The sequence below is a fragment of the Cheilinus undulatus genome, linkage group 13 (assembly GCF_018320785.1).
Source record: "Cheilinus undulatus linkage group 13, ASM1832078v1, whole genome shotgun sequence".
Taxonomy (NCBI): Eukaryota; Metazoa; Chordata; class Actinopteri; order Labriformes; family Labridae; genus Cheilinus; species Cheilinus undulatus.
The window spans coordinates 3,002,533-3,063,480 of record NC_054877.1 but is presented as its reverse complement, the minus strand read 5'-3'; the positions used below and the strand labels follow the sequence as shown (position 1 = coordinate 3,063,480).

The 60,948-nt window shown below is 39.7% G+C and overlaps 2 protein-coding genes across 2 annotated transcripts; one reads left to right on the top strand and one right to left on the bottom strand.

The window, feature by feature from the left end:
* Window positions 1-3,113: 3,113 nt before the first annotated feature.
* LOC121520102 (NACHT, LRR and PYD domains-containing protein 12-like) lies at window positions 3,114-39,098 on the bottom strand. The gene is given in 9 exon segments (XM_041803378.1): window positions 3,114-3,697; window positions 7,585-7,631; window positions 8,507-8,674; window positions 21,872-22,039; window positions 22,122-23,901; window positions 24,129-24,345; window positions 24,467-24,542; window positions 32,772-32,882; window positions 39,021-39,098. Coding segments are annotated over 8 exon segments (3,090 nt in total). The 5' UTR covers window positions 32,876-32,882; window positions 39,021-39,098; the 3' UTR covers window positions 3,114-3,167.
* A 10,562-nt stretch (window positions 39,099-49,660) lies between these two features.
* Window positions 49,661-55,313, top strand: LOC121520109 (G-protein coupled receptor 4-like). Its single transcript, XM_041803387.1, has 4 exons — window positions 49,661-49,744; window positions 52,753-52,935; window positions 53,814-54,001; window positions 54,090-55,313. The coding sequence occupies exons 2-4, from the start codon at window positions 52,768-52,770 to the stop codon at window positions 54,655-54,657; spliced, it is 924 nt and encodes a 307-aa protein (XP_041659321.1). The 5' UTR covers window positions 49,661-49,744; window positions 52,753-52,767; the 3' UTR covers window positions 54,658-55,313.
* Window positions 55,314-60,948: the final 5,635 nt, after the last annotated feature.

The window sequence follows — 60,948 nt, the reverse complement described above, 5'->3', positions numbered from 1 at the left end:
GTTCATAGCAGAGATATTAGTCTGTAAATGAAGAAAAAGGTGATTGAAAACAGTCTACAGAACAGTCAGACAACAGCTGGAGAAGAGAGAAAGCCACGGAGTCTTTCACCAGGAACAGTAAAGCTTTTAGCAGCGTCTTTGTGAGTTCACTGATAAAAGCTAGCGTGGCTAGCTATATTAGCTTGTGCTATTAGCACCACGGGGATTCACAGGAAGCTCCTGGTTTCTGAGCAAATACATGAAGTTCATTTTTAATTCAGGCTGGGATTATTTAGTGTTTAAGAACCTTTAAAGAAGAATATTTCATGCAGTATTAAGTGTATAAACTTGCTAAGCCAAAAGCTTCATCCTTTTATTTGTGTCCTGATTTCATACTGATGTGAGTGAAAGCTATTTTCATGCTGTGCTGTTTTGTTTTACATATTAAGTGATGATTTAAAGTGAAATTACAATGGAAAAATGCCTTTTCATTTGAAACCTATGATTGTGAAGTGTGAAATGCATGATGATATTCCATATTTTAGTTTCTGATTTAAAGTGACACACGTCATGTTTTCAGTAATGATTTAAAATAAGGAAATGCTGTTTTCTTTATTACCATGTTAAATATTAATTCATTCATGGGTTAAAAACACTAAATTCATGGTTGACTGATGAGAGTCAGTAAAGACAATTTCTTTACAGTTAAAATTATTTTTTTGTTTATCGAATTTCTATGTTGCAGTAGAAATTGTGAGAACCTGGAATGAAACCCATTATGGCCATATAGAGTTAGAAATTGATGACCTGAAAGTAATAGTCCTGTTTCTATACAGGCTAGGTTTTTGAGCTACCCTGGACCCCCTTAGATTGGATTTGGCTTCACCTTGACGAAGGAGATCTGGGCTGTCTTGACCACAATTCAAAGTTTCAGCAACACTTCTTCAGCTTTGGGATCGACCTCAGAGCCACAACAGCACTCGGTAAATTTCTTATCACATGTTGTATTTTAATGTCTGTAGACTCTAGTGTTAGCATACATGCTAACTGATAATAACTAATGTCAGCCTAGAGGGGGTAAACTAAGTCTGTGTAGTTAATGAAAAAGTCAGTGCTTCATGAACTAAAGCCGTTTCTGTCATTTATGTTGCAGACAGAAGATAATATAATTTCCTACATGTGTTCTAAACGTAGTTAACTCAGCAACAAAAAGGTTGAATGCCACTGATTTAAACTGCATTAGTTCTTATATTATGGTGGATATTTTTCTCTGTCAAACTTGTTGATTGTTTGAATCTTTCCTGTTTTGTAGGATAATTACCAAGGACAGCATCACATTTCCAAAGAGGAGCTGGAAAATGTTCTTGCTCTGAAAACCACCTTCACTGAAGCTGCATCTGTTCTTGCAGTATCAAGGCCAACACTCTAGAAGTTGTTGAAGAATTTAATATCCCCACATCAAAATTTAACAGTATCAGTGACCAACAGTTGGATCTTGAACTTTTACAGATTAAAACTGAACATCCAAATGTCAGAGAAGTGATGCTCATGGGGCATCTGCACTCAAAAATATTGTGGTTCAAAGGCGACGTGTTAGAGAGTCACTGTGAAGGATTGACTCAGCTGGTGTCCTACACAGGAGAACTACAACAATAGCTCGGTGGGTTTATTCTGTTCCACATCCAAATTTCAGATGGCATGTTGATGGAAATCACAAACTGATTAGGTGGAAGCTGGTTGTTCATGGGGCGATGGACGGCTACAGCAGTATCTCTTTACTTCAGATCCAGTATTGTTGAAGGTTACAGTGTCTCGTTGTTGACTCAATACTGGGAACTGAGTATCTTGAAGAGGAAAAAAGGACATTGTCAAAGGGTAAGTAATAAACAACTGTCTAACTGGACTTAGAAACAGGTCTGACTCTGCAGTTTTATGAACAAATGTGCTTTCCATGCGTGTTCTCATGGTGCTTGCATCATGCCTGTGACGTTTGCACATGAGCAGTTAAACCTAAATACCCCTAAATGTCTGAGCCTTTTCTACATTTATGAAATCCTCAGAGAACAAAAGCAGAAAGAAAAGAGGGAAGATGACAGAGGAGGCTGAAGGAGAGGACAAGAGGTGGAGGGCAACAGGTCTGCACTCTCCACTGAGAGGTACATAGAAATATATCTGATGTCATGACATTTATGTCACCCATAGTGTGCAGATATTTTGTTCTCCATTTCTAAGTTGATGAAGATTTTATATCACTCAATTTGTCTGATACTTTTTTCAGAGGGAACAAGAAAGGAGGCAAGAGGAGGACAGAATAGGAGCAGAGGAGGTGGGAGGACATTAGGACTGCACTCCCTTACACCAAAGGTAAATCTACATTTATCTAATGCTAGAACATGTTTGCCATTTACTGAGTACTAGGGGTGTAACGGTTCACAGAGGTCAGAGTTTGGTTCATAGATTAAAAGAAGAAAGTCCCAGAATTATAATTCTAGATGTCCCTAACATTATTATTATTTCTTTTACTAATGTCAGTGCAGCTAATACTCTATTTAGATGCTCAAAATAAACAGGATGATTTTCTGGACAATAAACAAATATAAATAAGTGAAGTGTTTCTTTGTTCCCTGTGCCGTGCCTCAGGCTGGCGTCTCCATTGTCTTTTCTCCACTCTCAAAGTCCTCCAGCGCCCTTCCACAGCTCCTCATTGATGAATTGTGCTGTAAAACTTTAAAATCAGGTTTGTTCTTGAACCTTTTCCTGTAATCATGTTTTTACCACAGGTAGAATGAGAACATCATCACAGCTTCATCATCACACACGCAGACTTCCAAAAATCAATCCTGAGAGAGCTGCTTCAGAGTTGCTTTTGTTTATTACAATTATTTTACAATGTGAGGCTACAGGCTACAGGCTACATGCTCTTCCAGCTCAGAGTATCTGATCAGCTGTTTGTGTCTGTGGGCTTGGTCAGCCCAAACAAGAAGTATGGAAGCTAAAACAAGACTAAAATGGACTTCATCATATCAAAATGACTGCTGAGCAGTTAAACAGTGACATACACCAATGCAAGTTCAACTAGTGGTAAGACTTGCTGACAAGCTTTGAATCAAATCAATCAGGTTAATCAGCTGAGAAATCATCCAGTGTGTAGTCTGACTAAGCTTTGGATTCAGACAGCAGAGTTTGAGCTACAGAGAACACAGAGACACTGAGTAACCTGAACCTGACCATAACCCAAACCCAGGATAGAGTGGTTCAGTGAATGTGGTGTTGAAGGTGTGGAGGTGGATCAGTCTGTCAGAAAAGACTCTGTAGAAGGACAGAGAGCCAGCAGGATGGTCCAGATACACCCCTACTCTATGAGAGGATGAAGAGAGGGAGATGCTACTTCCTATGTTATTGTGAAGGACAGAGAAACGACCATCAGAGCAGATCAGACTCCAGGACTGATGATTACGTCCAAACCCACATTCCTCCATGTTTCCTGTCCGTCTGATTCCTCTGTAACTCACTGATACATGAACCACTCCTCTCCAATCGACCTCCCAGTAACAGCGACCAGTCAGACCAGTCTGACACAGCAGCTGAAGACAGTTAAATCTGTCTGGATGATCAGGATATGGCTGATCCTCTTTCACCCATGTCACCGTCCTGTTGTTGTCAGACAGTTTGAGTCTTCTGTTCACTGTGTTTGTGTCCACTTCCAGCTTACAGGCATCTGATGGAGAGAAGGAGACACAACACAGCTGACGGTTATCATCTGATCATTCCTAAACAAGGTTACTGACAGAGTCAAACTAACATTTCATGTTCAGCCCTGAATTCTGTTTATCAGCCCTGAAATTCTACTTCCTGTTTCTATTTGAATGTGAACAGACCACAGTGAGCTGCAGCTCCACAATCACAGACAGACACCAAACAGTTCAAAGTTCAAACATTTCTATGGCTTTGACTTTAGATTCATGTGTTTCATTTCACCTCCTGTGTCCACTGCGTGGCGCTATATTCCATCCATCAATAGTCAGTACCACACATGATGGTGCTGTATGTGGATAATGATCAACAGGATGAGATAGAAGTGTCTGAAATGAGATTCCTCAGGAGGGAGTCTGGGCTCAGCCTTAGAGAGGGGGAGGAGGTCAGAGTAGAACTGCTAATCTTCACATCTAAAGGAGTCAGCTGATCAGGATCCTCCTGGTCTCCTCCCTGTGGAGGTCATTTTATTTTCAACAAGACCCTGCAGGCACAACAAGTCCCTTACCCCCCAGAAAGATGCTGTTGTTGTCCCAGTCCCCAAATCCAGCTGTCTGAAAACTGTCAATGATTTTAGAGCTGTTGCTCTTACCTCAGTTTGAATGAAGATTTTCGAGAAACTGGTCAGGTCTGAGACCCTGAGGATAACAGAACTTGTACTGGAGCCAGTGCAGTTTGCTTAAAGGGCCTAAAAGAGGAGTCGATGATGCTACTGTAGCACTGCTAAACATGCTTTTAAAACATCTGGACATGATGGGACTCACACCAGGCTTTTATTTGTGGATGGTTCTTCTGCTTTTAACACATCTTGACCAGAAGGCTTTTAGAGGAATTTCACTGGAGTTGTAGTCTGGTGGGCTGCACTCTTCACTTTTTAACCAACAGGCTACAGAGGGTCAGGGTAAATGACATTCTGTCAGATCAAAAAAGTACATCTATGGGTTCACCACAAGGGTGTGTGCTGTCACCTCTGTTGTTTATTTTGTAAACTTGTACTGTGCACCTAATGTGACTCCTGTCCTATATTAGGATTCATGGTCAGCTAAACTGTTTGCATCTCATCCTCCAAGGAACAGGCAGGTGTTGTAGTTGAACAGGATTTAATGCATAAAAGGTGTGAAACTGAAACGATATATAAGAGTGCAAAATAAACGGCATATCACATCAGGTAAGTACTGTATGCAAAATTAAGTAAACAATTGAAGGTGAGTATAATGAGGTAAACAATAATAATTCAAATTAAATATCACTGTATGTGCGACAAACACAAGTCTCCACGCGCTATCTAACATGTGAACCACACTAAATTCTTAAAGTGCTGCAATGATACATAACATACATAATAATATACTTTCTAATAACAATATTCAACACAATACTCACTCATATTGCCACTCAAAAGGCTGGAAACAAACAAATGGCTGCCGATGAAGATTAAAACACGCCATCTCTTGTAGGAACATGGAGAAGACTAGATCCTGTGACATCACTTCCCTAACTCTCAGTTGAATGAGACTGCTCTAACATGTTACACAAACTTTGTTTGAAAAATCGTCACCATCGCATTAGAAAAGGATTATTAACTAAACCCAAGGACACTGGAGGGCTTGAACTGTTGAACTCTGAAGATTTAAATAACACCTTCAAGATAAAATGGATTCAAGAATGCTCAAGGAGACCAGACTCACTGTGGTACTTTATTCCTACCAATATTTTTAATGAGATAGGAGGGTTACAATTTGTTTCAACATGTCATTATAATGCCTCCAAACTTCCTCTCAAACTGTCCACCTTCTACCAACAGGCCTTGCTAGCATGGGAACTCTGCCATACTCAAGACTTCTCATCCCACAAATCAGTTATTTGGAATAATGAATCTATCACCAAACACAACAATTCACTATACCTGAAAAAATGGATAGACAAAAATGTTATGTTTATACAAGATTTGTTTGAGGAAGGAGGGGAAGTTATGAAATATGAGCTTTTTATTAACAAATTTAATTTTCCTATAGCTTCTCAAGAATTTAACTATGTAATCAAGAGTATTTCAAAAGGTATTAGGGAACTAATGAAAGGTCTTAAAAAATACCAAGTTACACAAATGAATATCTCTTAATTAATGGAATTGACATAAAAGATAAAAAGCGCACCAATAAACATATTAGGATGACCCTTCAAGTTCCAGAACATTCTTACCCTGCTGGCAAGGCCTACTGGTCCGTTCAATTTGCTGACATAGAATGGGATGCAGCCTGGCCTCTAACTTTCAAATACTGTATAGACAACAAAGTTCGACAAATGCAATGGAACATTTTACATAATATTTATCCTACCAACTCATAAATGTCCAAAACCATAGACAAAGCTCCAAACTGTACATTCTGCCAAAACAACGTAGAAAACTTAAAACATCTGTTGAATGCATACGAATTGTGTATGTATAAATGCAGCCCATGTTACAACTTCTGGAAACAATTGGATCAATTTATTGCTCAATAAACTTATAAAACAATCAACCTCAATTATCAAAGTATTGGAATTCATTTTAATCACCAAAACAAACAATTGGAATTTATCATAAATCTATTTATCATACTGGGAAAATACCACAACCACAAAATGAAATTTGCTGAAAATAGCCGGCCCCTCTTCAAAGTATTTTTAACTGAAATGAATAATTACATCGGATCTTTAACCAGCTGGAACAGAAAATGCACAAAAACCTTAGAAATATATAATAAATTCTTTAGTCCTTCATAAATGAGTTTTTGTTTGTTTGTTTGTTTGGTAAGCCTCAATGTATTATTATGTTTATATATTATATGTCTCTGCTGTACCTCTGTTTTTGAGGTTGTTGTTTTTTTTGTAAGTTATTATTATAGTCTGTCAACATCATGTTTGTATGTATGCCTTCATGCAATGTCATTTCATTTTAATTGACAATAAAAAAATGAAAATGAAAAGAAAAAAAAAAAAAGAAGAAGAAGAGACTGCTCTAACTGAGAGACTGTACCCCTAGAGGCCTGGAGAACATTAATAAAGAAATGGTTCCAACACAAAACTAATGCATGTCAAAGCAAATATGTCCACAGAAGTATCATAAAGTATGCTGATGACTGTGTTATAGCAAGTCTGCTGAATGAGAATGAGACCAGCCATGGCCCGGTTAATGAGGATTTTGTTCTTTGGTGTGAGGAGTCTCAACTCCAGCTAAATACATGGAAAACCAAAGACATGTTGATTGATTTTAGGAAGAAACCTCAATCTCACACTGGTAGGATTTTGCAAAAGGGAGCAGTGTATCCAGGACTCTCCTGCCTAGCACCGGATTCTCCGTTTTTACTCCATACCCAAAATGTAGCCCATGCCTTGGACTTTAACCACATCCTTAAATTTGGGGTGACATCAATAAACTGCTCCTCTTCTGCAGTGCTAAAGTGACGCGCTGGTGTTGTTTAGCCTTTCTGTGACCCCCTTGGGGGACCCAGGACCCACTTTGGGAACCACTGCATTTTTTTAATATTAACAATATTAAGAGAGAAAATGAAAATGACAGATTGTAAAACAGTATGATGGAATTGCTAAGACCCTGTTCGTCAAAATGACAGACAGCAAAAGTCTAATCCAGCCTCTGAGGGACTGAGCCGTAGTGTTTCCTCTCCTCAGAACTCTAAAACTGTTTCTGTTTGATCAATGTCAGTGATTGTGAACGTGGACGTTCATACTCTCAGACCCAAAGACTGAGATGGATTCAGACACAGCCTCAATCATTGTTGCTTCAGATTCTTACCCGATTCAGGAGTCAAATTCATTATTGTGTTCTCACAAATCAAAAACTCAGACACTCACACTTCTTTAGACCTGGTTTCAGTCTGTGCTGTCCACCATGGTCCAGCCTGGAGGAAGAAACAGAGCCAGTTTAGACATCAGGGATGGCTCAGGATAGATTCAACCACTTTCATTCTTCATCTGACTTCATTTTCCTTTAGTTTTTCTGCTTGTTATGCAGGACTATCACCAGATGGTGGCAGTAGCACATCTGAGAGCTGTTTGATAACCATCATAAAAATCACCAAAGAAGAAGAAGGTTATTTGAGTTTTAGTCAAAATACTACCATTGACCTCCTAACAGGGATTTTCCTCTAAATTGCTATCCCTCTCCAATACATATACTAGGCCTGTACTGAAAAATATATATGACAGTATATCAACACGTGCTCCTTGGCTATATGTTTATCAATACATATGTTACAGAATCAATCTGGCAGTATATAGTTAGAAAGTCAGTCAGCTGTCAGTGAGACTAAGAGCAAGATACTGGATCTAGAAAGTCTGGAGTTAGACCTGAACCATTGAATAAGCAGGCTAAATTAAAAAAAGGTAAATCTTCATCACACTAATCTTCATCTACAAACAACAAATGTCCCCATGAGAATCCGTGACCCATAGGACTCCTGAAATAATGGCACCTCTAGTCTAGAGCAGCTCCTAATTCCTGAAAAGGCAGCAGATACTGGGGCACCGCTGGTAGCCAAGTGGTTCTGTCCATGTACCCCATGTGTAGAGGCTGTTGGCCTCACGGTGGACAGGGGGGTGGCTCCTTTCCATCATCTCATTCCCCACTTTATCTCTCTCTCTCTCTCCAGTTTCCTACTGTATCCATCCACTATCCTATCAAAATAAAGGCATATAGCTGTCGTATAGCTGAAGTGCGGAGAGCCAACTTTAGTAGCTAGTAACAGTCCATCTCTCTGTGTCTTTCTGTCTGTACCTCAGTGTCTCCAGTCTGCAGTGTGGATCCTTCTGTAGAGCAGACAGTAGTTTCTCTCCTCCTTCTCCTGGATGATTGTAGCTCAGGTCTAGCTTTGTCAGACAGGAGGAGCTCAGAGCTGAGGCCAGAGAAGAACAGCCTTCCTCTGTGACCAAACAGCCAGACAGACTACAGACACAGAGACAAACAGAGACAACTAGATCAAAATTGCAATGTCAGCTGAAATTGCATGTGGATGCAGAGAGCTGAATTGTGGGAGAACAGCTGAAAAAAGCCAAAAGCACAAAAATAGCTGAAAATAGCATAAAAATAGGGCAAAATAGCATAAATTTGCATAAAGGTAGCTGAAAATGGCATTCAATAGCTAAAAAAATGATAAATTAGCTGAAAGTAGCAGAGAAAAGCTGAAAATAGCTTAAGAATTGTTGAAAGTAGCCTCAAAATAGCTGAAAATGGCATAAAAATAGCTGAAAAACACATAATAATAGCAAAAAAAAACCCATAAAATGGCATAAAAGTAGCTGAAAACAGCATTCAATAGCTAAAAAAAGGATAAAAACTGCTGAAAGTAGCCGAAAAATAGTAAAACATACCATATACATAGCTGAAAAGCATAAAGATAAAGATGAAGTGAAAAGGGGTGAGAATGGGGAGGAAAAGTGGAAAAGGGGTCAGAAAGTAGCAAAAAATGGATGAGAAGTGACAGAAATAAGTTAAAGGTGACAAAAAATGGTCCAAACGTGGCAAAAAAATGAGTGAAAAGTGACTAAAATGGGCAAAAAGCAGAGAATTGCCAAAAATAAGAAACAAGTGGTATTTAGTTGCAAAAGATAGCTGAAATGGGTGAAAAGTGGTGAAAAAGGGCCAAAATGGGATTTAGTGTCAAAAAGAAGTGGCATAAATGGGCAAAAAAAGAGGAAGCAAGTGGTTATTAATGGCAACAAGTTGCTTAAATGGGTGAAAATGGCAACAGAAATGGTGAAAAGGGGCAAAAATGGGATAAAAGTTGCAACAAGACGTGGCTAAAATGTGCAAAAAACTAGGAAAACAGTGCTATTTAATGACAAACGGTAGCTTAAATGGGGGAAAATTGGGAGGAAAAAATGGTGAAAAGTGGCAAAAAATCGATGAAGTTTACAAAAAATTGTCAAAATTGGTAAAAAAAAAAAAAGGAGGAAAAAGGCGGTATTTAATGGCAACAGGTTTCTTTTGCCCTTCAATACAGGTGAAAACTGGCAAAACAAAATGGTGGAAAAAAAGGGCAAAACAGTTTCCCTTTTTCGGTAAGGCAAGGCAAGTTCATTTGTATAGCATATTTCAGCAACAAGGCAATTCAAAGTGTTTTTTTTTTTATCAATATGTTTATTGAGTTTTAGTTTTAAAAACATACAAAAAAAGAACATTTAGAACAAGTCTACAAATAAACAGATAGACAAACAATTGGCTCATACAATCAAATCAAATTCAAGTCAAATACACACGGGTGGGACTCAGGATTCAGATCATAAACAAGGTAAGTGCATGTCCTTATATAGCAACATGGTGTTCTTTAGATAATCTTCAAGGCACAGACTATACATAAAGGAATTTAAAAAAGGATTTGTTAAGTAAATTCATGAAATGAAATGAAATAAAAATAAGATTACATTAGATTTTATGGTCCCAATGGGGAAATTCATTTTCAAAGCACTGTACATATTCAGACAACAAGACAGACGGCAACAAATCACACCACAAATCACAGGTAAACAAACGTATACACTCAGCGTGGCCTGTTATTTAAAGCAGCAATAGCTGCGGGGATCAGGCTTTTCCCAAGGCGAGCCCTTTTACACTTTAGTGTCCTGTACCTACGCCCCGAAGGCAGTGGGGTGAGGTACTGGTTGAGTGGGTGTGTAATGTCCTGTTCTATTGTGGCTGTGATGCGTGAGGTGGCCCTGTTGTTTAGTGCAGACAGGTTGGGTGTGGGGAGACCAATTATTCTGGCAGTGGTGTTGGTGATACGAGTGAGTTTGGCCCGGTTGGTGACAGCGGGTTGAAAAAGCAGGAGGAGCAGTACATGAGGATGGGCTGGATGATGCTTTGGTAGAGTAGTAAGAGGAGATGGGGCGAAACATAAAGTCCTTTAAGTTTACGGATGACAGATAGTCTTTGTTGGCTCCTTTTGAAGATATCGGTGGTGTGTTGGTTGAAACTGAGTTTGTAAATAAAACAGAAAATAAAATAAAATAGCAAAACTAGCCAGGACAGCCATGGAAGATACCTCAACTGCAAGGCAGTCTTCTGAAGACACAGCCCTCTGGTCTAGGCTGCAAACCCTCTTGTGAGAATAGTGGAAATATTCAACCCAATAAATGACAGAAAAGGCTCCCATACTCTACAAAAGGTGTCGTCTCTCCCATGAAGTTTACAGGTTAAATAATCTACAGAAACAGTCCAGTATTACTCTCTGCCATTTCCTTGCACAGAAAGTTAACACTTTGTAAAGCTTCCTCTTATATTTGTCAATGATGAGTCGGTTAGATACACCAAGTATAAAAAATAAAGGGTCAGCATTCATATTATCAGACAAAATTGTATTAATTTCTTGACTCAATATCTGTCAGAACTGTTGTATTTTACTACAATACCACAGGCAATTTGTAAGATTACCAGTTTACACTTTGAGCAGAGAGGAGATAAATTAGAGTTGAATATATGTCGTAGGGAAGGACAGATGTGGGCTCTGTGTAGAATTATGAGCTAAATTGCCTTCACTCTGTTACAGACACTCAACGTTTTAGCACTTCTCCAAGCATCATTCCAATTGTCATCTGTAACTGTAATTTTGAGCTCTCTTTCCTGTAAGTCTTTTAAGTGAGTGGTGTTTGTAGTGTATATTATAAAATATACTAATGGAACCTTTGGGCTGCGCTATAAAAAGCTGTCTCTCAGCGTTTGAGACACTTTGACATGTAATAATTGTGGTACCTCTTCTGATAAAATCCCTCAATTGCAGATATCTGAAAAATTCTTGCCTTTGAACATTGTATTTTTCACATAATTGATTAAATGACATTCGAGTGGAACCCTCCAACAACTTGTGCAGGCTAAAGATGCCTTTATTCACCCAGACCCGAAAGCCGCTATCCATTATTCCAGGTGGGAAGTCTAGATTATCACATACTAGAGTAAAAACAGAGGTAGTATGGGATCTGCCTTCTAGTTTCCTAATAGCTTTCCATGCCCTAACCGTGGACATTGTAATTGGGTTGGTACAAGCCGATGTCAAAAGTTTATTTTTTTTAATAAACAGTAAATTTTTTAGGGGTATTTAGACATTGAAGCTTCTATGTCAAGCCAGAGAGAAGTAAGTTTATTATTGATGCAGTCTGCTATTATACGTCAATGAACACTTAGATGGTATTTCCGAATATCTGGGAGATCCAGACCTCCCTCTGAGGATGAGAGACTCAATGTAGCTAATTTAAGGCGTGGCTTCTTTTTAGCCCAAATAAATGAACTGAACCAACTCTTCAAGTGTTTGATGGCCTTGTGAGGCAACCATACTGGGACCATTTGTATGGGATAGAGCAACCTGGGGAGAATATACTTTTTCAAAAGAGCAACACGACCTATCCAAGAAATTGGAAGGCTGTTCCACCTGTCCAAATCCAGCCTAATATGCTCTAAAAAAGGAATAAAGTTTGTTTTATACAATTTTTCAAAAGTGGGTGTTATATGTATTCCTAAGTATAAAAACCCCTCTGGAGACCATTTGAAGGGAAAGGAAAATGGAGTTCTAGGCTTCAGCTTCAGACTTCCTGGCAGCATCACCTCTGACTTGCTAAAATTAATTCTGTAGCCCGAAAAGGTGCTGAACATATTAATGACTTCCATAAGGGAGGGTACAGACACTTCAGGTTTGGTCAATACAATCAGAACGGCATCAGCGTAAAGTGTAATTTTATGTTGTCTGCCTGCAATGGCAAGGCCGTGTATATTATCATTTGTCCTGACTGCCTCTGCAAGCGGCTCTATCGCCAGAGCAAAGAGCAGGGGCGAGAGAGGGCAGCCTTGTCTTGTACCCCTTAAAATGTTGAAGTTAGCAGATCGTAGACTGTTCGTAAGCACTGCTGAGAGAGGGTCCTTATAGAGTAATTTTATCCAATTTATGAACTTTTCACCCAAGCCAAATTTTTGTAATGTACAAAATAAATAAGATAATTCAACACGGTCAAATGCCTTCTTGTCAAGAGAAAGCACCAGACAGTTCAGGGATTGTTGCTGAAAATCTGGATTGTGTTAAGTAATCTGTGCATATTATTATTGAATTATGACCTTTAATGATTCCTGTTTGGTCATCATTTATAAGAACAGGTGGCAATCCTTCCAAACATGTTGCTAATATTTTGGAGAGAAGCTTCAAATCTACATTCAACAAGGAGACAGGCCTATATGATGAGCAGTCCTCAGAAGCTTTGCCCTTCTTTAAAATGAAAGAAATGTTTGCCTCTCTCAAGGACTGCAGTAAAATGCCTTTCTTGAAAGAGTCATTAATCATATTCAAAAATGGGTTTATTAACAAATTACTGAATTATTTATAAAATTGCTACTGAACCCATCTGGTCCAGGGGATTTGCCAGATTGCAGACTTTTAATAGCATCAATCATTTCTTCCCTAGATATAGGAGCCTCAAGAGTTTTTTTTTTTTTTTTTGATCATCAGACAGACTAGGTAGGTTAAGCGAGGAAAAAAGTGTTCATAGTCTCAGGTGCATCAGATGGCACTTCAGATTTATATAAATTTTCATATAAATTTTTTTTAATGTGTTGTTGATTGTTAAAGTATCAAAAGTTTGTTTGCCTGAGTCATCTATAATTGAGGGAATGGAGTGAGAGTCAGCTCTTTTCTTTGTTAGATATGCCAAATATTTCCCAGCTTTATCTCCATGCTTGTACATTTTCTGTTTAGTGAATCTATTTTTACCCTCTGCATCCTTTGTCAAAAGAGAATCTAGAGCACTTCTGAGTGCAGAGATTTCCTTGAGCTTATGTGTAGAAGAGTTTTTAACATATTCTCTTTAAGCATGCTTTAGCTTAGATTCTAAAATCTCCCTTTGCTCAGCCTGCCTACGTTTCTTACTGGACATGTAGGAAATAATAATACCTCTTGAGAAGGCTTTAGATGTCTCCCACAACAGTGATGGATCATCTGTGGAAGCTGAATTAATGGATAAAAATGATCGAAAATACCTTCTCAAAATAAGATATAAATTTATGATTCATCAGAATGGAAGAACAACAATATTTCCTATAGAGCTGTGGTTAACTGATGTTAGTAAGAATCTTGGAAGGAAGAAATAATCAATCCAAGGTTAAGATTTACAGACACTTGAGAAGAATGTATATTCCTTTTCCCTCAAATGTTGAGCCCTCCATACATTTATGTAATCCATATCTTCACAAAATGCAGTAATAATTTTGGCCTGAGGTGAGAGTGCTAACCTTCCAGGTGGAGATTTATCTATGGTAGGATTCAAATGACAATTAAAATCTCCAATAAATGTGTTTCTAATGTTAAAATCTATCACTTTAAAGAAAGAAGTAGTTAAGAAGTCACTTGGATGACCAGGAGGATTGTAAATATTCATTATGACAATTTCTTCCCCATAAAGCACTCCTCTCACAATCACGTAACGTCCTCCTACGTCTTTTATACAGTCCACCAGCTTGAATGGTATATTTCTCTGAATTAAAATAGCTACACCTCTACTCCTTGATGTGAAAGATGAGAAGTAAACCTGTCCAAAACCCCCTTGTTGTAATTTCAAATGTTCACTGTCATTTAAATGAGTCTCCTGCAATAAGGCTATATGTACACCTTCCCGTTTAAGATAAGTTAAGATTTTTTTCCGTTTGATAGGTGTATAAACACCATTGACACTCCAAGTGCATAATTTCTCTTCTGACATGGACCTGAGTTTCAGAATATGATACTGTCTGAACACAACCTTCCTGTGGTCTGACCTGTTAAATAGATGAAGGATGAGCCAAATAGGAACAAAGAACACATAACTATGATAATAACTAAAACAAAAACAGCACACTTAGAGTGTACCTTGCTTAATATCAGCAGAAAAAAATAAACACTGTCCTTCTCTAGTCCAGAGGAGTTCGAGTGATAAGGCTCTCTAACAGCAAAAGACAGATATCTGTCCAGGAGGCCAGGAAAAGTCTTTTTATAACCCTGCTAGAACTGCTGATAAACACTCAAAATAAAGACAAGCTCACATCAATAGCCTGTACTCACGACTTGTTGATAAAAAACAACGTATTTGCAGCCCAGCAGAAGGATATGAGACAGTCCCACATTCCCACATCTTCATGGGGGAGTAACGTCCAGTGACTGGAAGTATTGCTTCACTGCAGCTGGGTCGTGGAACATCTTGGTTGATCCACGGTGGGTGACCTTAAGTGATGCAGGGTAGATTTGTCTGTAAGCAGCACCAAGTGCCTTCAGACTTTTCTTCACTGCATTGAATCTCTTTCTTTTTTGGAGAACAGCAGCTGAAAAGTCCTGAAAGATCATCATGTTGGTGTTTCCGTGCTTCAGCGCTTCATTTTTTTCTTCCCATCTCCCACGATGTGTTCATCACTCGTTTATCCTAGTAGTTATGAAACCTCACTAATACCAAGCGTGGTCTCTGGGTTGGCGGAGGTACCGGAGCTAGCAAGCGGTGAGCACTCTCCAATTTAAGCCGGCCAGACTTTGTTTCAATCTCGAGGATTTTAGGCAGCCAGGTCTCGAAAAACTGCATCGGGCTTTCTCCCTCTGCCCCCTGGGGAAGCCCAATAATACAAATGTTTTTCCGGCGGCCTCTATTTTCCAGGTTGTCAGCGCGCTCATTAAGATCAAGCACTCTCCTCTCCAGTGCAGCCAGCCGGCTACTAACAGGATCCACGGCGTCTTCCAATGCTGAGATTCTAACTTCGGCTTTGGTTAGCTGCTTTTCATGGCTGTTGAGCTCCTCATGGTGTCTTTTTAAAAGCTCTGATAGCGGGCTCAGCTTTTCATCAATAACTTTTGAGATGTTAGCTGTGATTTCGTTCACTGCCTCACGAAGTGCGTTACCTTCAGTGCTAGCCCCTGCGTTAGCTTCACCGGTTTGCTGGTTGAGATCGTCTGAAGCACGGGGGGCTTGGTTTTTCTCGCGTGGCATGTTGGCAGACTGTCTCAGAAAGTAACTGTTAAGACTCATTTTAGGGTAAAGAGCTACTAACATTTTGAAGTATTGCTTTATGCAGGGTTAAATGAAAAAATCAGCTATCTAGTTCACTAGTGCTCCCGGACACGACCTTCTCTCATGCTGCCATCTTGAGAACCTTTTCAATTCAATGTGTTTCACACAGGACATTAAAATACAATGACAAATGGAAAAAGAAAGACAATTAAAAAAATTTAAAGAGAAAAAATAAAAAGTGATTAAAAACAGCAAATAAAACCCACAAAAGATAAAACAGCAAATAAAACCCAAGAAGATAAAAAACACAGATATTAAAGTAAAAGTTACAGTGCAGAGTTGGAGTGAAAATAGAAAATTTTAAAAAGTGATAAAGTGTTTTAGTCAAAGGCAGCAGTGAACAGCTGAGTCTGCAGCCTTGATTTAAAAGAGCTCAGACTCTCAGCAGGCCTGATGGTTTCTGGGAGTTTGTTCCAGATATATGGAGCATAGAAACTGAACGCTGATCCTCCATGTTTAGTTCTGACTCTGGGGACACAGAGCAGACCTGCACCAGACGACCTGAGTGGTCTGGATGACTCATACTGGACTAGAAAATCTCTGATGTATTTTGGGCCTAAACCATTCAGTGCTTTATAAGCTAACAGGAGGATCTTAACGTCTATTCTCTGAGAGACAGGGAGCCAGTGAAGAGACCTCAGAACAGAAGTGATATGGTCCACTCTCTTGGTCTTAGTGAGGACTCGAGCAGCAGCATTCTGGATCAGTTGCAGCTGTCTGATGGACTTTTTAGGCAGACCAGTGAAGATACTGTTACAGTAGTCAACTTGACTGAAGATAAACGCATGGACCAGTTTTTCAAGGTCCTGCTGCGACATTAGTCCTTTAATCCTAGAAATATTCTGGAGGTGATCATAAGCTGGCTTTGTAATTGTTTTTATGTGGTTTTTGAGATTCAGGTCTGACTCCATGACAACACCCAGATTTCTGGTAGTTTATTTTGTTGTTTTCTATGATCTGAACAAGTGGAAGCATGTAGATGTTAAACAGAAGAGGCCCAAGGATGGAGCCTTGGGGGAATCCACATGTAATTTTGGTCTGCTCAGATTTAAAGTTACCTATTGACTAGGGGTGTAAATAATCAGTTTCATCAAGATACGATACAATATCGATTCTCAGAACAACGATTCGATATTTGCCGATATCACAAAGTCTACCTTGATATGATTTCAATTCAATTAAGAGGCCTGCTATCAATATCAGATGATATTGTGAACCCATTTACCACAATGTTAAATTTCACATAAAGAAAATGAACATAATATTGACACGTTTTGAGAATTTTATTGCCAAATGTTTAAGGCATTTAAAAAACATTCTTTAACAAAGTGAACAAATGCTTGTGTTTCACTTTAAAGTGCTGCAATTTTCAGTTTTAAATGCACAGTATTTATTCAGCATTGTGGCCCATGGCTGGACAGAAACTGTCATAACCAAGCGAGCAGGGGGACTTTCAAAAATGAAAGTGTAAAAAAAATGATGATGATATCAAAATGTATACTTTCAATTAATTTGACTGAATCATTGCTCAAATAATTGATACAAAGTTTCATATTGATTGACACAAAATAATCCCTGTCCTTTAAGTAGGATGCAAACCAATCAAGAACTGTGCCAGACAGTCCCACCCAGTTTTCCAGTTGGTCAAGTAATATATTGTGGTTGACTGTCGAATGCAGCACTGAGATCCAATAACACTAATGCTGAAGTTCTGGCATGATCTGTGTTTAAACGAATGTCATTAAACACTTTGACCAGAGCGGTCTCAGTGCTTGGATGTGGTCTAAAACCTGACTGGAAATCATTAAAGCAGCTGTTCACTGGTAGAATTTAGCTGTTGAAACACAGCCTTTTCAGTAATTTTACTTAAAAAGAAAGATCTGATATCGGCCTGTAAGTTGTTCATTGAGGTCTTTTCTAGATTTTTCTTTTTAAAGAGTGGTTAATAACAGCTGTTTTCAGGGTCTGTGGGAAGATTAACTTCTAGGCAGAGAATTTTAGTCTCCAGCACAGCAATTTTCTGTAGAAGTTTGTGGTAATCATCCGTAGATAGAAGAGGCATCTTAAAGCTAAGTATCTTAGCTGAGCACTGCGTTTCAAAGTGCTTGAGCTTGAGCTGCTGACAGGCCATGCTCAAGTACCGCTGAAGAGGTCATAAGACATTGAAAAATGGCAAAAACTCCTTTGTCTTTCAAAAAGTGTGTCACCGGTGATTAAAGAATGTCAGAGACCTTCTGTCCGCAACTTTTAGTCCAAAATAAGAAAGATATCATCAAAAGAATGTAAGCAAAGGAAATTAGAAAGACCTGTGAAAAACTCTGTTAAACACAGCTCAGAAAACTGAGTTGAGTGGCCAGTACATGCACTCAAACAAAGTCAATTTAAGAAGTACTTTCAAAATGGTTTATTATGTTATTAAATAAAAGTTATTTGTAGGTAATTATGGCTCAAGGACAAGTTAAAAAAAGTGGTTCTGAAAGCTTGCACTCAGGAATCTTGGTTCAACAATTGGATTGCTGCAGATGGGGAGCTAAAGGGATGCTGGTCACGCTTTGAAGCTCATTGTGCCAAAACCATTGATCTTATTGACCTCAAATCTTCTTTGTGAGCAAGGAGATGTGTGGCTATGTTTTGCTGTTAAAATTATTTGTCTGGAGCCAATTTTTTTTTTTTTTTTTTCAGAAGAGAAGTTTGTTCGGAAGTTCTGCCTCTATTCTCAACTCTTCTCCTGCACTCTAGCGATGATGTCATCAATCTATGTCTCCATAGTAAAACGTCCGAGAGAGACAAAATCTTGATAAAGTTTAATCAGCAAAACGCAAAATAGGTGAAAAAGTATAAATAGTACTAGGGCTGCAAGCAGCACTGAAGGGCCCTCACACCCAGGCACAGGTCGGGGCGTCATGCAACCGCCAGTGTGTGGCAACAGTGGGGTGTATGCGAACCCCTGCAGTGTGCTGCTGGGGGGTAAGGAGACCAGGAGACCTTCTCTGAGTGTCATTACATTTAAAAAAATCAGCACGGTGCACTTTGTTTACGAGGTAGTACTGCCCCTCAACAATAGTTGGCAGTACATCAGCGGTGGATGTTGATATGTCAAGGTGATGAGGGAAGGAGAATTTATCATGTAAAATCATAAAATGATTGGAATTTTAATTTGGAGGTGCTAATGGCATCTCACAGCAGGGGTCTCTAGAACAAAACCGTGAAAATAACATTGAAATTTATAGAGGGGCAGACGCTGATAATACAAGTGAAATTTGAAGGCAATCTGATGTTTCATATGGGAGTTACACCTACTTCCTGTCCAGTGGCGAAGGATCAAAATGGTCGACATGGTGTGTGATGTTTATGTGTAGAAGTGATGAGGGATGGATGTTTTGTCATGTAAAATTGAAAAAAAAAAAAAAAAAAATCGAATTGTTATTTTTGAGGTGTAATTGCATCCTACAGTAGGGGGCGCTGAAATTAAAGTTGGACCCTGATCATACATGTGAAATTTGAAGGCAATCAGATGTTTCATATAAGAGTTAGACCCACTTCCTGTGTCATAGTGAAGGATCAAAATGGCCGCCATGGCCAATGTGGTGTTGCCTGCAGAGCTCAATCTGGGATCTCCATCTTGTCTAGTTTCAGGAAATACCACTCTAGAGTCCAGGAGATCAGTCCCCTCAGAAAATTAATGGAGGTGCTAATGGCATCTCACAGTAGGGGGCGATAGGGCAAATCCATCAAATGAACACTGAAATTTTTAGAGTGGCAGACCCTGATCATCCATGTGAAATTTGAAGGCAATCGGATGTTTCATTTGAGAGTTACACCCACTTCCAGTGTCATGGTGAAGGATCACAATGGCCGCCATGGCCACTGGGGTGTCTGTTAATGAAACATGCCAATGTTGGGACAGACAATGAGGAATTCATGTGAAAATCAGAGCATCGGAAGTTAAAAACAGTAAAAATAACACAGAAATGACCCATTTCCTGTCCAATGGCAAAATATCAAAGTGCCGACATGGCCACTGGGGTGTCTGTTAATGAAACATGTCAATGTTGGGACAGCTATTGAGGACTTTATGTGAAAATCAGAGCATTAAAGGTTCAACACACTAAGACAAATGTAGAAATAACCCATTTGCATCACTTCCTATTGGCAGAGGATGGCGCCATGATGATCTGTCTCCTGTGGGCGTGTTCAGTGTGATACTGGTGTGTTGCCATAACATTCTGAAGACCACAGAATGATCTCCACCAAAGTTACATCAGTTTTTAGTGGCATTGGTCCAAATGGCTTTTTTGTAGCTCTGATGATGATCCATATGCACTGCAAAAATCATATGCTTAGGTTGAATGATGGATTTTTAGTGAATTTTTTGTGGCAACCCATAAATCACACATGAAAAATTAAGGGTATAAATGTTCACCTGGAAGAAGGGGGCGCTGTGGCAAAGTGCTGATATTGATGCATGGTTGTATTCAGGACCAATGTGTGATTATCCTTGTGATGTTTGGTGATGATTGACAGCACTAAAAAGTTATAAGGCCTTATTGTGTAAATTTTTGTGTTAAAAACACATCAAAAATAGGGCAAAATCGGGCCCCCATGATGGCCCCGCCCCCTGATGAAAAGTCACAAATAGCACAACTTTAGATCTCCAGGGGGTCTAGTTTATGCAAAAAAAAAAAAAAAAAAAATTCTGGGGTCCATCAGTTGAAACCCTAGGACGAGTTTGTTCAAATGCGAAATGGGTGCTTTTCCGAAAATACCAAAATTTGAGAAAAAACGGTTTGTAGTGCGTTTCCTGTACATTTTAGAGGATGGCCATGATGTCATTTTTTGTTCATCTCATCATGATACATATGTGTACCAATTTGCATGTGGGTGTTACCCACGGCCCTATCTCACTTTTGGCCCCGCCCACTGGCGACTGCTGGATGGATTTTGATGGTTCCATCAAAAGGTTGTTATTTCTTGCAGGGGACAATTTCGGGTGAAGTTTGGTGAGTTTTTGAGCATGTTAAGGCCCCCAAATTAGCGATTTTGCAGTCAGGATAATAATTTAAAAAAGAGAAGAATGGCTACAGTTTCAAAAGGGTCCTCGCCGACCGAGGTTGGTGCTCGGGCAATAATAAAGAAAATGGCACACAAGAATATCAATAGTGTGGATGATTACTCAGCATCCCCACTAAATATAAAAGGCTGGAACTGAGGGGTTACAATCCCAAAATCCAGGCCTGCTCATGGTACTTTGAGTCTCTAACACCCCGTCCTAAGATCAGATCAACTTTAGTGTTCCACAGAGTGAGACATTTGTCTTTGGCTCTTCACCCACACTGCAGCCAGAATGAAAAACACTTCAACATAAGACACTGAGTATCAATAAATAACACCAACCGAAAATCAACAAATAAAAGAGGTGTATAAGAGGCAGGATCTTCTAAATGCTGATGAATGAAATGTGTCACAGCTATGATGGCATTATCTGTTCCTCTGTTGTTCCTGTATGCAAACTGAAAAGGATCTAAAAACCAGCTGACCTCCTCTTTCACCAGATTCATCACAATTTACTCAAAACACTTCATTACAACTGAAGTTAGAGCTGCTGGGCCAAAGTCATGATTCTCCTTACAGCTTGGTTTTTAGGAACAGGAATAATAACAGAGCGCTTCCACAAAGAAGGAACAGAATGTGTGTCCAGAGATTTCTGCTAGATGGGGCACCAGGCCTCTGCAGATTCTTTACTGCAGGATTTCAGGCCAGAGATGCCGTCTGGTCCTGGTGCCTTATCAGGACAGATGAGTGAAAAAAGTCTCTCCACAACATGCTGGTCAACAGTCACTAGAGTTCAGTGCAGCGAAAATGACCAAAGCTTCTTTTTGTTCCTGTGAGAAGTCTCTAGTTTCAAACCTGCAGTAAAAATCATTTCACTCATTTGCCCTTTCTCCCTCATTGAACACATTAATACTGCTCTTAGCAGGGGACATGGTCCTCATCTTTTTCATTGAGTCCCACAGGTTTCTGGACTTCCTACACCTTTCTAGTTGGGAGACTTTGACACAGTTGTCATTGTTGTTGCACTAACCTGAGAGAGTCCAGTCTGCAGTGTGGACTCTCCAGTCCAGAAGACAGCAGCATCACTCCTGAATCCTGCAGGTCGTTGGTACTCAGGTCCAGATCTCTGAGACTGGAGGAGCTGAGGACTGAGGACAGAGCTCCACAGCTTCTCTCTGAGAGGTTACAGCCACTCAGTCTAGAACAGAAACAGAGGTAGAAATAAGTTGATGTTTCTAAATACAGACTACTTTTATCAGTGCAGTTGTGAGTTCACCTACAGAGCTTTGTTGGAGGCTTTGACCACTGGCAGCAGCCTCAGAAGAGCCTCCTCTGAAGCAGAGTATTTCTTCAGGTCAAACACGTCCAGATCTTTTTCTGATGACAGTAAGATGAAGACCAGAGCTGACCACTGAGCAGGAGACAGTTCATCTGTGGAGAGACGTCCTGATCTCAGGGACTCTTGGATCTGCTCCACCAGAGAACGATCATTCAGTTCATTCAGACAGTGGAACAGATTGATGCTCTTCTCTGCAGACAGATCCTCATTGATCTTTGTCTTGATGTACTGGACTGTTTCCCGTCTGGTCCATGAGCCACTTCCTGTTTGTGTCAGCAGACCTCATAGGAGATTCTGATTGGTGGTCAGTGACAGACCCAGGAGGAAGCGGAGAAACAAGTCCAGGTGTCCATTTGGGCTCAGTAAGGCCTGGTCCACAGCACTCTGGTAGAGCTGTGTCATTGTAGATCTGGATGGTGTTTGTTCTTCTTCCATCAGATTGACTCCAGAGTTGATGAAGGTCTGATGGACATGAAGAGCAGCCAGAAACTCCTGAACACTCAGATGGATGAAGCAGAACACTGTGTCCTGGTACAGTCCTCTCTCCTCTCTGAAGACCTGTGTGAACACTCCTGAGTACACCGAGGCTGCTCTCATATCGATGCCACACTCTGTCAGGTCTGGTTCATAGAAGATCAGGTTCCCTTTCTGCAGCTGCTCAAAAGCCAGTTTTCCCAGAGACTCCATCATCTTCCTGCTGTCTGGACTCCAATGTGGATCTGTCTCAGCTCCTCCATCATACTTGATGCTCTTCACTTTGGACTGAACCACCAGGAAGTAGATGAACATCTCAGTCAGGGTCTTGGGCAGCTCTCCTCCCTCTCTGGTCTTCAGCAGATCCTCCAGAACTGTAGCAGTGATCCAGCAGAAGACCGGGATGTGGCACATGATGTGGAGGCTTTGGGATGTCTTGATGTGGGAGATGATCCTGCTGGCCTGCTCCTCATCTCTGAATCTCTTCCTGAAGTACTCCTCCTTCTGAGGGTCAGTGAACCCTCTGACCTCTGTCACCATGTCAACACACCCAGGAGGGATCTGATTGGCTGCTGCAGGTCGTGTGGTTATCCAGAGGCGAGCAGATGGAAGCAGGTTCCCCCTGATGAGGTTTGTCAGCAGCACATCCACTGAGGTGGACTTTGTGACATCAGTTAGGATTTTAGTTTTGTTGAAGTCCAGAGGAAGTCGACACTCGTCCAGACCGTCAAAGATGAACAGGACCTGGAAGTCTTCAAACCTGCAGAGTCCTGCTTCTTTGGTTTCATTAAAGAAGTGATGAAGGAGCTCCACCAAGCTGAACTTTTTCTCTTTCAGCACATTCAGCTCTCTGAAAGTGAATGGAAATGTGAACTGGATGTCCTGGTTGGCTTTGCCTTCAGCCCAGTCCAGACTGAACTTCTGGGTTAAGACTGTTTTCCCAATGCCAGCCACGCCCTTCGTCATCACTCTTCTGATTGGTTCATCTCTTCCAGGTGGAGCTTTAAAGATGTCTTCTTGTCTGATGGTTGTTTCTGCTCTGTGTGCTTTCCTGGATGTTGTTTCCATCTGTCTGACCTCGTGTTCATGGTTGACCTCTCCAGTCCCTCCCTCGGTGATGTAGAGCTCTGTGTAGATCTGATTCAGAAGGGTTGGGTTTCCTGCTTTAGTGATCCCCTCAAACACACACTGGAACTTCTCCTTCAGGTTAGACTTGAGTTTATGTTGGCAAACTGAAGCAGGAGTTCCTGAAAGAACAAGCAACAAATGATGTGAATGAGCTGATCCTGCAAAAAGCTGTAATCTAAAAGAGAGGCTGTGCAGTTCTTCTTCCTCCATCAGTTTCATCCAAAAATCTCATCAGATGTTCAGTGGGTATGTGCAGAATATTAAAGCAGAGTGTGGAAATGTAAACCTCCTCTTCATCTCTCCATCATCTTAAATCTACGTTTCCTTTTTACTTTGAAAAACTTACTGTTCCTCAGACAGTCAGCCAGCTCGTACTGCTTCATTCTCCTCAGGAAGTTCTCTGTGATCTTCACAAAAGCCTCTCTGCTGCTCCTCTGCTCTTCATCTTCACCAACCAACACCTCCTCATCCTCACTGTGACGTTCTGGGTTCTCCTGACTCAGAGCCTTCTGAAATCTCTTCAGTTCCTTCTTCACAAAGGTGATAATGTTCTCCTCCAGCAGCTGGAACACAAAGACAATCTGAATGTTTAGAGGACAGCCTGTGTTTGATCAGACAGACTGAAAAACACTTTACCATGATATCTAGATAGATGTGCTCCACTGGAAATGATGATGTACACACCATAAATATGGAGTCCAGCTCTGTTTGATGCTGCTTGGACTGATCATTGAAGAACTCTGATGTTTCCAGCTGACCTCTGGAGAAAAAATATCAGCTTTAAGGACATTTAATGACAGAGTTTGAGAGCTCAACAAAATGGCACAGGGTAAATGTAGGAGCTTTAAATGATAATCACACATTTACTCTGGTATGGATGTAGGCTTATTGAAAGAGATCAGATCCTCAATAACTGACCCCTAACACCTCTTACTTAAACTCCATTGGCTCAAAGGAGATCTCCAAAGTCTTGGCAGTCTGTTGTGGTGGCCCCTCTACTCAAAGATGGAGACCCTCCTCTAGTTGTCAACCTCAGGCTACTTAGAGAACTACAACTACCCCCTGGAAGAACTTGGAGGTGCTGACCCTCATCCTGTCCATTTCACACTTGGCTTTGAACCGGTCTAACAGAGGACCCTGGCTGAGGACACCAACAAAACCACATCTGAGACTAAATGTACGTTTTAACACTGCTCATTCATTGCTGCTCCACTACATTATGTCATTAAACTGTAATTGTCATTCAAACATTTCAACAACTCTGGGTCAAAAACTGGTTACCTTCAGGTAGAACACCTGTCCAGACAAAGATCTGTTCTTGTTTATTGAAACTAGCCCTCACTGGCTCATAACACTGTCTTATACACTGCCTTGCCAAAAAAACAAAAAAAAAAAGTCGCCACCAAAAAGAGGTCACACACTCTAATATTTTGTTGGACCCCCTTTAGCTTTGATTACAGCAGCATTCGCTGTGGCATTGTTTCAATCAGCTTCTGCAATGTCACAAGATTTATTTCCATCCAGTGTTGCATTAATTTTTCACCAAGATCTTGTATTGATGATGGGAGAGTCTGACCACTGCGCAAAGCCTTCTCCAGCACATCCCAAAGATTCTCAAAGGGGTTAAGGTCTGGACTCTGTGGTGGCCAATCCATGTGTGAAAATGATGTCTCATGCTCCCTGAACCACTCTTTCACAATTTGAGCTTGACGAGTCCTGGCATTGTCATCTTGGGATATGCCCGTGCCATTAGGGAAGACAAAATCCATTGATGGAATAACCTGGTCATTCAGTATATTCAGGTAGTCAGCTGACTTCATTCTTTAGGCACATAATGTTGCTGAACCTAGACCTGACCAACTGCAGCAACCCCAGATCATAGCACTGCCCCCACAGGTTTGTACAGTAGGCACTAGGCATGATGGGTGCATCACTTCACCTGCCTCTCTTCTTACCCTGATGCACCCATCACTCTGGAACAGGGTAAATCTGGACTCATCAGACCACATGACCTTCTTCCATTCCTCCAGAGTCCAATCTTTATGCTCCCTAGCAAACTGAAGCCTTTTTTGCATGCCAATGATTTGACCCTTCTTAGACAGACTAACATCTTTTCTACGACCACAGGATGTGTCTTTCGACATGGTTGTTTAAGAAATGAGAAGTTACTCATTGCATCAGCTGGGGTTAAATAACTTGTTGCCAGCTTAAAGATAATCGCCCATGCAGTAATTATCTAATAGGAGGCTCGTACCTATTTGCTTAGTTCAATCCGGGTGGCAACTTTTTTTTGGCCAGGCAGTGTATAAGACCAAGTTAAAATCATTAATTTTACAAAGAACAAAAGAATTATTTGGGATCCACTGGTTTTCATAAGACCCTCTAAGTTCACTGCCTGTGGGCCCCTGGGACTCACCACACTGATAACATGTCAACGTATCTGTCCGTTTATTTCATCATTTCTTACCTTTCATCTGCAGATTGTTTGAAGTTAATCAGGGCATCTTTAGACCGGTCACTTTTCATGGACACACAGCTGGGTTCAGGAGAGTCTGGACTCTGCTCCTCCATCCTGATACTAAAAAACAACAAGATATGTTTACATAGAGATAATATGTGACTGGACGGTCACGTGACTATGGACAGGTGAACATGGCGTTTTAGTGTGGGTTGCTTACCAGACCGGAGAATTTTAACTCAAAAACAGCTCAAATCGGGCAGCAATTTGTCAAGAACGGACTGGAAAGTATTTGTCAAAACGGATGTCTTTAGATCGGGCAACAAGACAGAGAAGCAAAGCAACTAAAACAAAGAATACAGACATGAGTGCAACGAGGACGCACCTGTCTGATACAGACACTGACGAGGAGGCTCCTGCATGGGCGAAATGTTTGACAAACGCTTTTCAAAGCCATCAAGCCTCCATGAATACTAAACTTGAAGAGATCAACTCTGCAATCAAAACCCTCTCCAAAGATTTTAATACAGTGAAGCACAGAGTCACCAATGCGGAGCAACGTATAAGTGCTTTGGAGGATGATTTTGGAAAAGAGAACATGTTGGTTAAAGAACTATCCAAAAAAGTTTCATCACTGTGCCAGCGTGTTGACGACCTAGAATCACGCAGTAGGAGGAACAACATCAGAATAATAGGCCTGAAAGAAGGAATTGAGGCGGATGATCTGAGTGGGCTGCTGGGCCGTGTGTTTCAACATGTACTGGGTGAGAATGAGCCGGCACCTGAAGTGGACCGGGCCCACCGTGCTCTCCGGCCTCGTCTGGATCCGGGGGATCCACCTCGCAACATAATTGTGCGCCTGTTGAGATGGGGTGACAAGCAGAAGATCCTGGCTGCAGTGAGGAAGGGGAAATCTCTTTCCTGGCAAGGTCAACCTTTTTTTATTCGACAAGATCTATCGGCAGAGGTGCGGAGGCAACGCGCTGAATATAATGACTTGATCGAAGACTTAAAAAGGAGGAGAATAAGGGTTGGAGTATTGCATCCTGCCCGGCTGGTAGTTACTATTGATGGAGAAAAGATTATTTACAACAACCCTGAGCTGGCACGGAAGGAGCTGCAGAAGCGGCTGCAGGGAGAGACCCCTTCCGGTACCAGCGCACCCGAGGCTGGCCCGGGGTGACTTTGTACAGTGAGTTCATGATGAGAACGGAGATCCTTTTGGCCCTCCTTTTTCCGTCTCTTAGTTTCAAACTGAGTTTATAATATAGGCTACTGTGATCTCGTTCAATTACAGATATTTTAGGTCGATCTATGGTCAGCATATACGCTGCAAATAATTTATTAGGGGATTTTTTTTTTTCTTATGTTTTGTTTGTTTGTTTATTAGTCAAGAAAACTTATACGAAACTAAGAAGCAACTAAATGTGCATAGATCCTCTTTCAGTATTTAGCTGTTTGGAATTTAAGTTTGTAGTGGTGATTTCCCCTTTACGCATAGGCTGTTTACTTTTTGTGGGTCCCCCCGTGATTTAAATCCTACTAATCGAAATGGTTATAATCTGGTTATCAATCATACTGCGCCTACACCCGACTATCATGGACTGAAGATGATATGGACTTTCATCTTATTGTTAATTATGTTCAATCTGCCTACTGTGGGTTATTTTTGTTGTCTGTGTGTTATTTGGTATGTTCTGTGTGTCTTTGCATGTCTTCCCTTTCCCTCCGGTAGTGCATGCGCCCTCGCTACCTCCAAAGGGGGAAAAAGAACCTATGTAGGTTTTATTTCTCTTATCAAATATTCTTAATGGCCATGAATAAAATTAAAGTAATCTATTGGAATATAAATGGAATCCAAAATCCAGTGAAAAGATTTAAAGTCCTATCTCACTTAAAATCTCTTGATTGTGACATAGCACTGTTACAAGAAACACATCTTTCCAAACAAGAGTCTTTAAAGTTAAAACAACGCTGGGTGGGACAAATTTTCTTCTCTCCAGGTACAAGTGCCTCGAAAGGGGTTTGCATTCTCATTTCTAAGAAAGTACTGTTCACTGTCTTGGACGTGATCACAGATAAAGAAGGAAGATGGGTGATAGTCTCAGGAGAACTGGAGAATAGTAAAATTATTTTGATGAATTTATATGCTCCAAATCTGGCACAGGCCAGTTTCTTGTCCTCAATAAATATCTTGCTAACTCAGTTTAAAAATGTACCACTATTAGTGGGAGGGGATTTTAACTTGGTAAGCAATGCACCAATGGACCGCTCAAGTTCACCCCTACCAGCTGATAAATCTCTCTCTCAAGCCTTTAAAGAGCTACTAGAGACACAGTCAATTATTGATGTGTGGCGCTTATTTAATACAAAATCAAGAGAATATACATTCTATTCAAAGAATCATAATTCCTATTCTCGAATAGACTATCTCCTTTTATCAAATTCCTTAATTGCAAATGTTTCAGACTCTACAATTCATAGTCTCCTCATCTCAGATCATGCCCCAATCTCAATAACTTTTTGTCCCACCAATGAAAGGAAATCCAAGCCTAAACACTGGAGTTTTAACAACTCATTGTTAAAAGATGATACTTTTGTCACATTAATTACAAAGAATATCAAAGAATTTATTGAAATAAATATGAACCCAGTAACTCCTATTTCAACAGTCTGGGAGGCATTTAAAGCAACCTGTCGGGGCTGGATTATCAGTTATGCATCATATAAAAACAAGGACAAGATGAGGAGGAAATATGAAATGCTATCAGAGCTTAAAGATCTTGAGTTGAAACATATGAGAGAACCATTGAATAATTCTTTTAAACAGGAATTACTTTTGACAAGGGCAGAGGCACAAGCAATGTTACATGAGGAGTCTGCTTTTTCTTTATATAAATTGAGAAGGTCACATTATGAAGACGGAGAAAAGGCAGGGAAGATGCTTGCTTATCAATTAAAAAAACTTGAACAAAAACACTCCATTATTTCTTTAAGGGACAGTACTGGTATGATTACTAGAGATCAGGGAGTTATTAATGATACCTTTAGAAGTTATTTTTCATCCTTGTATAAATCTGAATATAAGGCCAAACAACAAGATTTAAACAGTTTCTTAAATAAATTAATTTTACCAAAGTTGAAGGAAGAAAATCAAGGAAAACTGGAGGCACCTATCTCTGAGGAAGAAATTCACAACACAATTAAATCTCTATCAAACAGTAAAGCACCTGGTAATGATGGTACACTGCAGAATTTTATAAGTGTTTTTCAAAAGAACTCATGCCTATGCTTTTTTGCTTGTTTAATCATGCTGTGGAGGAACAGATTATGCCACCAACAATGCGGACAGCCATCATATCATTGCTACCAAAACCAGGGAAAGACCACTTAGATGTGAAAAACTATGGGCCGATAAGTTTGCTTAATAATGATTATAACATTTTTGCAAAAATGTTAGCAAAACGGCTGGAAGAAGTTGTTACAAATTTAATTCATTTAATTCAAGTTGGCTTTATCCGTGGGCGGCTTCTATCCGACAATATGCGAAGGCTCCTGCAAACCATGCAGACGGCTAGCTCTCCTCAGCATCCAGTGGTAGCAATTTCACTGGATGCTGAGAAAGCTTTTGATCGAATTGAGTGGTCGTACCTGTTCGAGACTCTCTCCAGATATGGTTTCGGTCCAAGGTGTTTACAGTGGATCAGAGCACTATATCAGGAACCTGTCTCAGCAATAAAGAGCAATGGCATGATTTCAGCTCCCTTTCAACTTTAGCCTACTAGACAAGGTTGTCCCCTATCTCCTTTTCTTTTTATTTTAGCCTTAGAACCGTTGGCATGTGCTATCCAACAAGACAAAGAAATTACAGGCATTTTGATTGGTGGCCATGATTTCAAATTAATTATGTATGCAGATGACATTTTGTTGACTTTGTCAAAACCTGCACACTCTATACCAAGAGTTTTAGAAATAATTAACTCATTTGGTAGCCTATCAGGTCACAAAATAAATTGGACTAAAAGTGAAGCCATACCTTTGAACATGCTTACACATTTTACAGATCTTGGATCTGCTCCCTTTGTCTGGAGAGCAGAAGGCATGAAATATTTGGGAATAAAAATTAGATCACCTATCAATGAAATATGGGACTTAAATGCCAAACCTCTATTGATTAACATAAAGGAAGACCTTAAAAGATGGTCTGCTCTGCCCCTGTCCTTATGGGGTAGGGCAGAAGTGTTAAAGATGCATGTACTTCCAAGATTGAATTTTTTTGTGTCCTCTATTCCTATGTTTATTCAGAAATCTTGGTTTGATAATGTCAACAGAATGTTCCTTTCTTTTCTATGGAATAACAAGAAGCCTAGAATTAATCAGAAAAAATGATCCCAACCAAGAGACAAAGGGGGTCTTGGAATCCCTGATGTTTATTTGTATTATCTTGCATTTAATGCCAGGTATTCACTTACTTGGGGCTATAAAAAGAGTAGAGACAAAGGAAGTTGGGACTGGCTGGAAGAACATCTTGTAAAGGAGAAGAACAAATTTGTGTCATTATCTTCACTTTGGTACACCCCTGCTCCATCTAAAAAACTGGACAATTGTGTTATTAAGTTCTCATGTGACATAAGCAGAGAAATTCATAAAAGAATGAACATCCTCCCCGATATGGTATAACAATGTGTTTAAAGCTGCAGGGAGTCCACTGGCCAATATGGTATGGTGCAATCACAATATCACAGAAATTTATCAAATCATAGAGAACAGAGAGATTCTGCACTTTGAGGAACTTAGAAGAAGATATAACTTGAATATAAATAGTTTTTTACAGTACTCCCAGTTAAAGTCAATTGTTTCCAAATTTCCCAAAGAGTATTTTGATTATAATTATGACATTGATAAAAAAATTCAGATTTTTATCATCAAACAGAGGAGCAGTCTCAGGTTTATGTAAGTTGCTGCTTCATTCTTCCCCAAACCCGAACTCAAAGACAGAGTCACAATGGGAACTTGATTTAGGGGTCAAATTTACTTCTGCAGAGTGGGAAAACATTTGGCGTGACATTAAAACAACCTCAAAGTCAGTCCGAGGTAGAGTAATACAGCTGAAAATTCTTCATAGAGCTTATATTACTCCCTCTAGACTTAAAAGAATAGACCCAAATGTTTCAAGTCTTTGTTGGCATAAATGTGGACAAGTGGGAAATTTGATGCATTTGTTATGGCTCTGCCCTGCAGTCAAGTTATTTTGGACAGAAGTCTGTAAGTTAATTTCAGTGATCATTAATGTAAATATTGCTCCATGTCCATCTGTGTGTCTGTTGGGTCATAGAGCTGTACAATTAAAAACAAGACAAGAAAGGAAGACAGTTGGTTTAGCCTTCTTGGCTGCAAAAAGAATGATTTTGTCAAACTGGAAAATTCATAAACCAAAATGCTTCTCTATAGAAACATGGATATTTGAGTTTTTTAATCTTCTAGGCATGGAGCGAATAACAGATACACTAACTGACACCAAGTTTAGCTCTGAAACCATTTGGAAGCAGGTGTGGGGGCACATATCATCATCGCAAATATTGATCTGATTTAATCTGATCTGATCTGATTGACTCTCAAATCTGGTTAATATAAGAAATGCTGTGCTTGTATTTGTCTTGTTTTTGAAAACGGATCTACCCCTGTATAGGACAGTTTGAACCTTTTGACAATGAACTGAACATTTATTTAAGTATGAGCATGCACTGATCTCCCTTATATGTTGTGTTGTTGTGAATATGTTAATGTTGTTTGTTTGTATATGTCAGGGCTTGTACCTGTGTGTATTGTCATAAATAAATATTAAAAATATTTAATTAAAAAAAAAACCATATAGATAATATGTTTATATAGTGATGATAAGATCATGTTAGCTGTTGTTCAGTAGTTAATCTGCTATGAAGCAGTGATGATGATGATGATGATTGAGGAGGAATACCCTGTTTGATCAGCAGTGGATTATAAGTGACCGTTTGCTAAGCCACTCCCTAGAATAGCCACTATCCAATCCAATGCAGGATTAGTAGGAGTCTATTTTCAGATTAAACGTTCGTCAATCATTTTATTTAGAGAACTCCAATTTGAACACAATCAACAATAATAAAGTTCCACCTCATCCAAGCTCAAAATAATAAACATCAAATGTCCATTTCATTGAGGTTACTCAGGTTCACATGGTTCAAAAACTCCATGTTTTCATTCATGGACCTGAATGCAGTTTCCTGTCTTTATACTCACTATGAGCTAGAGCTCCATCTACTGTTCAAAGTCAGAAATACACTCAAATTATTTCAACACACTGTGGCTCCAACACTTCTCAGTGACCATGTTAGTCCTCATAAACTGATGAACTCAACTGTAACCACTGTTCATTTAAAACTATAAAATCAAACCCTCCTGGATTATTTCTATGATGATGGAGAGATGATGATGAATGAGAGACAACAGTGACGTGGTCATCATATCTATAGTTTTTATTTCATCATTTCTTACCTTCCATCTGCAGATTGTTTGAAGTTAATAGAGCGATAAGCAGACCGGTCACTCTTCATGGACACACAGCTGGGTTCAGGAGAGTCTGGGCTCTGCTCCTCCATCCTGATACTGAAAAACAACAAGATATGTTTAATTATTGATATGTTTATATAGAGGTGATATGTTTATTGGTCAGTGACATATCAGGCTCCATTCATTGATGTGGCAACATCTGACATCTGCAACTGATTTAAAATTAAATAGCTAAGTGCCCAAACATTCTAAATGTTATGATTTTTTTTTATACCAAATATTTTTAAAATAACATGAAGAAATTTTATGTTAAAATAAAATGTTGCTGTTTTACCTTGGTTGTACCACCTGACAGTGAAAGTGTACCTGCTCACCTGTGACTGAAAAATATTGTTATCTTTACTTAAAAAGGATCTACAAACCATTTCCCTCTGCCATGAGTGTCAGCTGGAGTTAAATCAATGATAAATTATAGTATAATCTGTTTTATCACGTCATTTTAAAATATGGTCCCATGATTACAGTTGATCCACCCTGACATTTAGGAACTTGAAAATTCAGGACAAAAGTTTTTGATGACCTTACTAGATTTAAAAAAACCATTTCAATAAAATGTATTGATTTCAAAGATTTCAACCACAAAATCATGCCAGAGTAATCGAACTTGAATTTCTCACAATTACATGTCATTTTTAACAGTGTCAGTAATCTGTTTATTTATTCAGACGGTTGCTTCACCTGACATTTTTGGGTTTCAGATGCTAAATGTGGAATAAATTCTATAACACAAATCTACTTAAAAGTAAAGTTACTGCTAAATATTAGTTGTGTCAAACTTTTTTGGCTCTCTAACATTGTGACTTCTTGTTGAGTACAGGCTAAGTAAGCATGTTTTCTGAGAACAGACTCATTTTACTTTTTTTATTTTATTTTTATAAATTCGGAGTAATGATCATTTTAATCATGGATAGAATTACCCACAGTTGTAGACTTCAGTTTATGATCAGCTCTGACTGCTGCTCTTACATATGACGCCCGCGGGACAAAGGCTGTACCAATGTGGTCAAATGTGTGTACAAGCAGACCCTCCCACAGAACTGGCTGGAATCCTGACATACCCAAAGAATGGACCCCTGATAAACCCAGAGAATGGACCCTGATAAACCCAGAGAATGGACCCTGATAAACCCAGAGAATGGACCCTGATAAACCCAGAGAATGGACCCTGATAAACCCAGAGAATGGCCCCTGACAATCCCAGAGAATGGCCCCTGATAAACCAAGAGAATGGACCCTGATAAACCCAGAGAATGGACCCTGATAAACCCAGAGAATGGACCCTGATAAACCAAGAGAATGAACCCTGATAAACCAAGAGAATGGACCCTGATAAACCAAGAGAATGGACCCTGATAAACCCAGAGAATGGACCCTGATAAACCCAGAGAATGAACCCTGATAAACCCAGAGAATGGACCCTGATAAACCCAGAAAATGGACCCTGATAAACCCAGAGAATGGACCCTGATAAACCCAGAGAATGGACCCTGATAAACCCAGAGAATGGACCCTGATAAACCCAGAGAATGAACCCTGATTAACCCAGAGAATGGACCCTGATAAACCCAGAGAATGGACCCTGATAAACCAAGAGAATGAACCCTGATAAACCCAGAGAATGGACCCTGATAAACCCAGAGAATGGACCCTGATAAACCCAGAGAATGAACCCTGATTAACCCAGAGAATGGACCCTGATAAACCCAGAGAATGGACCCTGATAAACCCAGAGAATGAACCCTGATAAACCCAGAGAATGGACCCTGATAAACCCAGAGAATGGACCCTGATAAACCCAGAGAATGGACCCTGATAAACCCAGAGAATGGACCCTGACAATCCCAGAGAATGGCCCCTGACAATCCCAGAGAATGGCCCCTGACAATCCCAGAGAATGGCCCCTGACAAACCAAGAGAATGAACCCTGACAATCCCAGAGAATGGCCCCTGACAAACCAAGAGAATGGACCCTGATTAACCCAGAGAATGGACTCTGATAAACCCAGAGAATGGCCCCTGACAATCCCAGAGAATGGCCCCTGATAAACCCAGAGAATGGACCCTGATAAACCCAGAGAATGGGCCCCTGATAAACCCAGAGAAGGGACCCTGACAAACCCAGCGAATGGACCCTGATAAACACAGAGAATGGACCCTGATAATCCCAGAGAATGGACCCTGATAAACACAGAGAATGGACCCTGATAAACCCAAAGAACGGATCACTGATAAACCCAGAGAATGGACCCTGATAAACCCAAAGAATGGCCCCTGATAAACCAAGAGAATGGACCCTGATAAACCCTGAGAATGGCCCCTGACAATCCCAGAGAATGGCCCCTGATAAACCAAGAGAATGGACCCTGATAAACCCAGAGAATGGCCCCTGACAATCCCAGAGAATGGCCCCTGATGAACCAAGAGAATGGACCCTGATAAACCCAGAGAATGGCCCCTGACAATCCCAGAGAATGGCCCCTGATGAACCAAGAGAATGGACCCTGATAAACCCAGAGAATGGACCCTGATAAACCAAGAGAATGGACCCTGATAAACCCAGAGAATGGACCCTGATAAACCAAGAGAATGAACCCTGATAAACCCAGAGAATGGACCCTGATAAACCAAGAGAAGGAACCCTGATTAACCCAGAGAATGGACCCTGATAAACCCAGAGAATGGACCCTGATAAACCAAGAGAATAGACCCTGATAAACCCAGAGAATGGACCCTGATAAACCCAGAGAATGGCCCCTGACAATCCCAGAGAATGGCCCCTGACAATCCCAGAGAATGGCCCCTGATAAACCAAGAGAATGGACCCTGATAAACCCAGAGAATGGACCCTGATAAACCAAGAGAATGGACCCTGATAAACCCAGAGAATGGCCCCTGACAATCCCAGAGAATGGCCCCTGACAATCCCAGAGAATGGCCCCTGATAAACCAAGAGAATGGACCCTGATTAACCCAGAGAATGGCCCCTGATGAACCCAGAGAATGGACCCTGATAAACCCAGAGAATGGGCCCCTGATAAACCCAGAGAAGGGACCCTGATGAACCCAGAGAATGGACCCTGATAAACCCAGAGAATGGTCTCTGATAAACCCAGAGAATGGACCCTGATAAACCCAGAGAATGGTCTCTGATAAACCCAGAGAATGGACCCCTGATAAACCCAGAGAATGTTTCCTCCCCACTTGTGATTTATTGATGATATCATATCATGTGTGTTGGATCAGTAGCATTGGTGCTAGCATCCTGGCTAACTGTTTAATCATGTTGGAGCTGAAAAGTGTGTCAAGGTATTTTTGGGTTCTCATGTTGGTACAAGTTTGCCACATTTAAACCAGTATTGCCATTTTTCACCCATATTTGCCACTTTTTGCCCATTTTTTCAATTTTTTGACCATTTCTAATTCATCTCTTTTCAGCTTTTTGCATATTTTTACTGTCGATTGCTTCAAACATTTGTCTCCCTTTTGGTCTAAACTGGCCCCTGATTTATACAACACATTTTTTGCAATAACCTCCCTTATTACGTTCTACCTATTCTTGCCCCTTTATGTAAATTTTTTTCAACTTTTAGTTCTGCTGAGTTTACTGTGAATGTATTTTGGTTCTGATCTAGAAAGTTCCTGCTGGTCTTTGGTTTTTCTCCTGTCCATTCTGTTTCTCTCCAGCAGTGCAGGCTGTGGCTCGGGGGCGTGGCTGACTGACTTTCTGGCTGAGTGCAGCGGCACACCTAATGTCACTCACATCTCCAGAAAGACCAGTTCAGCCTCCACTACTCTGCCAGATAACTGCGTCTCATTCTGTAGAGCCAGAGTCCAGCTTTCTAGGTGGAAGTTTCTCCTAGTGTTTGTTAGCACACCATCCATTCTGATCATATTTTCTTACGTGCTTTATTCAGATCGGTGCCTCGCTGCCTCATTCTGCTCTGGTCTCCAGCACAGCGTTCAGCCAGCCTCCAGCAGCCACAGCCTGCAGGGGTTCTTCAGTTTTCTACATGTTTTCTGTGTCTGTGTCTGGGACAATGAACAAACCTTCTATGAACTGTCTAGTAGTCTCCTGATTTCTGGGTCCAAAAAACACTTTTTACCCATTTCTAGCCAAGTTCTCTCAGTTTTTTCTACTTCATGCATCCTGACATTTGTGCACATTATGTCCTAGCCATGAAGTCTAACATTACTTTCCTAATCATTAAGTTCAATGTGAAGTTCATTGATTGAAAATGTGATTCCTACTGTGTACATAGATTATTCTGCTGGCCTCCATGGCCCCCTATTAGTCAGGGCAGCAGAAAGCTCTCTCCTTTATCCCCCTTATGGGCGGTCTTGTGTCTGAGGAAATGCTGTTTTTATCCCGTGGTATGTGAGCTAGGACTCAGATGACCCAGTTTTTCCTGGTATTGATGGTCTGATAAAAGACTGTTAGTTTTAGTGTCTGAGTCAGTGTGAATGGAGCCTAGCTCTCTCTCTGGATCACTAAAATAAATAAATAACTCCTCTGTCTCAGCTTGGAGTAACCTCCCTTTAGGAAAACTAAAGTCAGACTTTACAGTGATGGAAACAAATATTAGACCACCCTTGTTTTCTTCAATTTCTTGTTCATTTTAATGCCTGATACCACTAAAGGCATATTACCTGAAGAATACAATGAACATGACAAAAAATGCAGCTGATTCCATAATAATTTATGTCCTATTGATATGCTTAAGCTTAATTGTATTCCCAGGGTATATAAGAGGCCATTTCATGTCATAAGCAGCACTGCACATGCAAAGGCCTAGAGTGGTTTACTGCTTACATTCAAGCCATAGCACAACTCAGAAGTTGTCAGCTCTAACATAATGCCTAAAACAAAAGAATTACGTGAAGCCACAAAGGCAGCCATCTTGGCACTGCTGGAAATTGGTATGAGTGAGAGACAGGTAGCCAAAAAACTGAAGATCTCCAAGACAGCCGTTCATTACACCAAAAAAAAAAAAAAAAAAAAAAAGCAAGCCAAACATGGTACTACCAAATTGCTAGCTGGTCAAGGCAGGAAGCGTCTTTCTATCCCACGAGAGGACCATGCACTCATCAGTTCCTGTGTCAGGAAACATCGTCAGACCTCCAGGGACCTTAAAAATGAGTGGGCACTGTCGAGAAATGTGACTTGTTCAGCAAGGACAGTTTGAAACTGACTTCTTGAAGTCACACAGGACACAGAAGAAGCCCTTCATCAACTAAAGACTCTTTGCTAGAGATCACAAGGATTGGACTGTTGATGATTGGGCTAAGGTTTTCTTCAGTGATTAATCCAATTTTGAGTTGATGCCCACTCCAGCCAACTTACTGGTTTGGAGGAGGCCTGGAGAAGCCTACAAACCAGGATGTCTTGCCCCTACAGTAAAACATGGAGGTGGATCAGTGATGATCTGGGGTTGTTTCAGTATGGGTGGAACAGGGCAAATAGATTTGTGTGAAGGGTGAATGAACCAGGTCACGTACAGGGCTACTCTTGAAAACAGTCTTCTTCCATCAACTGATAAACTCTTTCCTGCCTCGAATGACTTGATTTTCCAACAAGACAATGCCCCTTGCCACACGGCAAGGTCAGTTAAAGCCTGGATGGAGAACTAGAACATTCAAACCATGCCTTGGCCTGCTCAATCACCAGATCTAACCCAACTGAAAACCTGTGGAACGTCATCAAACTCAAAATGGAGAACCACAAGCCCAAAAACAAAGCAAATTTGGTTGAATTTTTGCAACAGGAATGGGCTGCTGTGACAGCAGAACAATGTCAGAAGCTGGTGGAGAGCATGCCAAGACGCATGGCTGCAGTCATCAAAAACAATGGTTATACAATCAAGTACTAACTCCTGTGTGTATCATGTGACGAACAGACAGAAAAGAAAACATGGAATGCCTAAAAGCACTGTTTTTGGCAGTACAATGCCACAGCTATTGATGTAAGAACTGAAGTGATTTTGGTTATTATCAAGAAAACCATGGAAAATGGCTAGATATCAGCTCTTAAATTAAACTCTTATGAGCTATTTTTGTTGTTATCATTATATTTGTCCAAACAAATGTACCTTTAGTTGTACCAGGCATTAAAATAAACAAGAAATTGAAGAAAACAAGGGTGGTCTAATAATTTTTTCCATGACTGTAAATCCATACCTGGTCTTCCTCTGTCCCCCAGAGCTCCGTCAGACCGAGCTACCGTCCCACACACATGAAGAAGTGTTGTTGTTGATCCGGATTAGTCTGGTTTCCTTTAGACCTGAACTTTTCTGATTAGACCTGATGACTGCTCACTCACTGTGAGACGTTTCTGCATGAACACAAAAGTAACATCCGAGTGGGGGAGGGGAGGGCTGCACTCACCTGGTGCTGCATTCACTGGTAGTCGGACATTAGAGATTCACTCACAGAAATGTCTGATGTGTCCCAACTTTTCTTTGAGTTCAAAGCTGTCAGCTGGGGAGGATCAGTTCAAACTAATCATGTTTGTAGAGTTTAGATGGTGAAATGTTGTGTGACTTAGATGAAATGTTGCCAACAGCAAGAATGCAGGAAAATGTCTGTAAGCTTTCATCCAAGCTGCACACAGAGATTGCTGTAGTCTGTGTGGAGTTGAGGTCAGGGGTGGAGCTAGGAGTCGCCAACATCAGGGGCTTAGCCCAAGACTAGGGGAGTCTGGGGACATTCTCCTGCTGAGATTTTTCCTGCTTTACAGATGCTATTTTCACTGATTTACTCCATTTGTATTCATGAATGCACATATTTTATTTGGGAGAACTTAAAGTAGCTCTTAAAACAATTCTGATCATGTTAAAGTGTTGAGTAGCCCATATACCTTATCTAATAATAAACACAGAAGTGTTGAGTTTACACCTGTAACCCTATTACGTATGTTTTTAAAATTCCCAAAGGCAAATAGCAGAAGAGAATTTCAAATGGGACTGATCATCTATACTCTGATCTATTCCTTTCTGACTCTCTCTGTTTTCTGCTCTCTCTTCCTCCTCTAATCTTCTTTCATTCTCTCCCTTTCTCTCTCTGCTCCACTCTTTTACTCCTGGATGGAAGTTTGCTCCACTGAAAGAGGAAAATAGAAAAACAAGCAGTTTTACATTTATCACCATTATACTACTATTAAAGATCAAGTTTTATATGTATCTTAGTCACATCAATGAACTGTTTCCATGATTGGAGTCAATAAGGTCAGACTAAATCATCCTAACACAAAATCAAACCATCTTCTAGAGTCTAAAAGCCACATCAGATTTTTCTGTAGAAGATCCAAGTTCAATTAGAAATCAAATCCTGTCAGACTTTCATAATAGCCAATATTTGAAAGAATAAAAAAGTTAGTGTTTCTATCTGATTTGAACCTCTCCAGTCTACAGTCAGCTCACACTTCAGCAGAAACACAGTAAAGAGTGGACCCAGGCTAAATCATGAGTAGAAGTTTAATCTCCCCTCTTTTAGATCATCCTTTATTCTAGATGGTTCATGTCTGACTGCAGTGTTTTAAACACAGCTTTAACCAAATGTTAAAGTCTATGCTAAGAAAAGAGTGTTGTCTGAAACGTGGAGGATGCATATTTATGTTCTCAGTTCTAGCTCCATAATCTAACTGCTTCATGTGACGGACGTGTCTGTGTTTGTAGCTTTAATCAGAGTGGTGAGTCTGACTGAAACGGCACAGACACAAGCAGACACACGACGTGAACGAGCTGTGAGCTCAGGCTGAATGAACGTGCTGTATGTTGGCTGTCTACTAAATCAGACTTTAGAAACTTTACCTGGATTCTGACCATCTGCTGTCCTCTATGCTGAACGTTTCTTCATTCAACTTTGGTTTCAGGACTGCAGCCCCGGCATTTACCAAAGACTGCATATTAACAATAAGAGCACTCACTTCATCCCAAATTCATGAACAATCAATAATTAAACGATGGAGCGAGTCGCTCTGAGACCAAAACAGTTTGGGGCTTTAATGAAAACATCCGGGGCTTAAGCCCATGTAGCCCCCCTAACTCCACTGATGGTTGATTTCACCAAAATCTTCTGTTTCATCATGTATTTTAAGTCTTTATTCTGAAGTACTGTATTAGTGGCATTAGGACGCCCTCTGGTGGCAGTAATTATATATATTGCATTATTTCTCTACTGAATACAGACTTGTAGGGGCTGAATATTTTTTCAGTCATTTATTTATCACATATTTTTATTTAATTGACATTTTTGTATAGAAATCTGTTTTCACTTTGATATTAAAGAGGATTTTTGTAGAAAAAGCCAAACTATGACCATGTTTGATTTATAAAATCAGTGAAAGGGTTTAACATCCAAGGAGGTGAATATTGTTTGTAGGTGCTGTATAAACTGGACACACACAGAGAATGAGACTTGAGAAGGCTGCTACTGCAGTATGAGACCATGACAATGTCCATCCTGGATGATGGACTTCATATCAGGTTTACAACTTCTTATCTTCTGTTTCTATATTTTCCTCAGGTAAAGAATAATCATGTGGCTCCAATCTAAATCATCAATCTTCTCATATCAGACCTCATTCAGTTCTGCCGTCTGATTGTTGAGGAGGCCAAACTGAGGAGCCAAGGAATAATCTAACTGTGCTTTACACCGCTTTCCACATTATTATGCAAATGACATTTTTCTCTTATTTTCCTAAATATTAACGTAAATGACAGTGTTTTTCAAGTCATCAGGCGTTAGCGCATAATTCAAATGTTTTAGTACAAACTTCATAATGATAACCGTTATTTTTTTTTTAAATAAAAACCTCAAAATGCACTGCTCCACATTATTAAGCACGACAGAGTTTTAAAAGATTTTTTAGGTTTTAAAGAACTGAAAATGGTCATTTGTTGAATTTGCAGCATTAGGAGGTCATATTTACTGAAATCAAAGCTATTTCAATCAAAAACGTCTGAACAGGTCAAGTTCCATGTTAACATAGGAGCCCTTCTCTGATATCACCTTCACTATTCTTGCATCCATCGAACTTATGAGTTTTTGGAGAGTTTCTGCTTGAATTTATTTGCAGGATGTCAGAATATCCTCCCAGAGCTGCTGTTTTGATGTGAACTGCCCCCCACCTTCATAGAGCTTTAGCTTGAGGATGCTCCAAAGGTGGTTCATTGTCATGCATGAAGATAATTTTGCTACAGAAGGCATGGTTCTTCTTTTTGTACCATGGAAGAAAGTGGTCGGTCAGAAACTCTACATACTTGGCAGAGGTCATTTTCACACCTTCAGGGACCCTAAAGGGGTCTACCAGCTCTCTCCTCATGATTCCAGCCCAAAACATGACTCCGCCCCCTCCTTGCTGACATCACAGCCTTGTTGGGACATGGTGGCCATCCACCAACCATCCACTACTCCTCCATCTGGACCATCCAGGGTTGCACGGCACTCATCAGTCAACAAGACTGTCTTACAAACACAGTGTGGATGAGGTCATGGGTGTGTCAAGGTGGAATTGCCAGAAATGCAATGTTTTTTTTTTTCCTATGTTTGAACACATACCAGAAGTGCTTTGCAGCATATCACAGGAGGTAGTGTGGATCTTGTGCTTAAAACACATTTGTGCTGATGCACAGTCACACAGATGAGTTGTGTTGAGGTGAGAAGTTCAGAAATGTTATGTTTCAATGCTGAAATAGTGTATCCAATACCCTGGATATTTTTTGTCGTTTATTTCTTTATAAATTTGAATTTTAGTTGATTTGTTCTACCTTTTGTGGTATTTGTATGAAATTATGTACTTAAACCATTAAGTGACATCAACATCTTTTTAATCAGTACATTTGAGTGGTTAAAGATTTTCTAAATCTGGGCCAAGATTCTCATGAACGCTTTATTGCATAGAGTTGCCATTAGGCAACAAACCAGTTACTTTGTCATTACACTTCCCCCTATAGTTTCTTGGTGTTATTTTTTAAATGTAATATCACAAGAACTATTTGTTAGCAATAATAAAAAGATTAGCAGTTCTTGTCATATTTTATGGGGGGCTGGAGCGCCCCTTTTTGGAGCCAAAATTGCGTAGGACATGGCGCCAGAGATCAGCAAGTTGAATCCTGTTATTTCACATGATTAAATAGAAAAAAACGTTACAAATAAAAAAAATATGTGCATATGCTTTAATTGGTTAGGAAGTATTTTTATTGTTCAAAGACATATTTTGATATTTTCTAGTTACCAAAAATATGTTTTTTGGTCCGTTGCCTCAGGGCAACATTATGCAGTTAGGTCCACCACTATTAGAGCAGTTATGCTGAAGCAGTGGTTCCCAGCTCTGGACCTGGAAACATCCCAGCCTGCATGTTTAATTGTTTGTCTTCTTCATTACATCTGAACCAAATGATCAGCTTGTTGTAAATCCAGTTGATCAAATAAATCAAGCGAGACGCAGCGATAAAGGGTCCTAGAGACCAGGACTAGTGATTATTGATGTAATAATGAGTATTTTGAATTGGAGATCATCCAGTCAGATATCATCTTTAATGTAAATGAGTTTGCTATGGTGTATGTGGAGATGTCAGTGTTTTGTGAGTCCTTTCTTGGAAGGCTGGAGAAGTCCTATTGTGATTCTGTATGATTGACTGTCTTTTATAGCAGATGGTCTGTTTACATCCACCACTGCACCTGCATCCACAGCAACAGCAGTTCTACACCAAATACTGTTGTGGGGGGGTTGACCCCTTAAAAAGAACCCCCAAGCTACCAAAAAGTAGGGTGAAATATTTTTTCAGAATAAAAATTCATGTGATAGGGGGTTAAGAAGATAGGGGAGTGTCCTGAGGATTAGAAAAGGGGGAAACACACAACAAATGTTCTCCCTAAACATTATTTGTTAAGCTGTTTATTTAATGTAAATAAATATACATAAACAGCTGTATTCATCTACTCTTGACAGTTTACGTTCCGTACTCTATGTTAAGGTTAAAGTTCAAAAGGTTATGCAACATTTTTACTTCTTCTACCAGAGGAAGAGAGGAAGGTGATGAAACTAAACATCAGTTCAATCTTTATAGGAAATGTTTGTCATATCCTGCATGTTCTCATATCAGCTCTGATGGAGCCTCTTACTCAGTGAGTCACAATCCACTTTATAATCAGAAGGTCATGAACCCTGGAACGATCAGACAGTTAACTCAGGGTGAGTTAGGTTTGTAAAAACAAATGGATTCAAATGGAGGGAGAATCAAAACTAATCTACTAAGTCAAATAACAGTGAACTAGTCTCCCTGAGTATCAGCAACACACCAAACTGAGTTGAAGTAAAGCAAAGATTCAGCCAAACTTGACCCAAAGAAACAATGAAAGAATGAGATCACAAACCTCCTGGTGTCTCTAAGGCATATCTTTAGAAGCCCTCTGCTGAAGGTGGACTAGGCCTCCCTGTATTCCCTCATTACTGCTGGGCCTGCGATGCTAGAGTATGGATTTTCTGGACTCATGTTCCAGCTTTGACCGAAAAGGCCAATGCGCCCCATCCTAACTGGTCGCTAGTTAAACATGATAAAGCTACTAAACTTACAGAGGCCTCTTTGTCATCCATTTTATGTTCTAAGATCAATTTATCTTCTAAAAAGTTGAAGGGTGATTTCATTTTCCGTAAAATGTGTAAGATCCGTAAGCAGATTAGGGGTGTGCTGGGTCTCCTGGAACTGTCTACCTATGCTCCAATCTGCCAGAACCCCTTACACACATGGACAAAATTGTTGGTACCCCTCTGTAAAATGAAAGAAAAACCCACAATGGTCACAGAAATAACTTGAATCTGACAAAAGTAATAATAAATAAAAATTCAATGAAAATTAACCAATTAAAAATCAGACATTGCTTTTGAACTGTGGTTCAACAGAATTATTTTAAAAAACAAACTCATGAAACAGGCCTGGACAAAAATGATGGTACCCTTAACTTAATATTTTGTTGCACAACCTTTTGAGGCAATCACTGCAATCAAATGATTTCTGTAACTTTCAGTGAGACTTCTGCACCTCTCAGCAGGTATTTTGGCCCACTCCTCATGAACAAACTGCTCCAGTTGTCTCAGGTTTGAAGGGTGCCTTCTCCAGACGCCATGTTTCAGCTCCTTCCACAGATGTTCAATAGGATTTAGATCAGGGCTCATAGAAGGCCACTTCAGAATAGTCCAATGTTTTGCTCTTAGCCATTCTTGGGTGTTTTTAGCTGTGTGTTTTGGGTCATTATCCTGTTGCAAGACCTGCGACTGAGACCACACTCTAAAAATTCTGTGTTATTTAATAAACACAATTTCTGGGTTGCAAGGGTTGGGCTGTATTTCTGTGTTAATTTTCAGAAATGAACCCATTTTCTGGTTGAAAGGGTAATTCCAATTTCTGGGTTGCTTGAGTTAATTATATTTCTGGCTTAACATATCAGAGTAACCCATACTCTGGGTTAACACCCTGTAGCTCAAAATTCTCCAAAACCATGGGTGAGACTGTCAGTGCATCTGTTGGCACCAGCAGGCAATACTTACATCATGACTGCATATGTGGCATAGCCAATGCTTTGCGTCATCATGCCTCCACTCTACCAGGGAGAAAGTAATAGGCTGAACTGGACCACTGTCTATGTCCACAAAGCATGCATAAGTACAACTTTGCAATAAACATGAACATTATAGAATTATGCATGTTTAGTTTATTACTTGATGTTTTTAGTGAAGAGTGTTTTTTGAAGTATGAAACCATGAGTGAGGGGGTCAATGTTGCAGACCAATGTGACTATATCTCTGGTTGAGAATTAAAAAAAAGAATGGGTCATGCTCATGCTATCTGTGTGAGAGCTTGTCAAACTCATCTACCTTAGTTGGGAGCCATTCCTCATTACTGCTTACCACAAAATAAAACTAGACAAGTACCCAGAAGATGCGGACTTCCCCCCATTCCTATCTGTCAACCCAACATTCTGTGTTAAACAACCCAGAACTGTAGTTAACATAACGAACTATTGGGTTGACTATTCAACCCATTATTCTGGGTTAAATGAATAACACATTTTTCCTGGTTAAATTAACACAGGAAAGTGCCGGTCACTTTTTACCCCGAGGTTGGGTTAAAAACAACCCAATTTGGGTTGTTTTTAACCCAGGAGTTTTTAGTGTGCAAGCTTTCTGACACTGGGCAGCACATTTCTCTCTAGAATACCTTGATAGTCTTGAGATTTCATTGTACCCTGCACAGATTCAAGACACTCTGTGCCAGATGCAGCAAAGCAGCCCCAGAACATAACAGAGTCTCCTCCATGTTTCACAGTAGGGACAATGTTCTTTTCTTGGTATGCTTCATTTGTGCGTCTGTGAACATAGAGCTGATGTGCCTTGCCAAAAAGTTCCAGTTTTGTCTTGTCTGTCCATAGGACATTCTCCCAGAAGCTTTGTGGCTTGTCAACATGCAGTTTGGCAAATTCCAGTCTGGCTTTTTTATGATTTGTTTTCAACAGTGGTGTCCTCCTTGGTCGTCTCCCATGAAGTCCACTTTGGCTCAAACATTGACGGATGGTGCGATCTGACACTGATGTACCTTGACCTTGGAGGTCACCTCTAATGTCTTTGGAGGTTGTTCTGGGCTCTTTTGTTACCATTCGTATTATCCATCTCTTTGATTTGTCATCAGTTTTCCTCCTGTGGCCATGTCCAGGGAGGTTGGCTACAGTCCCGTGGATCTTAAATTTCTGAATAATATGTGCAACTGTAGTCACAGGAACATCAGGCTGCTTGGAGATGGTCTTATAGCCTTTACCTTTAACATGCTTGTCTATAATTTTCTTTCTAATCTGAGACAACTCTCTCCTTGGCTTCCTCTGGTCCATGTTTAGTGTGGTACACACCATGTCACCAAACAGCACAGTGACTACTTGTCACCCTTTAAATAGGCCGACTGACTGATTACAAGTTTGTAGACACCTGTGATGCTAATTAGAGGACACACCTTGGTTGAACATGTCCCTATGGTCTCATCTTTTCTAGGGGTACCATCATTTTTGTCCAGGCCTGTTTCATGAGTTTGTTTTTTAAAATAATTCTGTTGAACCACAGTTCAAAAGCAATGTCTGATTTTCATTGGATAATTTTCATTGAATTTTTATTTATTATTACTTTTGTCAGATTCAAGTTATTTCTGTGACCATTGTGAGTTTTTCTTTCATTTACAGAGGGGTACCAACAATTTTGTCCACGTGTGGATTTAAGCCAGGTTTGATGGATACTGGTTTTACACGTTGGTTGGACAGGGGCTTGTACATTATTAAGGATCTTTTATAACAATCACTTTAAATCTTTTGCACAACTACAGTCATAATTTCATCTTCCTCCAGGTCATTTTTTTGCTTTCTTCAAATCAGAAATGTTTTTAGGCTCTCTCTCTGTTTCAGATTCATTACCTAAAAAACATCTTTTTATGATATAATGACCAAACCTCCCACCTCAAAACAATTAATATCACAGCTATGTTCATCTTTATTCTTCAACAACCTCATCTCTCCATATTAAAGAAGCGTGGGTTAAAGACTCTGGTGTGGAGATTTCAGATGAGCTGTGGGCCAAGGGTCTGACAGGGACCAAGTCTTGTTCTATTAGTGCTAAACTTCAACTCATCCAGTTTAAAGTCATTCACCAGCTACATTACTCCATGACTAAATGAAACAAGCTTCTTCCCTCTGTTTCTGCTACATGTGACAAATGTAGGTTGGATGATGGAACTCTGGGACATCTTTTATGGCCATGTCCTAAACTTAGAGGCTTCTGGAACAATATTTTTCATCTGTACAGTGTTATTTATGGTATAGACCTGACCCCTGACAGCCTTACTGTGATACTGGGTTGCTCCAATCATTCCCTGACCCTTCCCTCTACCTTGCAACAATCCCCAGTTATTTTGAAAGAGTGGAAATCCACTTCACCTCCTTGTTTTAAAACTTGGTTAAATGATATCATTTCCTATCTGTATCTTGAAGAAATCAACTATTCTTTGTCTAACTCTCATTCAAAGTTTCTTAAGATTTGGGGCTCTTTCGTTGATTACATAAGGAAGGAGAAATGCCAAACTAGCAACTGACTGTGTTTCTTTGTGCTTTCCTGTACATAATCGCTATGAGCAGCTCTGTCTGAAACATACTGGTCTTTGGTCCTCTGGTCTTTGCTCTGTGCCTCACTCAGCTATGTGGGACAACTTGGGACTGATGGACTCTCCTTATGACCTCTGTGTGATTCATGGACATTACTAACTGCTGGCACTGACATGGACACATTCCTTTGTTATTTTTCTTTTTGTTAGAGGGCAGGTTGGTTGTTTTTGGTCTGTTGGTGTTTTTGGTATACTGTATTGGATTTGTTTTGAATTTTTGTGATTTTTTTCCTGTTTGTGTATTTTAAATAACACAAATGTTCAGAAATAAAATTTATTTAAAAAATAAAGAATGTGAGTTGACTAGCAAAGAAGTGTGCTGTGGCTGGTTGGGAGCTGAATGAGACCAGGTTCTTCCTGTCCCCTGATGACATCATCACCTCTGCTGCAGCCTATCACCTGTCGGACCGGGGACTTGAGCAGCCAGTCAGCGTCAGATGATGTCACGCCTAATTCAGCAGATAGAGAAAAGACGACCACACACACACACACAGCAGGCACAGCCACATTCTCCACAACTACAAAATATCATGTTAACAACAAAAGCACATCACCACCATGGTCCTAACAACAGTCTGATTAGGAACACACTACATGGTTTTCATTCACAACTACAGTCACCATTTCAAAAAAGCTGGGACATTCTAAAAAATATGTGAATAAAAACACAATATAGTGATTTTAAATAATTTCAACCCACACCGCCTTCCACATTATTATGCAAATGACATTTTTCTCTTATTTTCCTAAATATTAATGCAAATGACAGTCAGAGTATTTTTCAAGTCAGTGCATTTTGAGGTTTCTATTTAAAAAAAAAATGGTTATCATTATGAAGTGTGTTCAAAAACATCTGAATTATGCTCTAATGGCTGATGACTTGAAAAATACTCTGACTGTCATTTGCATTAATATTTAGGAAAATGGGAGAAAATGTCATTTGCATAATAATGTGGAACACGATGTATATTCAGTTGAGAACAGCAAAAATGCAAGATATGTCATGTTCAAACTGATAAACACTGGTATTTAAAACACACACACACACATTTTGAATTTAATGTCTGGAACAGGTTCTAAAAAGTTGGGACAGGAACAGGTTTACCACCTTGGTCCATCACCTTTTCTTCTGATGACATTCTGTAAACATCTGTGGACTGAAGACGCTGACTAGTGAAGTTCTGAAAGTGGAATTTTTCTCATTTGTCATTAATTCAACAGTGGGAGATTTTCCATGTTCATATTTTGTGCTCCATAATTTCCCATAATTCTCAAAGGGTCTGGACTGCATGCAGCCATTACATACAAACTTGATAAAGAACAGGAACTCACGAATATTTTTATTAACTTAATGTAGTTTCACACAGCTGTGAAGGTTTTCATACAGGGCAAAGGAGAGACAAACAAAATAACCAGGGGAGAGAAAATTCTTCTATCTGCCATAGGGAGGCTGGCAGAAATGTCTGGGTACACAATGATATCAGCTTTATTCATGGAAGGTCTCTGCTTCCCTTATTTCACAAGGTTTGTGGTGATGTTAGTTTATCTGCCTTTCACAGCTGATGCATAATCATGCATGACTTTTTTATTTCTGACTTCCTTGAAAGAGCAGTGTTATATCATGAGTGATGTGATCACTTACCATAAACACCAAAGACAGTTTGGATGCAGAAAAACATCAGACATCAGTGAAGAGACTTCATCCAGGTAAGATCTGCTCACTGAAACATCTCTGAACTGTCATCTTATTACAAATACAGTTGAAAGGATTTAGATGTTAGACACAGTTTGATGACTTATTAATATAAATCCAAGCGTGTCTCTGTGATAGCTGCAGGATTGTTTGAGTATCTCTCAGTATCAGCATCCTCCTCCATGATTCAAATGCTGTCAGATCTGAATCTGAAATATTACACTGTTCTGACTTTATAAAACACACTGATGATGACGGTAAACACTACAGAGTAGGGCTGTAACGCTCCACAGAGGTCACAGAGGTCACAGGAATTATCAAATCAATAACTACAAGCAGAGACAGTGTAACTCAGATAACGTCACCTTCCTAAAATAATGGCCTAAATGAAGAGTGAATCCCTCGAGCATCCCTCCTGTTATAGAGAGAGAGATGTCTGATGTTAAATCTAAACTTCTCCTGTTACTTATAACTGAAGAGAATAGCCAATGTGTGTCAAAACTTTAACATTCAGCCTCTATTATTTTTTTCAATCATATAAAGGAGCAGAAAAAGCTGCATGGACTGTGAAAAAAAAAACAAAATTACCCCCCTAAATTACAGAGATGCCAATTTGTACAGGATTAGTTTTACCTGCGGACCTCTGTGTGCTGAAATATGGACGTTAATTTGTTCTAGCCTGAGAGTCTGAAGCTCAGTCACAGAGCAGAGCGTTCGTCCACGCCTCACTCTGTGCTCCCAGCAAGGCTTACATGCAGGAACCGTTCAGACAGGAAGTCAACTTTATGAAAATGTAACGTTGGTGGGCCAACTTAGGCCAGCCTTACACCAGAGGACTTTGGTAGAACTCTTTAAAGACTAAAATGACTGACATCTGAGACCCTCTGAGATTTTAGTCTCAGACTGAGATTTAGCAAAGACTGTGGCTCACTGACTACAAGACTAGAATACAACTCCTTCTGAGATTATTACCCATCATGCATCTGGGGGAAATTCACAACAACAATTTGTGGGCAGAGAACAAGATGTAGAAGGAGATTGAGATCACATACAAGTTAATATCTCTAATAATCAGGGGCCTCATTTATAAAGCTTGCTTACGCACAAAACGGGGCTTGAAAGTGGCGTACGCCACTTTCCAGGCAAAGGTTGTGATTTATAAAAATAAACTTAGCGAGTGAACGTGCGCACCGGTGTGTCAACTTTGATCCTTGTGCACGAACATTTTGGAGACGGGGGAAACATGCAGCACAGATGTTGAGGTGGTGAATTGAAGCCAGTCATATCAGACTTATAGACCCGCGTAATCATAAACACCCAAGTCTGCAGTGTTGTAGATGTGGTCCTTTAGTGAGCCATTAGGCCTACTACTGTATGGACAATGTTCATATATCATACTTTCATCTCCAAATGATATAGAGTGGTGATAGCACTGATTGATTAGTATTAATTGTGACAAGGTGTGTAACAATCAGTCTAATTGCTGAGTAAGCATAAAAATAGTACGGTGACACTCGAGCGTAATGCTACACAGTGGATGCGCTGGCACTGCTGGAAGATCACACAAATGGTAGGATCAGGATGGAGAGACTTTAGGGACCACGAAGATGTCCTGTCCCATGATGATGACTGGCTAATAAGCCGATTTAGATTCCCTAGAGCAGTGCTCTTTGATCTATGTGCTGAACTGGGCCCAGTGTTAGACAGAACCACCCGCCTGAACCACGCCATCCCAGTACATATACAGGTGCTGACCACTCGGGGGTTTCTGTCAACCGGCTCCTTCCAGCGGGAATTAGCCGACAGGTCTGATTTTGATATGATTAACAATATAAAATTTTACATTTTCTGTCTAAAGCCCCTTCTGGGTAAGATTTAATACAGTTATATTCTGTCCTTAGGTCTGGGATATCGCAGCCATCCCTCAGCACACTAATGCCAGCTGTTTTGGATGACATTATAAACATGACAGGTCGATACATCGGGTTTCCTTACACTGTGGGTGAACAGCCAAAATTAAAAGGCAGTTTGCAGCAAATTCCAGTTTCCCAAATGTAATCGGCACAATGGACTGCACCCACGTTGCTATAAGAGCTCTGAGTGAAAATTTGTCTATGTGAACCAACAAAAATGTGCATACAATCAATGTACAAATTATTTATACCTCAAACATGGTTTTGACAAATTTAGTGGCACGGTGGCCTGGTCAACACATGACTGATTCATCCTGATGCACAGCAGCGTAGGAACAGACTGCAGATCGCTCTGTGGCACTCACACTATTTACAGCGGTGTCACTCGCTGGTTTTTCTTTTATTAGTGATGCAACGACTGTGACCACCAAATAAAATCATTTCTCCAGCCTCCACCTCACCCACAAGCACCTCTATTTCAGTCTCTGTGAAATTCTTTTTCCTTGTCATCTCTGCCATGATTGAGCATAAAATGCCGTTGATCAGCAGCTTATTTGTATACAAAAACATTCATGAGGTACTTTGCATTGACCATTCATGGTAAAATGTGGGTGTGTAGAGGGAGGGAGGGTGGTCTGTGATTTATAAAGGGAAAAGTGCTTGCAGGTGTGCACACCTTTATACATCAGATTATAAATCAGATTATTTTTGGGCGCACGTACAATTTTAGTATGGATCCTACACAATGTTTTATAAATGAAGCCCCAGATCTCCTTAAATCATTTACATCGAGGAGAAATGAAGGAAAGTTAAACACTGAAGCTGAACACTGAAAATGTTCATGCAACAACTGAGGAACTATCCTGGAAACACTTCAGAAACAAAGCGCTGTATGAAAACATGGGAAGTCTCACCTTATTTGGACCTTAATTTTATAACTTTAGAGATGTTTCTCATGACTGAAATTTGGCCTGGTGGTCCAAAACACAGTGGCCTGTCCTACAACAAACCTAAATACAGATTTCTTATCACTTTACAGGAACTTTAATTTTAAAAATAATTTTATTCATGCAGTGTTTTTGTTTAAATCTTGATCTCTGTGATTTCAGGTTTCACTCTGAAGAATGGCAAACATCTCTGTTAACACCAGCCTCCTGAATGACAGCTATGTCGACCCCTCTCTGGCTGAGTACCAAAGATATGTCTCCTCCATCATGCATGTAGTGAAATACATCACCGTTGGTATCGGTCTCCCTTTGACACTCACGGCCATCTATGCTCTCTACTCTTTGGTATGTGTATTATGTCTTTATTTATTTATTTTTTAAAATAAAATGTAAATTACATTTTATAAACGTGTGTCTGATGATCTGAAACATTTCAGTGTAACAAATATGCACAACCAAAAGAAGCAGAAATCAGGAAGGGGTCAAATACATTTTGAAGGTACTGTCTACCTGTATGCAGGTAGGACTGATTCTTGCTTGTTTATTTCATTATTATGTCCAGAGAAGGCTCATGGGCTCGGCATTCCTACTGTTTACATGGTGATTTAAGATAATGATGGACAGTTTACAAAGTCAAATATGCTCCAAGGTTTGGGACAGCTGATTGGGCCGTGGTCGGCCATCGTGTCTCCTACACTACACCAGAAACAGCGTACGATGAAGCTGAAAGTTGGCCTGACCTCAAAGTGAGTCGTGTTACTCAAACATCGTGTATGAATCAGGAGAAAACTGAACAGTGTACAACTGGTTAAAGAGGATGCTAATCCATACATAGCATGATGCTAACAGAATACAATAGAAAATCTCATAGAGAAACCTATCCACTGGTCCATCAGCTCCCTGATCCCCTGTTTTTTATTTCTACACACTACTGGGTCTATCTGTCTGATTTACTTTTTTACTGACTACCATCAAAGGTGATGCTCGTCCCATAAACTTCAGCTGACTTTTAAAGTCATACTACTACTGAACTAATCTTAATTTCTTTTGTAGTTCATGTAGATCCCATCAGTGATGCTCAGTAGGTACAGGGAGGAGAAGCTGACAGCTTGTGTAAATAAACTCCAGACATAGAGAATGAGATTTGACTGAAAATGTAGACGAGGCTGTTACTGCAGTCGCTGTGATTCTTCTCTTCTGTTTTATTTCTGTATTTTCCTCAGGTAAAGAATGGTCATGTGGCTCCAATCTATGTCATCAACCTTTTCATATCTGACCTCATTCAGCTCTGCTGTATGATCATTCAGGAGTCCAAACCTGAGGGAGAGATGACAAAGAACATTGTGGGCTATATTTACACATGTGGCGTATTAACTAGTGTTGCCTTCATGCTGTGTATTTCACTGGAAAGGTAACTATTTATTTAAATAGTATTAAATATAATATTTCTGTAGTATTGTGCATCTTTTCAGAGATAATATGTCCATCCTGTTTTGCAGATATTTGCTCATCGCCCACCCACTGTGGTACCGCTTCAGACGAACCATCAGGACCTCTGTGGCGGTCTGTGTTGTAGTCTGGATCATACCTCCTGTCTGTTACCTCACTGTGTTCCGCTGGGTTACTAGATTTGTCACACGTATCATCCTCTCCATCTTCCTCATCATTCCCTTCCCACTGTTCATATTCTTCCTGGTTGGGACCCTCAGAGCTCTCTCTACTTCTGTCTCAGTCCCCTCTGATGAAAAACGGAGAATTGCGGCAATTTTAGTCCTGGTGCTGCTGATTTATACTCTGCTGTTCCTGCCTAACATTATTTGGCTCATTGCAAAATCGTACATCTATGATTACAACCTACATTTACTGGCTGTCTTGTCTCTAAAGCTGAGTCCACTTGCAGACTTACTTCTGTACGTTTTCATCAAAAAAGAGACCTTTGGGAAGCTTTGGACCTCTGTGTGCTGTTGCAGAAAGGAGAACAATGACACCAACAACACCAACACAATCAATCTAGATGACATCAGTGGTTATCAGTTAGGGGGGCAGAGCCAAGAAGTAGCTCATTGATCTGTTTCAGAAGGTCACAAATATGGGGGCCAGAAGTTATGGATATCTGAGTGAGCTCATGTATATATTTGATTTATTCCATTTCCCCATAATAAGGAGTAAATTTAGGTTGTTTCCCAAAGATCTCAACTATTTATCTCCTTTCTCAGGATGACAAACCCGAGTTTCCCAACATAACAAGGTCATTCCTCAAGAAAGATCCAAAACTTCCCTTTTCATGTGAAAGTGGAGTAAAGTGACTTGAATGCATGCTTGTCCTCTGTTTCCATTCTTTCAAACATGTTTGTTTTGTGCTGTCTTGCTGTTCAGTCGTGTTTCGTTCCACCTAAACTGCAACATCTTTTTATTCAGTACATCTGAGTGGTTGAACATTTGTCTACATTTGGACCAGGATTCTCATGAAGAAGGTAGGGGAGTGTCCTGAGGATGAAGATAGGAGAAAACACGCCACAAATGTTCTCCCTAAACATTATTTGTTAAGCTGTTCATTTAATACATATAAATGAATATTAAAACAGCTGTACTTATCTACTCTCTACATTGTTTTATCAGTAGAAGTTTTCCTGTGCAGTTTTAGTACGATATCTTCAGGATGTGATTCAGAGAAATTTCTTTGTTTTGTGTTTTTGACAAATTGAAAAAAATTCACATCATCTCTTATTTTACTCCAATAAAACTATTTCAAATTCAATTACATTGCTTTTCTTGTCAATAAATATGAAGATACAAAAATAAAATCTCACTAATGTAACATCCTGTGAGGCTCATGTTGAACTTCGGCTAAGAATTAGAGAGATAAAAACAAGAAAAGTCAGACTTTTCAGTTGATAACTTTGTAAATGTCCTCATGTGTTCTGCTAACTTTCCTGTTATGTACTCTATGTTAAGGTCAAAGGTCAAAAGGTTCAGCAGTGTTTTTCTTCTTCTATCAGAGGAAGAGAGGAAGGTGATGAAACTAAACATCAGTTCAATCTTTACAGCAGGAAATGTTTGTCATATTCTGCATGTTCTCATATCAGCTCTGATGGAGCCTCTTACTCAGTGAGTCACAATCCACTTTATAATCAGAAGGTCATGAACCCTGGAACGATCAGACAGTTAACTCAGGGTGAATTAGGTTTGTAAAAACAAAGGGATTCAAATGGAGGGAGAATCAAAACTAATCTACTAAGTCAAATAACAGTGAACTAGTCCCCCTGAGTATCAGCAACGCACCAAACTGAGTTTGTGCATGGGGCACTGGAAACATGGTTTTCATTTACAACTACAATCACCATTTACAAAAAGTTGGGACATTCTGAAATATGTGAATAAAAACTCTATAGTGATTTTAAAATCATTTTAACCTACATTTAGTTGAGAACAGCACAGATGCAAGATATTTAATGTTCAAACTGATAACCATTGGTAATTTTGAAACAAAAAATATTGAATTTTATGTCTGGAACAGGTTCTAAAAAGTTGGGACAGGAACATGTTTATCACCTTGGTCCATCACCTTTTTTTCTGATAATATTCTGTAAACATCTGGGGACTGAAGACACTGACTAGTGAAGTAATAATAATAATAATAATAATAATGAAAATAATAATAATAACAACAACAACAACAACAATAATAATAATAATAATAATAACAATAATAACAATAATAATAATAATAACAATAATAATAATAATAATAACAACAACAACAACAACAACAACAATAATAATAATAACAATAATAATAATAATAACTGACACTGACTAGTGAAGTTCTGAAGTGGAATCTTTTCTCATTCTCACTTGACGTACATCTTAAAGGCGCGGTGTGTAATAGTTAGCCTAGAAGCATTTAGCTGAACAACCCTGGTAAAATAAAGCAAAACATTTCTAAGACGGTCTATCTAAATAAGTGTTTAGTCATCTAAATTCCAAAAATAGCTTTTTTGAAAAAAGAAAAAAAAAAAAATCAGAATAGACCTTTGATTTATACATAGGGAGGGTCCCCTCCATGGATGCCACCATCTTGGATTTTTACATGTTTCCATGGTAACAGAGGAAAAAAGGATAAATAAAGTTATTGTATTGTATTGTATTGACATTACAGATACACATTAAATTCAACTGGTTGCCACAGTTTCCAGCAGAGAAATGCAATCTAGAACCCACTTCTAGATGTTGATATTCAGTTTTACACACTGCACCTTTAAGTTTGTCAACAGTGAGGGATTTTCCATGTTCATATTTTGTGCTCCATAGTGTGCTGTAATGTACTGTAGAGGTTATATTGTATGTTTTTTGGTTGTTCTGTGTTTCTCATTCAACTCAGTCTCCAAGGTTCCAGGTCAAGCTTTAACATTTGGTTTGATGTTGGTTTGGATTTTTAAAGGGGACGGTTTTTGAAAATGCCAGGGTGATTTTTTGATGTCAGTCCGTCACTGCCAATTTTTTTTTTTTTCTTCTAAATTTAAATCAGAATTCTGCTACAAATCAACAAACCTATCCATGAGATTCTCCAAACAAAGGCTGTGGAAATATGTGACTTTTGTTCTGAGTTTATCACTTGTTTGCTTCTTTTGTGAGAGTCCAGAATTAGGTGGAGTCTTTAGTTCATGACTGTAATTTCAGTTTAGGCCCTCCTGATATTCTCACTGTTGTTGAGCTACAATGGCATTACAAGGATTATTTGATGCTTTACTGGAACAGAATTAGGAGAGGCTGTTGTTAAAGGTTGATAGCTGGATATGCTTGTAGAAGGAGCTTGTAGGAGAAAGAAGATGAGGATGATGGAGAAGAAAGCAGGAAAATGAAGGTTTTCTCTTAGTGTTGTGAAGATGAGGAGAAATGAACAAAGACAGATGCAGTACTGTCAGCATTTTCCTAATTTGGGGGTCAGAAAGCTGAAATGGTGTATTGTGTTAAACTTTGGGGGGCTAATAAACACAAACTCTAATATGAAGTCAATAGTACACAAATAGTACAGTCTATCCTTAGTAAAAATATCCCTCATTAACAAAGGAAAATTATATAGTTCATAAATACATTAGAATGCAGGATATTCATAAATTAAAGTAACATTTTTTACTTGGCTGGCCGGCTAAGGGGGTCCTGTGTAATTATCTTTCTGGGGGCCCAGAATCCCTAGCTATGCCCCCTGTCCTGGCTCATCAGACTGGTCCTCAACATGGACTTGTACCGCTCCAGGATAGTCGACCTCTACGCTGAGCTGAAAGCCCTCAGATGTCATGGTATGTTTCTAGAATAATCCTTTAAAAATGCAGTCATAGCCACCCATGTTGTGTGATGTTGTTAACCTTATAACTTTTGTTGCTGCAGTCTTCAACCTGGCCCAAACCACCAAGATGATGGACAATGGGGGGACCTTGTCATCTAAATCCATCTTGAGGGAAAACCAAAGGTGGAGGCTCCCTCATTCAGTAAACAGGGTGTTCAGGCCAGTGAGAGCCACTGTGACACCACAAGCTTCCTCAGCAGCATCATGCAGTTCTGTCACAGCAGCTCTGACAGGAAAAGGCTGGCCTAAAGCCCTCGCTCTAAAGAGGAAAGCTGACCAGGTCTGTCAGTCCATGCTTCTGATTAGGATATGTTATTATCAAACTGTTTGTCTGTATTTGGTGATAGATGCAAGTTTGCTTGTTTACATGCTGGGACTAAAATGAGATGAAAACAGCTGATGTTATAGTGATGCATGAAGCAGCTGCTTTTAGCTGAGATTCTCCTTCAAAAGTCTGAAAACTAAGCATGTTTAAGAAGGGTTGAACACTTTACACTTCCAGTTTTGTGGTGGCTGTTTCCTGGTTGGATGCAGTCACTTTTTGAAATCCACATGGGATGCTAAGCAACCTCAGCAGCCTCCAGAGAGTTCCAGAAACACCAGCAAGAAATAGGCCTGCATACAAGCAACAGCTTTAAACAACAGAGAGACATGTTTACACCTCTGTTTCTGTATGGATCTGATAGGAATGCACCATATTATCAGCAGATATCAACATTTCTGCCAATATTTACTACTAATATTTGAACTCTAATAATCTGCCTAAATCAGCTGTAAATATTATAAACAAATAAGTGAGAGGAGTTTTAGTCTGGACCAACAGACCTTTGTAAGCAGAAGTCTTTTTCTTTATTCATCATTCCTTACACTTCAAAGTTTGTTTGAAGGACTGAAATGTGTTCATGAACCTACTTTAGTTTAGTTAACCCACTTTGTTTAAATACATTTTCAGTCAATAATATCATTCATTTCATATTTTGGCATCTCAAACCCTAAAAATGTCAGGTGGTGTGACTGTCTGAGTAAATGAACAGATTACTGACTCCATTAAAAATGACATTTGAATGGTGAGAAACTCAAATTAGAATATTCTGGCATTATTTTATGGCTGAAATCTTTGAAACAATCAAATGTGATAAAAATGGATCAATTTAAAGTTAGTAAGCTCATAGAATAAACTTTTGTCTCAGAATTTGCAAGTTTTTAAATGTCAGGGTGGCACAACCGTAATCAGGGGATTTTTATTTTGAAATAAAGTGATACAAACAGATTTTAGCTCCTTTTAACTCCAGCTGACACTCATGGCAGAGTGAAATGGTTTACAGAGCCTTTAACTTCTGCACACTCTTCCTTTCTTTTCTAACCTGCTCCATACAGCAGACATCCTCATGCACAGTTTTCAGAGTGAGACTGAGTGAAAATAGAGCTGCATGGCTGTTCTATTTTTCAGCCACTAGAGGGCAGTGAAGCCTTTCTGCTGGCCTTTAACTCAAACTGTAGGAGGAGACAGACACTCAGACACTGTTCACTTGGTGACAGCCAACCTGATGCAGATTAGAGTTAAGGGAGCATCTCTACTCCCTGCTTGAAATGGATTTCACTGGAAAAATGAATTCTTTTGACACTTAATGCACTGATTTGCATTCCAGATGATAGTGGCATTTACTGATTGATGCTTTTGTGATGCCACAGCATCCCAGAGCTGATTTTTTTTCACCATTTAGAAGCTCAATTCCTACTAAGTTCTCTTTCTAATAAAATCAAACAAATGTTGTCCTGCTTGTTTAAACACAGACTTCTGTTGTAAATGAAACTCAAAATGTTGAATTAAAAAGGTTTTCCATAACTTTCAGGCACTGGTGGAATTATCTTTTTAACTTTTTAAATGTCAAAATTATTTATCATAAGTTTTTTTTTTTTTTTTTTTTTTTCATATTTTATTCCTGGTGAAATGAGGTTGACAGTTTCTGGTTTAAAGGTGACCCTGTTAGGCCCTCAGGTCAGACCTGAATCCAGAATCCGGCCCCTGCTGTGATTGAGTCTGACACCCCTGCTCTACGTGGACTAATTTGACAAAGTGTCTTCTTTGGAGCCTTTCTTACAGTGGCCCTGAGAGCTCACAGCACTGCAACTTAAGAAAACACATGCAAAAAGACAAAACCCAAGCAAATTAAGAAAACATCTTCATCAATTTGACAACACATGCGCAACATTAAGAAAACGCGCTGCAAAGACCACAACACAACACATTAGAAAAACGCGCTGCAAATAGACCGCAACACAACACATTAGAAAAACGCGCTGCAAATAGACCGCAACACAACGGAAGTGTTTCCAGAGGACACTTAAAAGTGATGCACACGTTCGGACACGCTTATTGATGTTGTTGACCATAGATATGGATACGTAGATGACGCGTCCACAGCTATTAAACGTAGCCGCTGTGCATCTGCTGGTCTGCCATCTTGGAACAGGCGGGATTAGTGAACATTCAATATAAACAAGCCTACTTCGCCTGTAAAATCTGCCCTACCTTGCTTAATCCTGAACCAATCTACATGAAATTTGTTTTGTTATAAAGCTGAAAGCTTGAACATCATACTGACTACTTACTGGAGTTAAATCGAGGTACTTATTGTGGGTCTGATCAACTTTAAATTTAAAAAAATCCTATTATGTCTATGATGTGTACAGGGAACATCGAGTAATTGAATATTTAGGATCTATAATTAGATAGTTTTTGTTTCTCCAAATAGATTTATATAGATTATTTCTCTCCCTCTCATCTTGCAACTGGTCTTTACTCTAGGCTACATGCAGGCATACACTGTGAGTCATCACGCCTTTTCTCACCTGATGATTTTTGAGTTTGCAGTACATATTAGCCATGTGAGGACACAACAGCCGATCTCGGCTTAATTACTCATGCAGGGGATGAATTTCTGACTTAAACACCCGCAGAGCTAGCAGATTCCAGTAACATTTTCTGAGCCGATCATCAGATAGGAGGC

Bases quoted from the DNA above. Each gene is read 5' to 3' on its own strand.
- LOC121520109 (XM_041803387.1), top strand. From the start codon at position 52,768: ATGGCAAACATCTCTGTTAACACCAGCCTCCTGAATGACAGCTATGTC. The intron at 52,936-53,813 runs GTATGTGTATTA...TATTTTCCTCAG, and splicing joins TCTATGCTCTCTACTCTTTG to GTAAAGAATGGTCATGTGGC. The intron at 54,002-54,089 runs GTAACTATTTAT...CCTGTTTTGCAG, and splicing joins CTGTGTATTTCACTGGAAAG to ATATTTGCTCATCGCCCACC.